We start from the raw sequence: 60,948 nt of genomic DNA on the forward strand, positions 1-60,948 counted from the left end.
CGTGTTTCTAAAGATAGCATTGCAGACATTGTGAGCCTGATTTGTGAGGCTCAGAATCCAGCCTCTCAGCCGTTCGAGTCAGACAGCTCCCGCCTCTCCATGAGGTAGGCCCTGCAGCCAGCATTGGGAAGCACTTCAAGCCAGATCCCAGGGAACAGGGCCCTGATTCAGTCGAGAAAAAACGCACAGAGCTCTGCCAGGGGATGGCAGACGATGGCCACAGGAGCCTTCATTGGTTCAAAGGGTGCTTGCTATAAATGCAGAGGGAGCTAGGACTGAAAAGACGAGGGGATCCCCAGAGCCTCAGAAAGACACCCAGGAAACCCCCTCCCTCAGAAAATAACAAACAGAGAAAGCTTTCAGTTCTTCAAGTGCAAAAAATAAAAGCTTATGACTAGAATTCTGATTCTCTTCGGTTTAATGTTTATTTCTGGGGAGAGGAAAAGGTTAACTTTGTTCTTATATCAAAATCTTACACAAGTTTTCATCTTTTTTGGAAATCAACGTCTACATTTTAAAGTTCTAATTCTTTGAAGTAGAAATTTCTAAGTTTTGGAAGAAAGCACATGATTTTATTCTCAACAATTATAAAATGTAATGCTTCCATTTGTCTCTAATTTTGCATGTGGCAGATAGCATAGTTGACTACGGTTCCATCAAATTCACATTTATGGACTAAACAGATATTTAAAAACTAGATTTAGGTTACGATTTCTGCCTTCTTTCAACTTCAACCCCTGAGGCAGAATTAAACTCATTTTACAAAATGACACATAATAATATACCCCACTTTTGGGGTTCACCAATGACTTCGTGAATCTAATGACTACTATGGAAATTCTCCCCTTAAAAAATGAAATGAATATATTCATTATAATTTACATGCAACGTAAAGTGTCCTCTACAGTCTACTCACAGACCCAGGTTGGGCACCCCTAGAACGTACTTTGAATTTTTAATATTTATTGGATTGTGAGTGTTCTCTCTTAGGAGCTATGGAGTAAGGTGAAAAAATCAACCAAAAACCTTTAATGATAGAAAATCGTGGCTGATAAGAATGTGTAATACAGAAGACTGGCAATCTTTAAACACTGGCCAGTAAATTTGACAAGATTTTAGAACACAAACATTACGCATAGTGCTAGTCCATCTGTCCTCTCCCCCCGCCTTCAATGAATTTTCATATAGACTCAGTATGTTTTATATATAGAAAACATTTCCAACGTATTACTAAGGTAGCATTGTCTTTCTGATCCCGCAGTGTCATCATTTCCAGCTCCCCACGGAGGCAGCCTCAGCCGGACCCTCAGCCGGACCCTCGGCAGGACCCTCGGCAGGTCCCTCGGCAGGACCCTCGGCAGGACCCTCGGCAGGACCCTCGGCAGGACCCTCGGCAGGACCCTCGGCAGGTCCCTCGGCAGGACCCTCGGCAGGACCCTCGGCAGGTCCCTCGGCAGGTCCCTCGGCAGGACCCTCGGCAGGACCCTCGGCAGGTCCCTCGGCAGGTCCCTCGGCAGGACCCTCGGCAGGTCCCTCGGCAGGACCCTCGGCAGGTCCCTCGGCAGGTCCCTCGGCAGGACCCTCGGCAGGTCCCTCGGCAGGTCCCTCGGCAGGTCCCTCGGCAGGACCCTCGGCAGGACCCTCGGCAGGTCCCTCGGCAGGTCCCTCGGCAGGACCCTCGGCAGGTCCCTCGGCAGGACCCTCGGCAGGACCCTCGGCAGGTCCCTCGGCAGGTCCCTCGGCAGGACCCTCGGCAGGACCCTCGGCAGGACCCTCGGCAGGTCCCTCGGCAGGTCCCTCGGCAGGACCCTCGGCAGGTCCCTCGGCAGGACCCTCGGCAGGTCCCTCGGCAGGTCCCTCGGCAGGACCCTCGGCAGGTCCCTCGGCAGGACCCTCGGCAGGACCCTCGGCAGGACCCTCGGCAGGTCCCTCGGCAGGACCCTCGGCAGGACCCTCGGCAGGTCCCTCGGCAGGACCCTCGGCAGGACCCTCGGCAGGTCCCTCGGCAGGTCCCTCGGCAGGACCCTCGGCAGGACCCTCGGCAGGACCCTCGGCAGGACCCTCGGCAGGTCCCTCGGCAGGACCCTCGGCAGGTCCCTCGGCAGGACCCTCGGCAGGACCCTCGGCAGGACCCTCGGCAGGCTCCAGATGGTCAGTTTCTGTCTTTACTGCCGGAGTCACCTACCTTCAGAGCAGTCTGGTCTTCTCAAGGTGAAGCATGGCTCTGAAGGCAGTTTCCTTTCCAAATCAACCCCAGGGAAGGCTGGGAGGGATTGTGAAGGGAAAAAAGAAAATAGGAGAGATCTTTCTGGTTTTCTGGATCCCTGGGAACATCATCCCCACAGTTGTAACTCACTAAACAGAGCATGAGAGCAGGAGATGCTGCCCCAGCGTCAGAGAAGGGATCTGAGTCTCCTGGAAATGTCCGCTGCTTCTCCTTCATTTGGTGTCAGCCAAGCCACGATCTCGTTGGAAATCCTCAGTTAAACCGTCAACGCCAACTTCAAAATCAAGGTTCTCTTAGATCTATATGGAGACGGAAAAGCAAGGCGAAAACTGCATTTTTCGTGTTGACCTGGAGTTTTACTCCTTCTGGCATTAATTGCAGGAGCTCATCTCTTGGTCAGCCAGAGTAAATAAGACTTTAGGATCACATGCCTGGCCATGGAGTTCATCCCAGGATATTGGACCACAAATGGGTTCCTGATACCATCAATGGATTAATTCACCTCATTTAGGTCAGCAGCTGCTCTCACACGGGAGTTCAAGTGGTGTTGGCATGACTATTTACCTTAAGGAAAACGAGAATCTAATATGTAATTTTAAAGACTTCCATAATATCCACAAAAAGCATATGTCTTTGAAGAAAATGTTTTTAAAAGCATTTTACAACATGCTGCATATAACGTGCACATTATGGGTACTGTGTTTATCACAGGCAGAGTGAGGCCTCGGCAAAACCGAAAAGCCAGGTTCATTCCAGGCTTCCTCCCAAGTCCACCGAGTGGGATACACTCACTAGGATCTCTCCGCCATCAAATGAGGTTTTTCACACCAGTGTCTAATAGGAGTGTGTTCTCAACCAAACCCCCACCTCAAAAATGAATGCACACTAAGAGGCAATAGTTACAAAGGGATCAATACGGTCACTTAATCCAAAGAGACAGTTCTGGTTACTAAGTGTCTGCTGGACAGGGAGAGCATCTTTGGACAGGCCAGGCTGCTGAACGCACATGAGACTGGGTTATGCAGGGCGATCCTCACTAACGCCCTCTCTGGTTGGTTTGTGGTTATGGATAACCTAGGCTCTCTCCCACAGAACTTTATGCACCTTATAGGGTAACTACTACATGCTGGTTACTAGGGTAACCAATACATGCTCCCTCAGGGCAGGGACTTGTCACGTCCATCTTCGTTGCCAATGCTGAAGGACTTGCTGGCCCTGCTCTGCTGCTCTGCTGCTGACCCAGTTCCTGCTGATCCCGAGGCAGGTGCTCAAGGCCCCCCAGCGGTGCTGCTCACTCGGCTGCCTGGGGAACATGCCAAGGGGGGGCCTGGCCGGCCCGGCACCCAGGAGATGGGGCCAGTGGCCGGGGCAGCGGAGACACTCTCTTCTGAGGAGAAGATTGAGGAGATGTCCCCATCCATGGTGGCCATCATGGAGCCAGCCCTGATTGGCTGCTTGTGGGCCTCCAAAGACGTGATAAGATGCTCTATTTACGTGAATGTGGCCAACACGACTCTATGCTCACTGTGAATCTTGAAGATTATCTTCTGAGTCTCAGAAGAGAAAATAAAAGACAAGTGCAACTCTTTCCTACTAGACCAAAGCCACATTGCTGGAACAGCCTTACATCCTTTTTCTTATGAATTGGGGATCAAGAGGGTATCTAAATATGTAAATATCACAAAAGCCTTGCCTTCTTGATTTTGGAAGTAGCTGACTTCCGCCCTGGTGGCCTCTGATGGTTGAACGTGTGTGGTTGTTTCCCTTTCTTCTCTGAACATCCAGTCATGCATTCCATAAAAGAAAAGTTCTTAGACTTATATGAAACCTGATCGCAATAGGTCTAAAGCCCAGTTGTTTTCCTTAATGAGTGTATGCCTAACTATTGCCAACTAATTCCTATGGCTCCGGGCATGACTCAGAAGCAGAAATGCCAATAACTACCAACCTCAGAAGGCCACGTACTCTTTCTCTGGGAAATTATCTGGAGTAAGTCCTTGTTCAAAAATGTCTATGGAGTTACTCTTCATTCTCTTTGTTGCAATGGGTTAACCCTTGTATAGGCCTGGAATTCCACCACTCTTCTCAAAATGAGTTATATTCTCAGCTCAATCATTATTTCCAAAAGTGATAATTGGAAAAGAAATGTAGGAAACATCTTTTTGGGGGGTGGAGTGGAGGGAAGGGTGGTAAAGTCTCAGAAAAGCCCACAGGCTCGGGCATCCCAAAGTCCTGGGTCCGAGTGCTGGCTCTGAACTTTAAAGGTCACGTAACTTTGCACATGGACTTAAACTCTCAACTGTACTGTTTCCTTCTCAGTCAAACGAAGATCATATCACCTACCTGGCAAGGATGTTTTGAAAACCAGAGTTAACCCACAAAATGCCTTCCATGTAGCAAATGCTTAATAAATGGTAGCTATTAACCTAGAGTTTCAATTTAACAGTCGTAAACCATATCTGTGTTCTTCTAGCAAATTATCCACAGTTTATGAAATACTTTGTCATACATTCTCCACTTGATCCTCACTTTGATTCTGTGGGGTCACGTATAAAAGAGGTACCATCTCTATTCTATAGATGAAGATATAGCCTTAAATATTAAGCATTTTGCCCATAGTTACACAGTTTATTTGGGAATGCTAGGGCAACTCGGGGTCTCTGACCCCACACCCGATATGTACTTCTGCTCTCATGTTATTCTGTCCCATCACTGACCCAGTCAGCCTGTGCATTCATTTAAGATAAAATATTAACTATTCAAGTAAAATCCTAACGTTTATTCAAAATCACAATGTTTATTCTAAAAGGAACATATTGGGAAAAATTTCCCTATTTTCAGCGTTCAGGAATTCTGCAAATGTGATCCTGAAGAAAATGATGAGAGTGAGTACGAATAGCGTGGAGATAGCTTATTAAAAAGTATCTGACCTGGAGCCACTCTACATTCTGTAGCCACAGTGTCTAGTGTAGCAGCCATTAAATAACCGAACTGCGGCTTATGTGACTAAGGAACTGAATTTTAAATTTTAGTTATTTGTAATTAACTTAACATTGAATTTAAAACCTGACTCTGCTTCAGTTACCAGAAAACTTTTAAGAATATTTGAAACACCTTGGGTATGTAAATTTACTTTTTCAACTGTACATTTTATGAATTCTAATAATGGATCAAATATTTCTGATGAAAATTTAGCATTTGAGTTGAGACGTGCTGTAAATATAATATACACACCATATTTTGAAGACTTAGTACCAGAAAAAGAAGGCAAAATATCTTCTTAACAATTTTCAATTTTGATTGTCCATTGGAATGATAATATTTTGGATATAGCAGGTTAAATAAAATATATTATTACAATTAGGGTTGTCAGTTTCTTTTTACGTTTTTTTAAACAAGGCCACAAAAAAATTTTAAAATAGATATGGAGCTGGCTTTAAATTTTATTTGGCAGCAGTATTCTACAGGAAACCCAATTATCTGCGTAACTGGAGAAAATCACAGATAACATCACTTCTCATTTTACTGATAAATTTTCATTTTTGACCGGTCTGAGTCTCAAAGTCTTCATTTCTAAGATCTTTCAGAGGAGCTACTTTCTCTGAGGCAGCCAGGCAGAAGGCAAGAATGTGCTTTCTGGTGAAGGAGGAGTGGAGACGCAGGCAAAGGCCTGAAAAATCCTGACATTGACGTAACTCTTGAACTAAAAGCTACGTTCAGTCTAATTCAGTGCCTCAAACATCTATGGAATATCCACGGAGTGAAAACGACTTGTTACACAAAGGTTAATGGAACCCAAAATAAAACCTCAAAACCAAAATGCTGGCCTCCGAAAGGCATCTACTCAAGTGCAGTGCTCCTCAAGGTGCGGTCCGCCAACATCACATCAGCATCACCTGATTCTGTCTCTTAAAAATGCAGATTCTGGGATCGCAGCTAGGTCTAACGAATTAGACTCCCTGGACGCAGTTACCTAGGAATCTGTGTGTGGACGGGCAATTCTTATGCCATGAAAATGTGAGACCCACTGTTCCAGAGGGCAAAAGAGATGCGGACACAATGTAAATACTCTGCCAGGGGGGTGGAGACACTCACAGTGTGCGGAGGAAGACTTCCAGAGCAGAAGACCTCGAAACTGAGGCTGGAGTGACAAGCAGGAATTAGTCACCAAAGAAGGGTGGGAGGAGAACAGCAAGCAGAGGATGAGAAGGAACAAGGTCACTGGGTACAGAACCTCAGGGCGTGTGCTGACCTGCGAGCAGCAGGCTGTGAGGAGGGCATCGGTGTGAGATGAGGCTATGAAGAGTCTCAGACGCAATGCGGAGGACTTTGATCACTGACCTGTAGGTCGGTTGTGTTTTAGGGTGAAGAGGAGATTGGCAGAGGTAGCGAGGAGGCATGGGCAGTCTGAAAACGGTTTCCAGATGACCCTGATGTTCTGGTCCAGAGCCACTGCTACAAGTGGGATTTTTTTTTTTTTTTTTTTTTTGAGGAAGATTAGCCCTGAGCTAACATCTGTGCCCATCTTCCTCTACTTTAGACAGCATGGCTTGATAAGTGGTGAGTTATGTCCTCGCCCAGGATCCAAACTGGCAAACTCCCGGGCAGTGCTGAAGCAGAGTGCAAACTTAACCCACAAGCAGGATTTTAAGCAAAGGAGCATTATGGCCAGGTCTGCGTTTACGAATTTTTCTGACAAGTGGGAGGAGAATGGCTTTTAAGGAGGCTAGCCCAGCATCAGGGAGTTGATTCGTGTCTAAACTGAGGTGGTGTGCAGGAAGGATAAAAAGGAGGAAAACTGTTGGATAAATGTTAAAGACATGAACTCAGCAGGAATTTGAGCTTGACTGAATGTTGGGGCAGCGAGGGCTGAGAGGCGCTCCCAGTTCCTGGCCTGACTAACTGGAAGTGTGGCGATGCCACTCACCGAGAGACAGCATCAACAACCCACTGATTCTAATTTCAAAACTTTGCTTGGCATGTTCTTTTGAATGAGTCATTCTATGCAAAACCTGTTGACAGTCTTCGAAAGGAACCAATGAAGCCACACCATGCCACACCACGCCGCAGGAATGGTCTCAGGTTTTGCATTAATAAAATCTGTTCCCATGTTACCTTTTCAAAGAAACCTATTTACTATGAAACGCTTTTGAGATTTAAATCAACATTATCATGATGAAAATTCTGGTGTTCACATACTGAAAGGTAGCTTTAAGTGCACTGCAGTGAGATTTTTTTCATGGTTTTAAACGTTAGTAACACCTACTTCATCTATCCATATATACACAAAATTTTTAATTAAGAAAAATTGTAACAGTCTGAAGATAAAAGGTATCTTATTTCTGAAAGCATTTTGCACATGTTTAACTCTTTAAATGTTCCATGAGGAGGTCATTAACTCCCAGTAATTTAAAAAAAGAATAAAGACTAAAAGGGCTTTCAGAAAAGAAACTATATGTAATTTAGACTAGAATATAAACTAGAACTTTTGTAGGGGAACTTTGGTGTACCGGATATTTTTCAAACTAAATATTGCCTTCCAGTGGCAAAAGCGCTGTCTATCGGCTTCTAAATGACGCCGGGATCAGGTGAGCCCCTCCAAGCTCCGAGCAGAGCCAGCACTTTGGAACTTTTTCAAATTTTAATAAAAAGGATTATGAAGACTTTGATATAGTTTCTTAGGGCTGTCTTCTTTACGTAAAGTAAAATATTTTGCTTTAGCACGAATATTTAAACCAAATTAAGATAATTCCTGGAACTATTTTTCATGAGCCAATTGGCTATTTTTTCCTTTGTTTCCTTAGAACCACTACCAACACTGAAAAGTAATCAGAATAAGTAATTTCTACAGATGTCCTAACTTTGTAGTATGGGTTTTACGCTTCTACAAACATCTTATATTTCTAGCAATAACTTTCAATGGAAAGAGTCAAGTTATGACATACTGTATCCTAAAAGGGTTGACATTTTAAATGATGTCGTTCCCTTTATGTGAAGGGCCCAAGAATAGTGATAATGCCATTAAAGCTCTTCCCTTCTGCTCGTTCTGCTGGAGTTCAGAACTGTATCGTCTTAGACTGGGGGTAGAAAGAAAGGAAGAGAGAGAGAGAAAGAGGGAGGAAGGGGAGAAGGAAGGAAAGAAAGAATTCACAAAGACTAAGACAACTTGTCACATTTGCTGGAACTAAGCACTCATTCACTCATTGATGTTATGACCAGTTTCAAAATGGTTGGCTCCTTGAGGTACAGGAACAGAATTCGATATTATATGAGGATATATTAAAGTAAATAAATGGAGACTAATATGCAATGATAGAGTAGAAGCAGAAGAAATAAGATTCAGAAAAACAACATGCGCAAAAACATGCTTTGGAAGAAAATAGCTCCAGAGTCAAGTTGGCAAAAGGACAGCAATCTATGAAAATATTAGGAGATTAAAACAATGGCATTGATATAATTTGTGAGGTTATCAGCCTTTATCTTAGGACAGAACTGAATTCATGAGAGGGATTCACAATTTGAGAAGAATTACAAGAACATAAATGTGTGGGAGCTGAAAGTTGGAGGTGACCATAGAGTAGTGGAAAGAACTCAGGATTTGGAATAAAAAACTGGGAGTAAACAATCCTAGCTCTTCAGTTTATTATCTGTGTGACTTGGGCAAATCACTTCACCTCTCTCAACCTCACTTACTCCTACTGGAAAATGGGGAAAATAATACCGAGGGGGAGAAAACCATAGGCCGAAGACCAGAACTGCTATGAGGATTAAACGAGGTAATATATGAGAAAGCCTGTTGTTAACTCTAAAACCCAAATGAAAGGCAATTACTGAGTCTATTTAAACACACACACACACACACACCAGCTCCAACTAACTCCTCATCAATTGTCATCAGCAACACAAACCTTTACATATCTACTTGTGCTCAAGATCCTGCGCCAGGAACAGGGACACAAAGGTATAAGAGACTGTTCCACTCCTCGAGTTTATAATCAAGACTCAAGAGATAAGGTACATCATAAAAAATAAAGAGATAGATAGATACATACATAAATAAACAGCAAAGGAGGGTAATACAGGTCATATGCTTAATAAAAGGCAGGGAAGCTAGGCATTAACCCAACTCAAGGTGGGAGTGAGGATTGCGGATCAGGGAAGCCCAAGAGGACTTCAGAAGGAAGGCTGGGCTTCAGCAGGGCCTGAAGGATGGGGACACTTCTGTAAGCAGAGAAGAGGAAGGAAGGCATTGCAGGCAGGAGGCATGGTGTAAGCAAAGGCCCTGAGATTGCCAATGGTTTTTGGGAGGAAATGGAGTGAAGAGAGCGCGGGAGGAGATAAGGTTGGAAGGTAGGTTGTGTTGAAAAGCAGATGACATTCAGCCAGTGTACCCCGTCCAACTATACAGGTTGTCTACAGCTGGGCCCATCTGACTGGTGGGTGCATGTGCCACCAATTATTAAATAGCACCACCCTTGTGGGGAAGGTTGTGTAGGCACAGAGGACAGAGCAAGCTCAAGATGCCAAGTTAAGGAGTATAGATCTTATCTTTTCAACATTAAGGAGCCAGTTATGGTTTTTTTTTTTTTTTAACATACAACTAAACTGCCAAAAGTGGTTACAGTGAGACCGAGCCAGCACTGAGGGAAGATGCACAGGGGAGAAAGGGATCACAGAGTGGAAATCAGTTAGGAGGCTGTTATGGTAGTTCATGGTGAAGTGATGACATTGTAGAAGAAGGTGGTGACACTGGGCATGAAAAGGGGTCTGGGAGCTGCAAGAATCCCCTAGCAGAAAGCCCGGCCCTTTCCTTCTGCAAGGCCACACCGAGCACAGTGGCTGACCCTGAGGAAACGGTCTCCGTGTCTTCATCAATAGAAAGGAACAGTGGCAACATCGTTGGGGACGTAGAGGTGAAATGGGAGATCTAGATATTTTGGAGGAAAACTGAATATTACAGACTGGAAGCACCTTGGAGCTGTCTACTGTACCCTCCCCTGTGGCAAGTTTGGAACACGAGGCCCAGAGAAGCTGTGTTCTGCCCGTATCTCTCATGAGCTCGGCTGGGACGCCCTGTTGTCAGGCCAATGAGACCCTAAGCGTTACTGTTGTTGTTTCTGTTAGATATGCTATTAATAAAAGCTTGCTCTTTTGTTGATGACTTTGAAAGCTGCAGTTTTACACCGATATCGTGTCGGGGAGTGTAGAGTGGGAGCGGGAACTGGAGAACAGTTGTGAGAGGAGATGGGAGAAAAACGAATCCTGTAAACTGGTTTGCAGGACTTTCTCCCGAAGCTTCGAAAAGATAGGACTGTCATTTGAGGAAAAGTTAACAATCCCAAGAAGCATATTTTCTAAAGAAGAACAAGGTAAGGCCTTCGGTCCCTCAGCAGTGTTTTTCCAACTGTGGTCCATCACCCATAAGCAGGGCCCCCCCAACAGTGCAGGGCTCCTGACCAGGAAGTGTTTAGAGTAGAATAAAATAGAAAACATCAGACTTCAAGGTTGGTAGTATGGGGTGAGTACTGTTTTGTGAAACATTACTTTCAGCTCTGTGTGAATGTCTGTGTGTGTGTGAATGTGTGTGTGTGTAAATGTGTGTGTGTGTGTTGAGATGAGATGTAAAATGGGTTTCTTATGGTGAGTCACAGTCAAAAATGTTGGAAAGTCACTGCCCAATAAATACTTTTTCTTGAAGCAAATGAGGGCCTTTCAAAATCAGTTGACAAAATACAGAATTCTATCAAAAGAATAAAAGACAGGGGCCGGCCTGGTGGCGCAGCGGTTAAGTTTGCACGTTCCGATTCTCGGCGGCCTGGGGTTCGCCGGTTCGGATCCCCAGTGTGGACATGGCACTGTTTGGCACGCCATGCTGTGGTAGGGGTCCCATGTATAAAGTAGAGGAAGATGGGCATGAATGTTAGCTCAGGGCCAGTCTTCCTCAGCAAAAAGAGGAGGATTGGCAGTAGTTAGCTCAGGGCTAATCTTCCTCAAAAAAAAAGAAGAAAAGATGAAAACATCTATTTGTATATACCTAGAAAACTTTCATTGCTCCCCAACAGGTCTCTCCACCCGGCCCCTACGCTCAGTCTCAATTTTGTCTTGTAACCTCTCAAATATTCTCCAAAGACCTTCCCTGGTCACCTCTCTATACACGTGCATGTTAGCAAATCCACGACAGGGCACAATTATTGCCTTCATGCACATAACTCTTAAATATAGCATTGATCCAGTGTTGCCCTGGTAAATGTTCTGGGGTTGCAGGGAGCCCTTATTTGTAGCACTTGTCACTTTTTGTGGTGTAGATACTTCAGTCATAGCCAATCTCAAGCTACCCACGCGACTTCACCAAATACAAAATTGGAAAGATACCTAGCACATATTACATAGTATTTCCATCACTGCAGATATAACAGAGATAAACTCAAGACCATACATAACAGTAAAGTGTAGGAAAATAATCAGGAAGTGATGCATTTTGAATATTTATTACCTTTTAAAATGTATTTAATTGTGAGTTTATATCATTTAATTTGTATTAATGTCTGTGTCTAACAACTGGCCCCAGCACACGGCTGTCCTAGCTCAACCTCTTCGGCAGGCTTGGATCCCACACGCTTCACCACCTGCTCAACAACTCTACCCGGATCTCTTCCATAAGAAACCACAAACTTAACATACTGAAATCTAAACTCACTTTCCTCTTTGAATCTCCTGAGCGCACACTTCTCTTCCCCTCTTGACTTCCCTATTTCTATTAATGGTGCCTCCAACATCCATCCAATCGGTTGCCAAGTCTCGAAGGTTCTGCCTATGCGATGTTCTTCTGATCTGCCCCCGCCTTTCCATTCCAGTTAGGGTTACTGTCCTAGTCCAGACCAATTAGCTGACCTCTTTCCCTCCCCTCCTCCCACTCCAATCTCTCTGACCATACTGCTAGATTTCTCTTCCAAATGCACAGCTCCGACAGGATCCTTCTTCCATTCAATACACACGCACTCTGAGCTGGCTTTCCAAGTCCTCCTTGTTCCCTGCGCGTGGAACATGCCTTGTGGTTCTGATCGTGTGCTTTTGTTCTCACTTTTCCTTTCCTCTGGAATGTCCTTCCACTATGATGGGAAAACTCACTCCTTTTATTCAAGACTCAACATTTTTGTTTAAGCGGGGAGGAAAATATGTAGGTTGGTTGTCATAGGAATATATAAGTTTAGAGAATATAATATATATTCTATATAGATATATATATTATATATATATAACCTAATATATAATATATATAATTATATAACATAAGTTTATAAGAATCTGGAGGGTGGAAATGAACAGGAAATACCAAACCCAGGGGGCCAGCTCCGTGGCCGAGTGGTTAAGTTCGCGCGCTCCGCTGCGGCGGCCCAGGGTTCGGATCCTGGGCACGGACATGGCACCGCTCATCAGGCCACGTTGAGGCGGCATCCCACATCCCACAACTAGTAGGACCTGCAACTAAGATATACAACTATGTACTGGGGAGGTTTGGGGAGATAAAGCAGAAAAAAAAAAAAGATTGGCAACAGTTGTTAGCTGAGGTGCCAATCTTTAAAAAAAAAACAAAACCAAACCCAGGAATCATTTAAAGATAAAAATTTATTTGGCTACTATTTCCTATGGAGGGTCTATGGAACATCATGCACTCGGTAGCACCTTCTCCATTGTTATTACTGAAAGGTCTGCCGTGTGCCAACATGGCTTATCTCAAATCTACGGATTTCAATTATACATATTATAGCTGTCATTCATTAACTGAAATGATCAAGAATTGTCTACACTTTAACCATTTGGTGTTTATTGTAATTAGTTCTCTCTTCATGCTCTGAACCAAATTGGGTTGAGGGGGTGGGGAAAGATGGGCTGGCCGGTGAGACACACGCAGTCCCTGAAGCCTGGTCTGTCACCACCATTGATGCTCCTCGTTCATCTCTGGGACACTGATCACAGGTATCAAAGACCCACCACATGCCCTGGATTTCTCAGCAGTCAGAAGCAGAAAAGCTGGAATATGTAACTTCTTCTGTCAGCCCTTCCCCAGTGTTTAGGGGAAAATAAAATGTTTTAAGTGCTTGCTTTCTTGAGGAGAAGAATCATAATGGTGACCAGCAAGTGATTCCTTTTCTTTCAAGTTTCAGATGGGAGGCTGAATTTTAGTAGCGAGGGAAGAAGGAATAGGCTGCCCCAACCCTGTGGTCACTGGCACCAACTCTCCTTTGGACTTATTTGGGGTTATTTAGAGCCTGGATCCTCGGCCCAGGAGAGATGATAGAAAATGAAGTATGGCAAAGCGGCGAGAGACAGCTGGCACAGGTGCACATATACTAACCAGCCTGCCCTCTCTAATACGGAGATCGTCAACCACTGGTCTGGAGACCGCTTCCATGAAAACCACTTGGATATTTGTTAAAAATGCAGACTCTTGGCCCTACCTAGAGCTACGGAAGGAGAGTCCCTAAGGGGTCTGCCTGGGACTGTGCATTTTTCATGGTTACATGCAGTGATTCTGATATACACTGAAGACTGAGGCTCACAGTTGTACTGTTGGCCAACTCTGGCCTGCAGGCTGGATAATGGCCTTCGAGCTTAAAACAGTTTTCACATTTTTGAAGGGTTGTAAGAAAAAGAAAAGAAAAAGAAAAGAAGAATATGCAACACAGCCCACAAAGTCTCACACACTGACATCTAGCCCTTTACAGAAGCATTTGCTGACCCTTGCCCAGTGCACTGTAAATTAAAGGCCATATCTGAGCGGAGGCTTATCCCAGCCCTGGCACAGCTAAAACAACTGAGTGAGGACATATATAATATCGTCATCTAAAAATGCATTGGTAATTATAAGTGGAGGGAGGTAATATATAAATACAGTTACAGTAAACATTCTGCAAAGTCTTTGAAAATATATTTCCCTCCATAGAAGAATTTATGAAAATTCCCTTTGATTCCATCCTTCCATATCCTTATCAGGTGGCAATATATCCCAAATCAGCCTAGTAAGAATCCTTGCAAGGATACTCTTTATTGGACAATACTCGTCCCTAGACATATTTTTGTCACACATATGAAGAAAAAAACGTAAACCTATACCCCAGAATGTCTGGAGAATGAAAATAGTGTAAATTCTCAAAACAACATATAGGAAATGATGCACAAAGGAAATAGCATTGAATTTGGTATCTTCCTGCTTAAAGGGAGTTTAAGAACCACAGAGCAGTCCCACCTGGTGAGAATCCCAGGAAGCAGGCTCTGCCCTCCCCTTGGGAGGCGTTCAGACCTCATGGTGCCAGCGAGGCTGAGCGTCGGACCCACGCCAGTCAGATTCCTACAGTCACCCCAAAGACAGACGCAGTTCATTGAGGGGTGGTTTCTCGATGTTTTTTTGAATGTGTTTATTTTTGATGTGGAGCAAGAAACTTTATTATAGAATCTAGAAATAAACATTGGCTTAAAAGACATATGAACTTGCAAGTGACTTGTCTTTCACAACTGTGAACCAAAACATCTCACAATAATTTTGTTTCTGTGTCCTTTTTTTTTCTCACCAAGAAAGGAATATTAAAACCTTACTAGCAACTGACATTTTTCGATAAAAGTTTAAACTATATTACAATTTTTAAGAAACAAAGTTTAAAACACCAGATAAAGTCTTGAAACCAAGCATGCTTCACCATTTAATAAAATTATGACTCATTTCAGTAAGAAAATGCTTTTTTAGTAAGAAAAATGCTTTCTGAGCTAAGTTTGAACTGCCGGGGCACATGGGACACCCACAAACCCAGTCAGCAGAAGTCTCAAACTCCTATAAGATTAAAGGAAAAATAAATTAGTGTGTACAGAGAATGAAAAAAAAAATCCCCAATGGTACAAGGCTATAAACGGAAGTAAAACTAAAACTCCCCTAAAATCCCCCAATCATCGATCCTTATAAATTCAGCACTTATCTTCTCCCTTGATTTCTGCAGGAGCCCCTAGTTAAGTGAACACGAAAGTCTTCGATGATTTTTATCTCGTAAAAAGAGTTCTCAAAGGACACTAAGCACGGACATCGACCGCCGTTTTCCCAAACGGTTTAACTTTTAAAACCACGCAAGCGAACGCAGGGTTTCCTGAGTCCCGCGGGGGGCGGGCAGCCGGAGCCCCGCGGATGCTGCAGGTGCGGCCCTCCTTGGCGCACTGCGTGGCGCGCGGGGCAGGGGCGCGCGGGGGGCGCGCGGGCACGGGCCGGGCCGGGTGAGAGTGAAGGGCATGTGACAAGGCGAAGGTGGCGCGTGGGCTCCGGGTCTGGGAGGGGAGCGAAAGCTCGGCCGGGTGCCCCAGACGTGAGCGGTAATAGCTCCAGCCCCACTCGTGTTTAAGTGTCCTTTGTCGCTAACAAGTCAAATGAGAGATGGTCTTTATTTTAAAAAGACCTAGCCGGACGTCCGATGAAAATCCACGCTCCCATCCCCGGCAGCCCCTCCCAGTGCCCCCAGTCCCGGAGAGCTGAGTTTTCAACCGGGCCGAAACCCCAATCCCGGGCGTGGGAGTTCCCCGCCCCGCGCCACCCCCGCGACGGCGAGTCCGGTCCCGGGAGCACGCCGGGCAGGGGCTGGGGGGGAGGGGGGGGCGGCAGCAGCGGGCGGGCCGGGAGCGCGGTTTGCGCAGGGCAGGGCGCCGCCGCGGCCCCGCGCCCCCGGCCCGCTCCCCGCCCGTCCGTCCGCCCGTCCGCCCGTCCGCCCGCGCCCCGCGGCCGCAGCGCGCCAGGCCGAGCGCGGAGGCGCGAGAGCCCGAGGGAGCGGCGGCCCGGCGGGCGGCAGCCCGGGCGACCGCGGAGGCGGCGGGCAGGGCGCGTGCGCACTGCAGGGGCGCCAGATTTGGCGGGAGGGGGAGTGTCCAAAGCTCTTTGTTTGATGGCATCTCTGTTTACAGAGTTTACACTTTAATATCAACCTGTTTCCTCCTCCTCCTTCTCCTCCTCCTCCGCGACCTCCTCCTCCTCCTCCTCCTCCTCTTTCTCCCGAGAAACTTGGCCCCGGCGGTGCGGAGCGCCGCGCGCAGCCGGGGAGGGACGCAGGCAGGCGGCGGGCAGCGGGAGGCGGCAGCCCCGTGCGGTTCCCGCGGCCCCCGGCGCAGCCCCGCGCCCGCCGCGCCATGGCCCGGAGACCCCGGCACAGGTAACTGGGGGCCCGGCGGGCGGGCGCGGGCGGGGGCGCGCGGGGCGCCGGGCGCCCGGAGAGCAGGTGGGAATTCGTTCCCGGGTCTTCTGCGGGGCTGTCAGATCCTGCGAGCACCTGGAGCCCCTGCCCCGGCGGCAGCAGCCGCTGAGCCACGGATGACTGGAAGGGTCTCTGCGGGGAAAGTCTCAGGACGTCGGGAAGCACGCCCGGAGGCTCGCTTTGCAAGTTGCACAGGGCGCCGTTTCTCCCTAGGGCAGAAGCAGCAGCAGGTTCCAACCGGGGGCAGAGCGGTGCCCACCAGCCCCGGGGAGCCCACTGGGTCCCTGGCGCGCTGCCGCGGGTGTCGGCCAGGGAGTCGCAGCGTCATTGCTGGATGCATTGCGATGTGTTTGGACTTGGAAGTGCAGAGCATATGGCAGATGTGGGGGAAATGCCGGATGGTTTAGTAGCTGCAGGTAGTTCATTTAAATTTCATTCATTCTTTATGGAGGCGAAGAAGAGTGTCAGCTGACAGGAGACTGGAAAGAAGGTTGCAAGGGAGGAAAAGGGTCTCTACGTTTGCAGACTGCTTTAAGCCTGGTTTTGAAGGTTCTGACCATTATTCTCTGGGAGGTTTTTATTTCTAATGCAAACACTGCACACGCACCCACGCGCGCCCGCGCCGCACATGTCACCGCGCCGGGGGGGAGGCTTGCCGGGATGACGGGTGAAGTCCCCTCGCTTTTCGGCCGGACGGAGGGGAAGAGGGAGCGGAGGAGGAGGGGACTGTTCCTCCCAACTGTCAGTTGCTGGCGCTCGGGCTTCCACCCGTCTCCGGACTGCCCGGGCTGGACCGCCGGGGCTCCCCGAGAGCGCCCGGGTGCGGGGAGCTCGGCGGCCGGCACGGTTGCCACCAACGGAAGGGACGGAGGCGGGCAGCACCCAGGGCCGCTGCCGCGCAACCGGGACGCAGTCCCCGCCGCTCTTCCGCTGGGCCCGAGGTCCGGGCGCGGCGCGCACACGTGGACGCGGCCGAGGGCGCCGCGCCTCCCCGCGCCCAGCTCCCGCCGCCTTAGGGCGCCTGGGCGGAGGAGGGGGGACGGGATGGACCCCCGCGAAGAGGTTCTGGGAAAAAGTCCCTGGAGGCAAAGCCGATCCAGCCTCTTTCCTCCGGTTGTTTGATTTTCTGGTACTTGTTTGTTTTTGAACCGGCGCTCGTGGGTCCCCGCGCAGCGCTGGGAAGTGGCAGAGCGCGTCGGGGTGGGCCCTGCAAGGGCACCCTCGGCCCCCTGGCCGGGCTGGGCGCCGGAGGAAAGGGAGGCGACTTGGGGGACCCCTGGCTCCCCACGCCGCGCCCAGGACCCGGCCGCGTGAGTCGGGGTGCTGCCCCTTAAGAGGTTTCCCCTTCGCCTTTGGGACTTCACGGTAGGCAGCCGAGGATTCCCCGTTCTTTGGAGAGCAGACCCTGGGAGGAGCGGGGAGGGAGCCGGGAAGGCTCCCGGGAGGAGGCGCGGGGAGGCTCCGCGCCCGCGATCCCGGCTGTCCGCGCGGGGCGGGGCCGCGCAGGTTCCCGGCGGCTCCAGGTAGCGGAGAGGGAGGCGGCCCGGAGGCGCGGGAGCCTTGAACCTGCTCAGGGGGAAGAGAAACCCGCCTGCGGGCTCGGAGCCGTTTCTTGCAGGGCCAGCGTCAACCCGGCAGGGATTATTAACCAGGTCAGCGAAATGAGTCTGAACCCCTTTTCTAGAATCACAGTAGCGGCCACAAGGCACTTCCTCCCATCCCCTCCCTTTTCCCAACCCCCAACACCCCTCTTCTTTTTCGTTTCTTTGCACGGTTTGTTTCCTTGACAGAAGGTCATATTCATAGTTGTACTCCTGTAACCACACCAGGTCTAGCAGGTGGGGAGTCGAGTGCATCAGCCTAAAATCAGCCTTTGAAAGTCCTCTGACTGTTGGGTCTGAGATCTTGTCAGAGCAGATAAAGGAAAAGTTATTTCAGGTCCCTAGTAGAAATTAATCATGCTACTTAGGCGACAGGGACAACTTAGAGCAAGGAAATCGCATGCAAAGCTCAAAGGCGAGCCCCGGTGAGTGAGTGAGTGAGCAGCCCCAGTCTCTCCCCCCGGGGCCTCTGCAGGACCTGCAGGAGCCACACACCACGTTTTCCCCTAGACTTTGGTTTTGCACATCTCTGCGTCTGTGCTTAATTTTTGAGAGGCACGGAAGACGTGGAATCGTCGTTTGTTAGCATTGGAAAGTACCTTCGAAATAGGATCCAAGCCCCCACGTATAGGCCAGGAACCTAGGGCCTGAGAGAGAGGAAGTGATTTGTCCAAGTCACGCAGCTAGGTGGAGGCAGGACAGGCGGCACCTTGCCTCCGGAGCCTTGTCCTGCGGGATGTCCGTTCTCTCACCTGCCGTCGGCTGCCCCCTATCGGCGGCGGCGTGTGTTGCGTGTTCCTGGGTGCTGAGCTGTTCTGAGAGAGGGGTGCCCAGTGACTGGTTTGGAAAATGTAGTCCTCAGTTCTGAAAATGGGATCTCCAGGGCCAGCAAGCCTGAAAGTTAAGTGGAGTTGAATCTATGACTCTCCTTTCAGATGAATCCGGTTTTCTTGGTATCCCTGATATTTCACAAGGAGCCGCTTCTTTGGGGGCCTTTCCAATGAATTCCCTCTGAACTTTTCAGAAGACGCTGATCTACAGCCCTGGGCCTCTACGTTTTTTCACCTTTGATGCTTGTGTTGTTCATTAAAGGGAAACTGTTGTGATTATGATCAGTCAGAAGTTGTTCAGAGCCTCTTGTTACAGTGTGAAATAGGATTAGGCTCTTGTTTACAAGGATAGACGCTGAATGAAAGAAATGGTATAGATTATGAGGAGAGTTTAGTGGCCTTTGTTGTGTGGGGGCACTCTAAGTCTGGATCACATCCTGCTTGTCAGCATGCAGCCTGGACCTTCAGATTATTGCCCAAAATAATAGTTTTAAATTTTAAGAACCTCAAATTAAGGATTTTTGGCGAACACTTTGCCTGACTCCACAGGGTGGGTCATATATGCTTGAAAATTACGTTGGGAAGACAAAACCCTATATGACTGTAAATTTTCTTTTTTAAAATAATAATTTACATCATGATATTGCTTTATAGCATTCTTTTTATTCTCAGTTTGATGGATTTCTCAATATTACACTGATAAATTTTAGTGAAATTTCTAAGAAAGTATAATTTTTCCTTATATCTTAGTTTTGTAAGTAAAATTATAACTAAAAGTAATCTGTGGCTGTAAAATTACTCTCATCTACTCAGAATATGATTAATAAACATTAAGTGCAGAGTGACTTCACGAGTCATCATAATTCATAGTTTTGGTCAGCCAGGTAAACGAAAAAGCTCTTTTGAAAACAGTAATGGGTTCTTTTTAAACGCATCTGGGGGAATCCCTCAGTTTTGAAGTAGGTGCATTTTAAGGTATTTCAAATCGCATTCAGTCAGAGGGAGAAAAAGCAAAAGAGTCAGTAAGACTCTGGCTGTCAAGTGGCCTGATTATTCACAGTTACTTAGGAAACTGCGTCTTGTAGATGTGGCCGCAAGTGGGGTCAACCTGGCCTGGAGTTTTGAGCTGCTGGATATTCGCGTTATTTACAAAGCCCTTTGATCACTCGGTGGTCTATCCTTCCTCAGGTTTTTAAATCTTTTCCTCTTAGATTCTCTTAATCTTCTAATCTTTAAAGAATGACTATAATTATATTGTGGGGTGTATTACTTCTTGAATTTTTTTCTCTTAATGAAACACCAGTCCCACTGGAATAGCATAATTGAGTTGTTTATTATATTTGGGAAGTGTGTTTGAGCAATGTGACATGTGCCAAAGACTTTGAGTGTGTACTTACAGAAAGGACGTGGGCTCTCGTTCCTTTTACTGCCCTCCACGTTAAGTTTTAAACTTAAAGCTTCATTGGTTGGAAAGCTGCCCAGTGTGTAACTTGTCCCTAGTCTAACAGTAATAGCAGGTTTAAACACGCAGAGCAATAAGACGGTGCCAGGCCCTTAGCCGTCTCTCTGGATACCAATAACAGCAGAGCCGGTCGACAACACTGGAGCCACAGAATGCAGAAAACAATCTTGTTGTGCAAGTTTTCAAAGTTTTATCTTAGTAACCTTTGAGAAGGTTGTTGAGTTTTTGTGTTTTGTAATCCAATAGTTTAAACCTTCTTGTTTCAGTCCACCTCTGCCCATTTGTTATTTCTGCAGCATATACAGTAGTGACGAGGATGATGAAGACCTTGAGATGTGTGACCATGACTATGACGGGCTGCTCCCCAAGTCAGGAAAGCGCCACTTGGGGAAAACAAGGTGGACGCGGGAAGAGGTAACTCATTATGGAATCAAAACACGGAAAAAAACAGAGAGTGTCTCAATTCGTGAAAAAACAAAATTCCGCCTCAGCTGCGGGTCCTCAGGCTCATTCTTGGGCTCTTTGAACTCTTCCCCTGGCCTGTCTGCACCAGACGCTGACCACTGAGCCCTCCCCATGCACTTGGCCGTCCATTTCCAGACTCTGTAGTTCTGTGAGTGTCCCCTCCTCGCTTCATGTCTCGTCTGTGTTTCGCTCTGCCTGTTCTGTGCTTGTCCTTTTACCCCACAACTCCTTACCACTTCTTCATTCCCTGCGAAGACATCGCCTCTGCTGTGAAGCCATCCCCCGCTCCCCCGACAGCATGGATGCGTCCTGCACTCATTGGATACGTGTTCTTACTGATTGTTGCTGTCACATATATGCCTCCCCCAGTGGACGACAAGTCTGCTGAGGGCAGGGCTACACGGCTGTTCATTTTGGTGTCCCCTGATCCCCGAATTGCTTGACAGAAAGTGAGATGTTAACAGGTATTACCTGAACACAGGAATGAAATGCCATTTCCAAAACCTAAACAAACAAAAGAATGAAACAACACCCTCACAGAACTCTCCTTGTTAGAGTGGGTTCATTAACATTCTCGATGTGGAATATATGCTAGTCCGCAGAGCCGCACGCGTGAGCATCTGTTCTGAAAGCATTCAGGACGGGATGGAGGCGTGTCTGCCTCTGACCTCCCTTTCTCTCTAACTTATTGTGAGTTTCACCTTTTAGAAGAATGGCAAAATACTTAAGGAGCAAAATTATTAATGTATGGCAAAAGTTGCTTTTTCTTTAAAGTTCTCAAAAAATTTTGCAACAGATTGGTGAGGATTTTATGTTAGGATAAATGGCATTGACTCTTCTTCAGTTTTGTTCCACTGTCCTTGACTTAAAGCACAGCCCCCATAAAGGGCAGGCAGGATTTCCAGTGAGGCCTGTAGGAAAGGCAAATCTTAGCTCTGGAGACTATGCCCATGGGTGATCCTAAGAGATACAGAAGCTCCGTGGTTAGCGCTGATTTCCTAATTCCTATGTCTGCTTCCTCCCGGGGACCCCACTGTGTGAAAGTGACCTTTGCAGAGACGTGAGTGTTCTCTTTTGCTTGAGAAAACGGGTTTAGAAAGACCCTTGCGAACTGAAACGTTCCCCCCAGGTTGAGTGTCTGCTGGGTTCTAATAAGGTTGGCCTCATTTAAATTGTGAATATATTGATACAAAAACTAAATTATTTTCTTACATCACAGATATCTTTGAGTTTACTTAAGAAAATCTTCTGGGCCTGGCCCTGTGGTGTAGTGGTTCGAGTTCCATGTGCTCCGCTTTGGTGGCCTGGGTTCCCTGGTTCAGATCCCGGGTGTGGACCTACTTTACTCACTAGCCACACTGTGGCAGTGACCCACATACAAAATAGAGGAAGATTGGCACAGATGTTAGCTCAGGGCTAATCTTCCACAGGATAAAGAGAAAGCAAAAGAGAAAAGTGGTCTTCCATTTTTTACATGCAAGAGATTGAACTAACAAAATGTCAGAATAGAGGTTGAACTATTTCTTACTCGAGATTCTGTCTATTGCCATAGTTAAATGTCTATTGAATCTAACATTGGAGTTCATTATTTTTTTTCCCACAAAGAAAAACTTTTAATAGTTCCTATATATAAAACATTTGAGGAGCCAGGCATTATGCTAAATATTTTGCATAATTACTTCACATAATCCCCAAATAGTCCCGTTGACATCAGCATTTCCGTTGTGTGGATGGCAGGACTAATGCCCAGAAAAACCAAACGGTGTACTCAAGCTTATACAGCTAATCAGTAGTTGAGTCAAGATTCAGTCTCTGGTTTGTCTGACTCTGAATAAATCTATGCTGTAAACCAGCATATTACATTAATATCTGTTGTATTTGCATATCTTTGATAGGTTTTTTGTCCTGGATTGGATTAGTGGGTTGGTTCCCTTTTATCCTAACTTGACTAGAGTTATACAGTAAATGACTGATATCCTAGGATTACCTTTAAATGTCTTAGGATGAAAAACTAAAGAAGCTGGTGGAACAGAATGGAACCGATGACTGGAAAGTTATTGCCAATTATCTCCCGGTAAGTTAGCAATTTTTTCTTTCCGTAAAAGGAAATCTCCTCCCAAAGATTGAAATAAGATATTCTAGGAGAGGATATTAAGATGTTATGTATTTGCTCATATATAAGACGCAGAGGGAGAAATGCCTCATCCATAACTTATACATAACTTATAGTTGGGGTTTCTAAGTAGTTTGTTAAAGGATTTTTGCATTTTTTAAATGTTTGCTTCTTAGATTATGTTTTCATTTATTAGGATAATATAAATTAACGTTCTGATGATTTGTTATAGGGCAGATGACTAAACTTGTGACATTCCCCCCTAAGTCAGCTTCTTTAAATTTCCTGTTTCTTTCGATAGCTGCACTTTTGGTACCCTACTTCAAAATTTTGGAATCCTTTTAGCCTCATCCCCTACACCCAAGCAGTGACTAAACATCAGGCATCCCTTTGTTTTCCTTCTCCTCGCTGGTCCACAGGCTCGCCCCATCCCTCTCTGCTCACTCCTAACGGGCCTCCCGCCTGTAGCTTCCCACTTTTCCGTCCGTGCCAAACACCCCTGGCAAATGGAGCTTCCTAAACTGCAGCTGTACCATATCATTTCAAAACCAGCAACAGTGGCTCAGAGTCTCACAAACTGACTACACCGCCTCGACTGGCCCCCCAGGCCCCTCCGGGGGGCCCCAGCAGACAGCTCCAGTTCTGTTTCCTGCTTCCTCTCACTAAGCAGGTTTGCTTGAATTCATTTCTGCTTTCCCTCCTCTGGGCTTTTGTCCCTGGTGATGCTGACTCCTAGAATGTTCCGTCCATCCTTCAGAGTCCGTATCAAGGGCTTTTCCATGCTTCTCCTATGGAAATATAATTTCTCCTCCCACGGAGACGTGCCTTTTCCCACCCCAATATCATTTTGCTTTGGTTTCTTCTTGTATAGGAATCAAATTCCGCCTTGTATTAGTTAATTCTGTATTTGTCTTTTTCTGCTTCTAAGATGACAAGCCTTGGAAGGTAGGGCCTATCTTTATTCATCTTTGTTCTGCAGTATTGGTACTTGTGGCCCCAGACTGAAGCACGTCTGTTAGTTTGAATGGGAAGCGAACTTGAGTCATTTAGAGTGGGTTTCCCTTAATGCCGGACCTTGATATGGAATCTCCAAGTAGTCTTAGCCTTAGCCCCTGGGGGTCCTTCCACATGCGGTAGACTGTGCTTCAGGTGAAGCTACATTGACAGCCATCTGTGCAACATGGTGGTCCTTTAGTGCATGTGGCACAGCCGTTGCCCTCAGGAGGCACAGATGCTGATTTTAGATGCAACTTTGACCTAGTGTAATGAGGGATAGGTGGGCCCTCCAGTGTTCTTGAATGTTTCCACTCTTTATCGTCTATATGTGATCAATATTGCAACAGCCTTCACGTGCCTTCCCATCACATCTACATGATAGCACATCCTTTATCTTACTTGTATAGAATCGAACAGATGTGCAGTGCCAGCATCGATGGCAGAAAGTGCTAAACCCTGAGCTCATCAAGGGTCCTTGGACCAAAGAAGAAGATCAGAGAGTAAGTTCTTTCTTCACTGGCGTGTGAATCACAGTTGAGAATATTCCCCAGACGTCTCTGTTGAATGTTTCCCACCTTGAGGAAGCAGGTGACGTGTGTGAACGGGAAGCAGAGGACTCTATCCCCATGTTTCCAATGAATGAAAGCAGATTTTTAGAAGTTTCCTAAGATCTTGTAACACTGAAGAATGATTATCCTGCCTCATTATGTAACATTAAAACACAGGTTATTTTTGTGTGTTTATCTGAAGGTGATAGAGCTTGTTCAGAAATACGGTCCGAAACGTTGGTCTGTTATTGCCAAGCACTTAAAGGGGAGAATTGGAAAGCAATGTAGGGAGAGGTGGCATAACCACTTGAATCCAGAAGTTAAGAAAACCTCCTGGACAGAAGAGGAAGACAGAATTATTTACCAGGCACACAAGAGACTGGGGAACAGATGGGCAGAAATCGCAAAGCTACTGCCTGGACGGTAATAACATGTCAAAAAATATATTGATTGGGAAGAATGAGGGAGTGGGTGTGGAACATTCTGTTTTAAATGTATGGTGAGTGAATTACAGTCCATTGATCGTAAGTGTTTCATTAGATAAACCAGATCTGTAGCTTTTAGAGCTGGAGGGGATCTTAGAGTTTATCTGGTTGAGGACTTCCAGAATCTACCAACAGTGAGCCTTGGCCAAGGCGTCATTTCCTCAATCGCCCCATTTGCAAAGTGAGTAATAACCTACTTCACAGGGCCAATTAAGTATCAAGTAAAACACAAAATTCTAAGCTCATAGAAGGAATCTGAGGACAGACAGTCTCTGGTCTGAGTTTGCACAGCTGGTTAAGTGACCAGAAAGAACTCAGCTACCATATTCCTAATTCCACATTCGTTTAATTATACCACTTGGCTTGATTTTTTTTCTTTTGAATAAAGAAATAGTGCATTCTAGAATTATACTGCTTCCAGGTTTTTAAATAATGTCAGGGTTATCCTTTCTTTTTTAATGAACAAGGCACAAAAGTGACCCCATTATGAGGGCTATCTATGGAAGCTCGCTTTTGTCCCACTTTCCCCACTTAAACAGTTTATAACATTTTAATTTTGAAAATACTTTTTATTGTAAATCTTACATAAAAAATAATGTAAGATAGAAAATATTTAAAATATTTCTATTCTTGAGCTTCATAACCCAAAAGTGGAGAAAGGGTCGTTTCAAAGAAGCCCACGGCTCCGATGGTTCGTGTGGCGTTCTCTTGTGACGTTGTGAAGCGTTTCCTCCCTCGTGATTCAGTGTCAGCTTACAGAATTCAAGGGGCTAGTAAAAGGAGGCCTTTTCTCCCTTACGGTCTGAGAGGCTATGCTGTTGATTCTTCTCAAAATTCAAGGGGCGATCGAACTTCCTCTTTCTTGAGCCTGCGTTCCCCCACCCCCATCAAAATAGTCAAAGGGAGGCTTGAAACGGTTTTTTTGAATTGAGAAACTGTTTTCCTGAGAATCGAAAGACTTTAGTAAAAATGCTCTGCAGTTTGAAAGTATACTGGGAGTTAGCATCTTTTCCTTCTGGATGCCATTTTCCATTCTCTCCTCTGTCTGTTAGAGAACAATTTGGGGTAGTTTTCAAAAGGTGGGAGTTTTTCAAAATTTCTGGCTAGTGCTATTTGAGAAAAAGAATGGACAGTGAGGTGGCAGCAACATCCTTGTCATTGACCAGACTCTGCTGAGAGCCTGTTGTGGTGCACGGGCCAAGCCTTACTTCAAGGAGCAGCTTTCTTGGATGGCAGGAACTTCAGGTTGTGTTAGAGTCTTGTACCACGAGCAGTCAGAATAGAGAGGAGGGGTTGTTGTATTGAGAATACTCTTTTATCAGCGAAAGAAAATGTTAAACAATTTCAGAATTTATAGAAAACTATATATATATATATATGTATGTGTGTGTGTGTGTGTGTGTGTGTGTTCCGTATTATGTAATTAAGAGAAATCTATGATTTTTAATTAGGTGCTGGGGAAGCATGATTTTAGGAGGTAGAAAAGACTGAAACCATTAAAAAGATAAAAGACTATTAGTGGACCAAAAGAAAAGTTCTCTGTTAAAAACAGTTTTCTGTCAATTAACTCTAATCTGAATTGAAATTTTTGTTTGTAAAATGTTTTATAAAATGTGATATATTTCTGTGCAGAACTGATAATGCTATCAAGAACCACTGGAATTCCACGATGCGCCGGAAGGTTGAGCAGGAAGGCTATCTGCAGGAGTCTCCTAAAGCCAGCCAGCCGGCAGTGGCCGCGAGTTTTCAGAAGAACAGTCATTTGATGGGTTTTGCTCACACTCCGCCTTCAGCTCAGCTCCCTCCAGCGGGCCAGCCCTCAGTTAACAATGACTATTCCTATTACCACATTTCTGAAGCACAAAATGTAAGCCATCCTGAGGACTTAGTTGAATGAGAGAGATGGTTATTTTAGCTCCAGAGGACAATAATGGTACCTGGCAGTTGCATCCTGCTCAGAGAGCTTTCATAAATGTGATCACGACTGATCACATGGGGGCAGGTATTGTCGTCCCTGGCACGTATCCGGAAACGAGAATGTTAGGTGATCTGTCCAGGATTACATAGCTTAGAGAGAGCGCCGACCAGAATCCCAATCGTTTGACTCTAACTTGCGGCTTCAGCTCTAGTTTAAAGTTAACTTTTGAATGTAAATTCACTTAACAAGGTACTGCTGAAAAAGAATGGGGGCTTGGAGAGGCTTCAGCTCTAGTTTAAAGTTAACTTTTGAATGTAAATTCACTTAACAAGGTACTGCTGAAAAAGAATGGGGGCTTGGAGATGCCGTTGTGGGCTAATATTTTTCTCTTACAAAGTGAAAAGTGAGAGACCTATCACAGTTAAAGAGGACCCCATTTGACACTGACTTTCGACAGACAATGGTCAGTTCAGTTCCCTTAGTGATCTAGCAGAAATGTCTGAATCTCTTCATTCAGTCAGTGTCTCCTTCTCACTCTAAGTCAGGAGCAGTTTTGTGACCCCACTGTCTGTCTGCTCTCTCCTTTGATCCTTCTTTGGGTTGGTGTAATTCCTTCTTCATCTCTCGATACTTATATTTAGGGAAAGAAGTATGCATAGTGGGTGGTAAAAGAACAAAGAAAAAAAATTAAGAAACTTTAACAATAATAAATGATGAAACTTACACAGGAACACAGAGCTCATATGCAAATTCTATGCAAAACCTATTCATAAATAGTTTTTTCTCTTCTCTATCTGTTCTGTGCATTTGACTACAGACTTTCCAGAAAGGTCTCAGGTGAATGAACATCACAGGTTCCATGCTCTTTACTAAACTTCGTAATTATTCCCAGGAAGATATGTTTATTTATAAACAGCTACTGCCATCAGTTTTTCCCATCAAAACTTCTTTCATACATTCCTGGATGTATTTTAGATTGTATTTTTCATTGTGTTTTTCTCTAAGGAATACTTCCTGCCAGGATCGATGAGCACTGAAATTCCCTTCTCTGTGTTGCTTTAGTTATGCAGCCATTATGAAAGGCTTGGCTGAAGTTTCACATTAGAGGGTTTTTTTTTTTATTGCTTAGTGAATTTTATCAGTGAAGTCTTTTTTTTTTTCTTAGTCCCAGAGCAAAACCTCAGGAAGCCAAGTCCCCTGAAGCATGTGTGACCATGAATGACTCGGCCTTTGTTTTGCTTTGTGTCCTAGGTCCCGTATCCTGTAGCGTTACATGTAAATATAGTCAATGTCCCTCAGCCAGCTGCTGCGGCCATTCAGGTAAGATCATTTCATGGAGAAACTCATAAGCTGGTCAAGGCACAGCTTGCTTGCTTTCACTAAACACTTCCCTTCACCTAACAACTGAAGTAACACGGAAAGGGGACAGTGGAGAGGGGTGGGTTCTGGCGGGCACTCCACCAGTTTTTACTTCTGGAGTGAATTTGCTCCAGATTCTCTGACTCTCTAATGTCATAAGTTGAAACAACTCATCAGTAAGTGTCCACTCTAGCCTCAGGTTTCACGTCAACCCTACGTCTGGAATAACATCCGCAGAGATTTCTAGGTGGCCAGATTGGGTTGGTGCTGGTTTCCCAGCAGGCTCTTGGAGCTGTGTGGTCCCTCGTGACTGCAGGCCATAACCACCGTGTTTACAGCTTCCAATCAGGTGTTTTGCTTGTTTTTCTCTCTTAACTTTTAATTTTAGAGACACTATAATGATGAAGACCCTGAGAAAGAAAAGCGAATAAAGGAATTAGAGTTGCTCCTCATGTCGACTGAGAATGAGCTCAAAGGACAGCAGGCGCTACCAGTAAGAAGGGGCCATGCGCTGGAATGGGGGATGGCGGCTTCTCCCCAGGGCCCTTCTGTATCTCTTCCCTTCTCCCCTAGACTTGACACAAATGAAGACGCTGTCTATCTATTAACAACGTCTAAGCACTTGAAGTTGTTTGTCATAAAATGCAGTTGGTGTCAGAATGTCGACTCAATTGGAAGTAATCTTTTTGTGTGCAACAGAAACTCAGCATCCACTTGTGACTGTCATATCTATGTTTCTTCTCCAGAAGGACTGTAATCAATTCCAAGACTAACACACATTAAATGAATGAAAAATTGCATTTTTTGTACAAAGCTGTGTATCGTATGGTGCCTACTCATTTGATTTTTTCTTGTTCTATCATTTTTCTTCACCTAGATTTTCACACTTGATCATTTCAAACATGATTTGATGCATGTTCAGTATATACCTGTGGAAAAGGTGTATATCATGTCTCCCTGAATAACAGCAGCGGCTCTCTTTTCTTGGCATGCATGAAAGCTCTATGGACCATTACTGAATTGTGACATCTTTGTTAGTAATTGGGCAGCAAACTGGGAAAGCAGCTTGTGCTTTGTAACATTTGTAGTTGACCAAGAAAGAGAATAAAAGAGAGATGATACTTGGGTATTCTTAGGAGTAAATTTCCTTTTGGTTAAATAATAAAATGATTATGTGCATATGTTAGTTCGACCACTTTTTAACTTGAGTTAATGTTTTGCAATTTCTCCTGTTGCATGGTCATGCTGAAAGGAGACTTCTGTTAATTTGCTCTTCTGCTTTCCTAACCACGTTGAGTTGGCAGCCCTTCAGTGCATCAGTGCAATCCGTGGTATTAGAAAGGGACAGAAGCAACGAGAATATAAGCAGATGAAAGCAACTCTGACTCTTCAGTCCTCCAGCCTTTTTATAGGTTAGGACAAGAATAGGACAAGTCTTCATTTGCAGCCAACATTTCTGGTCCTATTGGAAATTATGTTGTTAAAGTAGATTTTTAAGATACTCCACGTGAGAGTTGTCCTTTGAAACCTGGTCCCTCTCTTTGCAGTTTTAACAAAATGATGACAATTCAGGTAATCGTGTAGATGACAGACTACGACACTATTCCAAAGCGGGGTCTTGCATTGATGAAAGGAAACATCTTGACAACTGTCTCATGGGTGCAAGTTCTGGATGACGCAACCACTTTTATCTTTCCTCCAACAGCATCTGATACCTTGTGCAACTTCATTGCTAAGTTCCTTCTCCCTTTCTTCTCCCCGCTCTTTCTTTACTCCCCCACCCCCCTCCTCAGACACAGAACCACACATGCAGCTACCCCGGGTGGCACAGCACCACCATTGCCGACCACACCAGACCCCATGGAGACAGTGCACCTGTTTCCTGTTTGGAAGAACGCCACTCCACTCCATCTCTGCCCGTGGATCCCGGCTCCCTCCCTGAGGAGAGCGCCTCTCCAGCGAGGTGCATGATCGTCCACCAAGGCACCATTCTGGACAATGTTAAGAACCTCTTAGAATTTGCAGAAACACTTCAGTTTATAGATTCTGTAAGTAGAATTGCTAAGGCAAGTGAATGTTTTTTGAGGGGGAATTAGGAAACCCATTTCTCAAATCATTGCTGTTTTCTATAGCAAATATCGTGTTATTAGCATATATTAATATCAAGGTGAAAGTATGATGTTAGTCTTTGTGTATATGTTTTCTCAAAGATCTGATGTCACAGGCTACCCAGATAAACAGTAGCTTTCACACATTTCCTTCAAAATGCATGTTTTTTAAAATAGTGAACTTAATGACCTGTCAGTAGAGCTTGGGTTTGGGGAATGGTGTGAGTTATTTTTAACTCTTTTTTACTTTGTTTACTCCTTTGTGTTTCTCTAGAATTTTGTGCTTTGCTTTTGGGTAGCACATTAAGATATGTTTACTCAGAACTTAAAGCAATCTTTCAAAGTATCTGAAGTGGTAACCGGCTCATTGGTGGGGCGGGGCTCTCTCCACCGGAACGTTGATTATTGATTCCCGGTCCCAATGGGTTCACTGAGACAAACCACCTTGAGTGAAACAGACCTGAGATCAGCACCTCAAAAGCAGACCCACAGCTCCTTCCCTTTGTTTCCCGATTGGTTAAAGAGCCTTTATTGCATCCCCATCAGACAGGGGATGAACACTGCTGAAAGGTACCAGCCAGAAAAGGTTTCCTTTGTGCTTTGGGTGTTATGCAAATAAGAGAGTACCAGGAGTCCCTGTGGTGCGCACACGTGGAACCAGCCTTGAGCGGCTTGTAGACCGGCCGAGCAGTGAGCAGTGTACCAGAACAACTGTTGGTCCCAAAGCTGTTTCTCAAGAAGTCTTAACAGGCGGGCCGAGCGTTTTCTCTGCATTCAGCATCTCTTTCTCAGTGCTGTGTTTCAGATGATGGCACACATTATGCACACACTGTCTCAATCTTCTGCGCCTCCCACATTGTTTCAGGATTCTTCATCACGGTGTGATCTCAGCAGTTTTGAGTTCTTTGAAGAAGCAGATTTTTCTCCTAGCCAACATCACACAGGCAAAGCCCTACAGCTTCAGCAAAGAGAGGGCAGTGTGACTAGACCTGCAGGGGAGCCTAGCGCCAGGGCGAACAAAGGCATCTTGAGCGAGGGTTCGCTTGACCCACTCACGCCCTCCGCTCCTGCAAGGCACAGCACAATTCCGCTGGTCATCCTTCAAACAAAGCGGGGCCAGGCCGGCCCCATGGCCCCTGGAGACTCTAGCTCCTTCACACCTGCTGACGTCAGCAGTTCAACTCCCAAGCGTGCCCCTGTCAAAAGCCTTCCCTTCTCCCCCTCGCAGGTAGAGCACAATTTCTGCACAGCTGTTACTAATTTTCAACAGACACCTGAGCCTTAATAATCTAGAAACTAATCCTTTGGAACAAATGACTAATTCCTGTCGCCCTCACTGATTTCGTTCCGTCGTTGCATCTGACTGTTGCTAAGTCATACTGCCTCCCAAAGTGTGGGCTGTCTCGTAGGCTAACTGGTGATTTTGTCCTTGTTCTCTCTTACTCTTTGGTGATTTGGAAGATGGCGAGTTGCATGGAATCTGCTTTGATTTCCTCCAACGCTAGAGCTTAACATTTCTGTCCCTTCCTCTTCTCCCATCCAACTCGCCCTTCACCAACTTTCACATCGTCTGCCTCTTTTCATTTATTGTTATGTGATTCACTGACCCAGGGCGGGAGGGAACCAAATGTGTTTAGATGACATCTGGGTGGCAACTAAAAATTTTAAAGCTTCCAATCCATCTATAAGTGGGACAGTTTTGGAAGAGGATGAGGAACAAATGCTTAAGGAAGATAACTCATGTTTTAATTTCGATTGCTCAGCTTTGGCCCTTTTGAGTTGTGCCTTAATATTTTATTAGCACAGTTTTTGCCAGTGAATATTCTTGTTTCATGTAGTTTTTTACATGGAAATTACAATGTTTGTCAGAGACATGTGTTCCTTAATTATTAAAATAATTGAAATTAATAGGTAATTTGGCACTTTAAAAGGTTTTTCCAATTATGTGTGTTAAGTTTGTTTTAAGAACAGCTTTAAGCCTGAATAAATGATGCACCCATTCAAAAAATTATCTTGTTTTTTGCTTTTATTTTCCAAACTGTGTTCTGGAGAAGATTAGTTCTGACAGACTTTAATGATGTTCCAGAAAAACATCTAAATATATAGGTATGTGAGTTTGGGAGACACTGAATCCAATGCAGTTATAAATTGGTTTCTTTATTGCAGCACATCTCAGAGCTTTCAATATCCTGGTGTGCCTTGTGATTTCCAGGAGGAGAGAGGATATGTGTTTCTCAAATTGACTTCACCTTGGAACCTTTTGAGGAAAACCTAATGTTTTCCCAGAACGTTAGTCTTCTGAGAGAGACAGCGTATCATTCAAGAACTTCCCACATCATGTAAACCTTCTATAACGATGGTTCATAGATCACTAAAGAGAGAAAATGAAAGAAAAACAATACTTTCCCAAAAATCCCTTTGACATTTTTAAAGTTAATAAAGAGTGCATCTCGTTGTCTTTAATGGCAAGTGCCATGGATCGAGAATATTTTCTTAGGATTTTACAAGTTTTTAAGCCTTGACTTGAGATTTTATTTCTTGGGTGCTCAATGGAAGCAAAACGATACTCTGCCTGACACCACGTCCTCATTAACCTCTTTATTGTTTGATAGAGTGGGTCAGTAAAACATGCGTGCTTGTTATCAAGGTGTGATTTTTAAATTGGGCTGACTAAAGAATCTCCATTTAATCTAAGTGACGTTTTCTTTCTTTCTTCCCATATTTAGTTCTTAAACACTTCCAGTAACCATGAAAATTTAGATGTGGAAATGCCTTCTTTATCTTCCACCCCTCTCAATGGTCACAAATTGACTGTTACAACACCGTTTCATAGAGACCAGACTGTGAAAACTCAAAAGGAAAATACTATGTAAGTCCTTGGTTCGAGAATAAAATTATTTATTCTGTTTCCTTATATTTAACTAGTGGAATATGGTCCCCAGACTGTCTTCTCCATGTGTATGTATGTGATTTTCCTGATCCCCTTGCACGTACATACTCATCAATTCCCACGTTGACTACATCTGTCCTGGGCATGTCACAGCTACCTCGGGGTGCGAGGTGGGAAGATAAGTAAATTACCTTTCGCAGTTCACTTCAAAATTTCCTGTATATACAGAGGTAGTTTTCACATAACTTTTCCATTCAGTTTTTCTGTTTGTTAATAAGGCCTTTTCTTCTTCACTGAAAACAAGAATTTTTCAACCTCGTTTCCTCTCTGATTATAAACTTCAGAATAAGAATGAGTCTGGTTCTTTACTTAGTTCACGTTTTTTTAATCTTATTTTTTTTTTTGGAAATTTGTCTATAGATAGGATCTACTCCAACACCCTCAGGAGTATTACATGATATTACATGATTAGAAGCCAAGGAGAGGTTAAGCAATCATTCATCTTCAGTAAAGACTTAACCAGTTCCAACAAATGGCGGAGAACATCAATGAGTTATAAGAAACCTTTAAAAGAAATGCAATCTTAGTATTCCCCAGTACGCTAGGTACATTTTATTTTATTTTTTGAGAGGCCAGGGTTTTTTTCTGGGCTTTTCTCTGAGCTAACATCTGTTGCCAGTCTTCCTCTTTTTTTCCTTCTCCCCATAGCCCCAGGACATAGTTGTATGTTCTAGTTGTAAGTTCTTCCTGTTCTTCTATGCGAGCTGCCACCATAGCGTAGCTACTCACGGACGAGTGGTGTGGTTCCGCGCCCGGGACCTGAATCTGGGCCACCGAAGTGGAGCACGCTGAACTTGAACTGCTAGGCCATCAGGGCTGGCTCAACAATAAATACATTTTAAAAGGTTAAGTTATGTTTTCTATTGCAGACCCTGTTTCAATGACTAGATAAAATTGATTTGTGCCGTCAGATCTTCACAGCGCTCATGGTCACCGTAAAGACATGGGGCACTGCATGTGTCTTGAGAATGATCAAAGTAGATGAAAAATATTTTGATAGTCTTAGGGGTATAATATTGTGAAATATTTAAAAATAAATGATGTACATATTATCTTTTTCTTAACAATACGTATATAATTAATCAGCAAATCCAATTCCACGTCCATAAAAGAGTTTATTGTATTCAGTAGAAAAATACTAACTTTAATAGGTAGAACAATGTAAGGGACCTATGTTCTTTCGTATGGAACCAACGCTTGCTTTCTTTTTCAAGTTTTAGAACTCCAGCCATCAAAAGGTCAGTCCTGGAAAGCTCCCCGCGGACTCCCACACCCTTCAAACATGCGCTCGCAGCTCAAGAAATTAAATACGGTCCCCTGAAGATGCTAGTAAGTTTTAGCAAAGTGCCTGGGCTTGGTTGGTTTATTAGCACAGACAGCAGTTGTCCTCTGATGCCACGATTTCCGCTCTTCTCTTCAGCCTCAGACACCGTCTCATCTGGTAGAAGACCTGCAGGACGTGATCAAGCAGGAAGCTGACGAATCTGCCATTGTTGCTGACTTTCAAGAAAACGGCCCACCTTTACTGAAGAAGATCAAGCAAGAGGTAAACACGAGCTCCTCTGGGAGGACCAAGCTGTGGGTCCCGCTCCCTTTGTTCCTTGTGAGCAGCTGGATGTGTCCAGCGTCAGCACTGTGTGGCAACACCAGTTTTCAGACAAGATTTTCATACAAGATGCAGTGGAGAGGGGCTGCCGGCCTGTGACCTTTCTCTTGGAAAGCCAACCCACTTCTCCCTACTTCACGTGTGAACAGAAAACCTGCTGGAGAGGGTAAAGGAAAGAGAGGAAAGCAGCTTTTTACTGTACTTTATTTTTTATCGCTCAGACATAGAGGGATAAATGCTTGATAGATAGATATTTAATTTTCAGATGTCATGGAGAACTGAAGTTTAAATTAAAATAATAGTATCTTTAATTCGTAGTATAAAAGAAAGAGAATCTAACTTGCAAGGATCCAAGTTTTACTTGGCGGCAAGAAGCATTTCCGACAGGTTGGATACGTGGCCTCCTGAATTTATTTTCATGTAAAGATAAGTGTTTAAGAGACTGACCAGAAATGTACTCTTTTTTTTTTCAGTTCTATTGAGATATAATTGAGAAATAAAATTGTAAGATATATAAAGGGTACAACATGTGGATTTGATAGACGTATACACTGTGAAAGGATTCTCCCCCGCTGAGTTAATTAACACATCCATACCCATATCATATGGGTACCTTTTTTTTTGGTGAGGACATTTAAGTTTTCCTCTCAGCAAATTTCAGTTATACAATCCAGTGTCATCAACTATAGTTACCATGTTGTTCATCTCACAGAAATTTACTCTTGAGCGTAAGTGTTTCATGGGAAGCTCTCATTCTAGAAACAACAAAGCGCTTCCTGCTTGCTTTTAGGTGGAATCTCCAACTGATAAAGCAGGAAACTTCTTCTGCTCCAACCACTGGGAAGGAGAGACTCTGAACACCCAGCTGTTCACACAGGCTTCGCCCGTGGCAGACGTGCCAGTAAGTACACGCCTGTGTGTGTGCTGGTGCCTCGCAGACGTCCGTAGGGGCGCGTGGGGCTCCCGTGGTTGCAGCACTCTTCAGTGCATCGTGCTTCTAAATATTCTCTCTCATGTGATTATTTCCTTATGATTATTAATGTTGAGTAGAAGGTGTGGATTTTGTCTGTGTATTGGAAATAGATTCTGTTCTATGGCAGATTTTTTCATGATTTATTTTCTTATGATTTGAGAGTCTTTGCCACTTAAAAAATCTGTATGAGTGTACATAGTTCCACGAAAACAGAAGGTTAACTTTTACATTTTCTTTTCATGTATTTATTTTTCTTCTCAATGTAGTATTTCCTCCTTGTTAAGTTGTCTCCTGTTGGTTTTATGTCACATCTAGCATAGTGCCAACCATGGTGTCTACAGTAGGTGTCCTTTATTATACCCGATACTGCATTCCTTTGGTGACCACCATCTTTTTTTAACAGATTGTTTTTTAGAGCAGTTTTGAGTTCACAGCAAAGTTGAGCTGAAAGTACAGAAATTTCCCATCTACCCTCTCCCCCTACACATGCATAGCCTCTCCCGTTATCAGCATCCCCCATCACATGGTACATTTGTTACAATTGGTAAACCAACCTTGACACATCATCATCACCCAAAGTCCGCAGTTTATATTGGGGTTCACTCTTGGTGGTGTATATTCCACAGGTTGGGACAAATTTACGACATGTATCCAGCGTTATAATATCATACAGAATAGTCTCGCTGCCCTAACAATTCTCTGTGCTCCGCCTGTTCATCCCACTCTCTCCACTAACGCCTGGCAACCACTGATCTTTTTACTGTCTCTCTAGCTTTGCCTTTTCCAGAATCAGACAGGATGCAGCCTTTTCAGACTTCATAATGTGCATTGTGTTTCCTCCATGCCTTTTCATGGCCTGATAGCTCCTTGCTTTTTTTTTTAGCACATAGTTGCAACCATTTTTGAAATTTGTAATTTGTGGCTGGTTGTCCTTTATGGAGAATCAGAGCTAATAACAAGTGCTAATATTTAGTGAGTACATACTAATTGGGAAGTGCTGTTCTAAGAGCTTTAGATGCATTCACTCCTTTAATCCTCACAGCAACCCGACAAAGTTGGGCATAGTATCATTTCCGTGATACCAACTGGGAAACTGAGGCACAGGGAGACTTAGTCACTTGCTCATGATTACATAGCTAAAAAAGTGACGGTTCTGGGTTAGAACTCAGAAAGTCTAGTTCCAATTTCCATACTCGTAACCATTTTACTGTCCTGCCATTAATTTGTAGCTCTAAAATACTTCTGTACCAGTATAGGAAGTAAACAGTTCTCTCCCCAGAGCTTAGTAAACCTTTCATTTTGAAAAGCATTTGTATGTTAACTCATTTAGCAGATGTTTTTTGAGTGCCCCTCTCATGTCTGGAACTGTGTGGACCCTGAAGCTTTTGTTTTAGTGGTGTTTGCCCCCATGTGGTTCTGGCTAGGACACAGCTGAGTTCTCCTTTTAGCTCGTTGAGAAGAGAATTTCTGGCATTTTTTTTCCTGCTAATGGGTATCACCTCACAGTAATCTACTCTCTAAAATGTCAGAATGGTGTCAGATTATCCAACCTCATTTAAATTTCAAATTATTCTCTTTCCCTTTAGAATATTCTTACGAGTTCCGTTTTAATGACGCCAGTCTCAGAAGATGAAGACAATGTTCTCAAAGCATTTACAGTCCCTAAAAACAGGTCCCTGGCGAGTCCCTTGCAGGTAATTACTATTCCAACATTGGTATTTTAAAAGTCATTCACTTGGGGCTGGCCGAGTGGTGTAGTGGTTAAGTTCGCATCCTCCACTTCAGTGGCCTCAGGTTCATGGGTTCGGATCCCGGGTGCAGACCTACACACTGCTCATCAAGCCGTGCTGTGGAGGTGTCCCATGTACAAAACAGAGGAAGATTGGCACAGATGGTAGCTCGGGGCCAATCTTCCTCACCAAAAAAAACAAAAAACAAAACCACCTCATTCACTGAAAATCTGTCATCTTGTTTTTTCAAAAAAAATCTTAGACATAGAGGAGTAATGCTTTTAAACAACTCTTGATGTCTAAAAAACTCCTAAAATTCCTTGTTGCATTCATATGAGACACCTGGAAATTTTTTATCAGAGCAGGTTCCAAATCGTGATGAAGTGAAACATTCCCACTGTGACTGAGACTAAGATCATGGATTATGCATGTGTCACTATCTTTCTGCTTTTAAACACTTTATTAAAAGTTTATTGGTATAGTTTACCTTTTGTTCCGAAATTTTTCTTTTTTATTCTCCATCCCTGAGCCATCAAAACTCAGACGCTGTTTACATTTTAAATGAAGTTTGAAATTCGTCAGCTAGAAAACAATTAGAGTGTATTTGACCATCAGAATAAGAAAGTCAACGGTCAGTGTTGCTGGGCTGCAGTGGACTATCTGCTGTCAGGTTTCAGTATCAAAGGAGATTTCCCTTGTCACTCTAAGTAGGTGTGTGTTGCTGAAATACAACAAATTCCAAATGAATCCTGAGCCAAATGTAAATAGACATGCAAATTTACTCCCCTAAATTATTTAAAGCAGCTCCCCACATTGAAGGGCTCAGTTCCCAGCGCTCTGCAGGGCCCTCCCGCCTGCTCCCCTGAGCCACGCTGAGGGCGACCGCCTCTGCCCTGGAGCAGCAGAGGCCCTGGGAAGGCGCATTAGTGACGGGGTGGAGGCCCGGTAACTGGACGGTGCACTTTGAGCCCTTGCTCTTCCCTCCAAGGGCTTTCCCATCACTGCGGGAGGCCATCTCTCGCCAAATTGTGAGAATCTTAAAGCTTGTCTTTTTTAAGTCTTTGTGATATTTGGCATGAATTTTTAAGTAATGCAGATACAGCTGGAGGGGCTGGAGGCGTATTTGTTTCTTAATTCAGTCAGGTTGCTTCCCTTGTGGCCTCTGTCTGATCCCCGGCTCTGGTGAAAGATGACTGTCGGCTGCAGAGTGGGAGGGGGACGGTCAGTTCTTGTGGGGACCCTGCAGCCGGGCCTGAGCCAGTCACGCCTGGGTAGGCCGCCCGCGGAGAGGATGCAGAGTATCCCAGAGGGCCGGAGAGGCGGGAGGGCGGGAGCTCAGCAGAGGCGGACAGGGGCGCAGAAAGTGGGCTGGAAGGGCGCTGAGGTCAGCTATTCCCGTGTTGGCCCCGGCTGCTGCCCCAGAAGGGAAGCGCTTCCTGCGTCCTTTCCCTCCCGCCTCCTAAATCACTGGGCCCTTGGTTTCCGGAGCATAGAATGTGACTAGTGCTGTTAGTACATTAACCTAGATTAAGTTTTATGTATATTTTGTAACTTAGCCTGGAACTTAACCTGAATTTATATAGTATAGAAAAACGGCATTCTAAATCTCAAAGAGCAAACATGTAAATATATTTGGGAACAGTTATCATTACATACGTTGAAAACCCCTGCTTATTTTCCTAAAATCAGATCCTAAAAGCTTTTGACCTAACAAAATAGTGCTTACCAAAATCATTGGAGCTGAACATGGAACTGATATAAAATATATATTGTATAAAGTTGGCAAGTTGTCAGTATTTATAGAAAAATAGGTTGTCCAATTTGTAGCTTAAAGTGTTTAATGATATTGCATCTTTTTAAAAATGATCAGTATGGAACTTTATCAACATATTTATATTTTATTTAATGGAAATATTAGCTATCTTTGAACTCAAAACTAAGTATTAGCTCTATTTTATTAATTTGTATTTTCTATCATATCAACGAGTCATATATGACACTACAGATTCTAATATCTGTATGCTGAGATTAAGCCATCTCTGTACATCACAGGGAAGGCAATGTCCTTTAATGTCCTAAGTATGTCCATTTGTTATGTGGGTTGTCACTGAGAAGCAATGAATTTTAATAACTCGGAACTCTCCATATATCCCCTAGTACGTAAACTATAATGCTTAAATAGAGGCTATTATAAGCCATGATGCACAAATAATGTTATATTTGTTTTTAAAATTATTTATGCTTGATTTTTTTCTGAAAGGAATTTGTGACAGCTGCATAATCTTATAATTATTGGATTTCCTTTTTTTTTTTTTTCCAAGGTGCTTTAATTTTAGATTGTAAAAGCAAACAGGGACTCAGAGTAAATCTGTTCTCAGACATTTTTGATATTTGTGTCTTTTACGTGGCTCAGAATATGTGAGATTTTCATGTTGGACCATTGTACCATTTTTTCCCCACTCTGTGGTAGAGGATGGAGTCTAAAAGCTTATAAAACGATCGCAAATGAGGAAATAAACATTCAGCCTAGAAAGCATGCAGTTTGGGGCAGGAAAGGCAGATTCACTATAGAACGCTACTGGATTCTGCTGTTTGGAAGTTACCAAGAGAGAGCCCGAGGCAGACACACACACACACACACACACACAGACGTACACACACACACACACACGTACACACACACAAATACATACACACATTCCTCAGCAAGGAGAAAGAGCTGCCTGTTTTCCTCTATGTGCTTTCAATTTGCTTTCCATTTTGCAAGAAATACACTATGCTAATAAACGTTTCTTAACGTAGACATTTTATTACTAGATCCGAAACTGTACTTAAGTTATAAGCCTTCTGAACTTCTGTATTTTTCTCTTAAATTATAATTTCCTTTTATTCCTATTTAAAACCCAAGTGTAAAAGATGTGTTCATATACTTTTCGCTCACTCACTTTCCTCTTTCTGTAACCACAGAATGACAGCCTTCAGTTTTAATTTCCTGACTTGGCTTGTCATAGTTTTTTGAAGCAGTGAGTTTAATTTAAGTAAATTTCTCAAGCCATTATTGTTTAAACACATTTGCACAGCATCAAAGGACCTTAAAATATTGCAAGCAATCGAAACTTATTTTTTCAGTTCCATGTATTTGGGATTGCTCCTATCTTTATATGAATTGTTTATGAATTTTTCAAAAAATGAGGCAAATGCTTTTTGCGTGCTGAGAAGTGTAATAAACTAGTATGCAGGCCACAGGAGCCTGGGTTCTAGTCTCAACTCCACCATTTCCTGATTGCCTGTCTTTAATTCATTAACCTTTCAGACCAAGAAGCTCTCGTCTATAAATTGGGGAGAAGAGTATATCCTCTCCTCATTGTACAAGGTCGCTATGGGGATCAAATGGATCTAAGATTGCTTTCAAAATGGCAGCACACTTGCCAATGTACATTGGTGGTGTCTATTATTAGGCAAAGGCTATGCGGTGTTTCTCTTTCCTTAGAAACACCAGCAAGGAGGCCTCCACACCGGCCAGGTCTTCTTGCACTGTGAGTGTACTTCCTCCGGCAGGCTGTTTCTCATTCCCTTTTCCACTCTTGCAGAACTGTGTCAGTGGGTCACCAAAAGCTGATTCAGCTGACTCCTGAAATAAAGGCAGTCAGATCTGTTTGGTGTTATGGAGATGAAACAACTGATTTACTGGTTTTCTCTATTTTTGCTGCTGCTTGTGTTGACACGTCACCAGACATGGAAACAGACTGTCTCCATGTGACATGGATCTTTCCAGGCACTTCATACCATTGTGTGCTGTTGCTGACCTGCTGCCCTGGATACCTCTGTCCGTACTTGGTCCTCCCTCCGGGTCACTTTTTCCTACCTGCCCTGGAAAGAATTCACATGGCCGTCAGTAGCACTTGAGCAACTTCCTTTCAATATATGTTATAAATTAAGCAAGTTTGCCATGTACAGCTTTGGGTTGGACTGAGAAAGTCTAAATGAGTGAGGAAGGCCTGTCAAGCTCAGATGCAGAGTGCCCTGTCCCAGACGTTCCAAGATACGGATTTTTTTTGTTTGGTTTGGTTTAGTAAACTCTATGATAGCGAATCTTCCTCAGGCCAGCAGGGAGAGAATTGCTTTAGAGCCATTTGGCCCCTGTCTTAATCTTAATAGTCTGGAACTAATATGTGACTCAGGAAGGAGCTATTCTTCCAAAAAATTGTGAACCCTAGGCTATGTGATATAAACTGTTTGTAAAGTCTATACACCTGTAAGATGAAGAGACATCTGGGACAAATGCCAAATTTGGGAAAAGTCCATCCACACGGGGGATGGCTAACGTAGGCGTGGTGGCAAGTGCAGGCACTGGTGGATGGGCACCTTCCAGTCGCCGTCTGGGCCTGTAGTTCCCTAACTTTTAGGGCTCTCTTTTCTGTGAAAAGTTAGAAACCCTGAAGCTGGGGCCTTTAATTGTTTTGTACAGACATAGCAGAGCATTTGTGAGAGTCTGACAAGCATCCATCTTGCCTTAGCGACATTCTGTCTCAGGTTCATCCCTGGCTCTCAGGATACAACGAAAAATTTCTATAGCATCTCTTATAACTGATACATTTTTAAAAGATGCCCCTTTAGGAAGAAATTCTGACTTTTAGAATTTTAGTCCAGAGTAGATATTTTCTTCAAATGGGTTAAAGAGAATAATCAGATAATTCTTATTCTCTTTTGGACACCATTCACATCTGCTTATTATTTAAAAACAAAACAAAAGGAAAACATAATACCATCTCACAAGTTGCTTTGGTTTTGCAAAGTCATTTTTTAATGATTTATGCAAATTTCTTAGTAGGCACATGCTTACCAAGGCTTTTGGTACCAGCAGCTCTTGTGTGAAGTTGCTGCGTGGATATAATGATAATGGTAGTTGTTCTGCGTGATGAAAAAACCATTCATATTCTCAATGGAAATGTGAAGACCATCTAATTCTGACAGACAACCCCCTGTGGACATGGTCTTGTCTCGTTTTATTTCTTCTATTTTCTACAAAGAGTCGGATTATTTATTTAAGTGCCCTAGCAGGATGTCCCAGTTAAAGCTGACGGTCTGTTTACAGTTCATTTCTGCCCGGGGGCAATCAAAGGCACATTGCAGGGTGACTCACAGGCAAGAGGAGGAGGATGTGCGGCAGGATGATGAATGTTGAAATGAATTAGGGTAGAGCGACACGTCTGCAATAGCACCACGGTCAGGAATTGAACAAGAATCCGTGTGCGGCAATCTGTAATTCTTATCAATTGTTTAGTGTAAATGAAACTAAAATTTCAGGAGAGGGAATAAGGAGGATGCACAACAATCTATGTGACAGTATTAAAAAGTGTTCTTCCAGCACAAAGACTTAATCCTCCTTTGTCAAAACTATTCTGTCTGCTTGAAAAGTTGGCTGAGGGCCCCAGGGTTTCAAGGTAAAGAGGGAGCAGGAGATAGCACAGGCGAAGGCAGCTGCCATCTCGGCTGCTGGGCCTGAGTCTTCCTCTTCTTGTCTCAGTCCTCAACCTTCTGCTCCTCCTTTGCTTTCCCGCCCACGCCCTAGGTCGGGCCAGGTTTTCATTCATGGGTGTAAGCAGGGCTTGCTGTGGCTCCCACGGCCGCCCACCCACCTGCTGTTCCCCAACACTGCTTCTTGCACACAGTGCTTCTTGCACACACTGCTTCTTGCACACACTGCTTCTTGAACACAGTGCTTCCTGCACACACTGCTTCCTGCACACAGTGCTTCCTGTACGCAGTGGCTGCTGTGTCTTGGTGGTGTCCACGCTGGGGGAGTCAGGTGTCTAAGTTGCCTCCCTGGGCTCTGAGCTTCAGGGTTTATGTGCCCCTGAGATGCTCTGCTTCCTGCAATTCAGATATTTCAGTCAACTTGATTTGTTTCTTGGTAGGTTCCATTTTGAGTTAGGAGAAGCTGATTGTTTGAAAAGTTTTCTCAAAATAATCATTAAAGCTGTATGGTACCTTCTTCATATTGACCTTGTTTTAAAGATCTGATCCTGGGGGAAGAAGCCAAACATGAATAGAGTGATAAGCCATCTGGGAGACCCAACAAGAACACGGTCAAATTTCAAGCTGAAAATACATTCAGCTGATAATTGCATTAGATTCTCCTGAGCCGACTTTCAGAATTCTGAATTAACTCAAGTACTGTATGGCCGAGAATCAGAACCTGACTTTACCAGGAGGCGCAGTAAAAGCAAGCCTAAGATTCTTTTAACATAGTATTTTAAGATCCTTAAGTAACACATTTAGGAAATTAATTCTATATTAACTAAAGCACAGCTATGTTGAAAACTTCTTAACCAGAGAGAAACGGAAACCTCCTTCGCTCTCCTCCCTTTTGTCTCCATTCTCTCTCGTTCCTCTTTCTTTTCCATGAGTTTGTACATCTTCTTTCAAAGTATATATTTTTGTTTTTGGCACGTATCTTTATGTAATTTTGAATTTACACATAAGATATTAGTATACTAAGATATTTTGTTCGTCTGCCTTGTTAGTCACTTGCTTTTAAGACCCACATGCTTTGTTCCAGGCCCGCCATCGATTTTAAGCGCTGCAGAGCACCTCATGGCAGGTGCCCGCCATAGTCGCCCATCCACTCTCAGATGGTAGTTATTCTGTCACCTTGCTACAGTGTCTTCAAATGCCATCTCAATGATTGCAACAATAACCTTTATTTCTTTTAATTGGGTTTCTTGTATCCATTTGGTGTTTCAGTGCTGTGAAAAATTTTAGTAACAACCTGTAAGCAATCAGCTAAACTGAAAAATGGAATTTGTGCGGACAGATACACACCAGAGAACTATGTTTCTTTGATCCACTTGCTTGCACCTAGATAGTCATCATGTTTTCAGAACTGTTTCAGAGAATGCTATAACTGGCCTGGTGATTTTGTTAGGAAAACATTAAATGTGACTCAGTGACAGAAGTCAGCCATGAACTCCCATCACCTTTGTCCTGTCATCTTGGTGATGCACAGTTCCAAGAAACTGTCATAATAATCCATCTGCCTATGTAGTATTTCAAGTTACATGTTGAGCCTGTGAGGCTTCAGAACAAACATGTGTAAACTTGGACGGTGCCTTTTACGTTGGCAGTGGGATGGCACAGCAGACTGAGTAGAAACCGGGAGCCCAGTTTGTGTCCTGTGAAAGTTTCCAAGTTAGAAACATGGCACCATAAGCCGTATGTCCCTGAAACTTTGTCCCGGCCACTAGGCAAGGAAACTCCATCACCGTACAAATTCCACGTTCATTCAGAATTATCATACTTCTTTGCTAAAGAGTCTGATGATGTCCACACCCCATCTACACGCTTCTTTCTGCATCCCAAGGCCCTACTGACCTGACCGCACACTTTTCCACAGATGAGAACTCTAGTGGAAGTCGGGCCTGGATTCACATTCTTGCTTCCTCTTCTCTCAACTGAGTGACCTGGAAGATGTTGCCTAAATTCTCTCTTCCTTAAGTGCCTGGTCCGTAGAAGGGGCACAGTGAGTCATACCTACGCCCCAGGCATTTTGTGTGGGAATTAAATGAGATGATACATGTCAGACCCTTGGGAGCGTGGGCGGTGTATTGTAAGTGCTTGTTCAATGTTATCCTTTAATCCACTGCATCTCCTCCCCTCTCTCGTACAGTCCTCCCACAGGCAAGGCACAAATTGCAGCTTCCTGACTCTCTCATGCTATTTGTCCACCGGTTTGCACTCCTCCTTTGTCACCTGTCTCTGAATCCTGCCTGTTCCTGCCCTTTCTCTGGAGCCCTGCCCTGGCAAGTCCTCGGTGTCCCATCCCCGTTCCCCCAGGCACGGTACCAAGAAACTTTCCTCAGCCTCTTGTTCCTCCACCTGTTCCACATGGGTTCATCTTGTCTCCTAAAGGACACTGAAGCTCTAGAGAGCAGAGGCCTTTCTTTTCTCTTTCTCTTTTGTCCCATGGGAAAAAAAAATCCCTCTTTGGTGTCCATACAGGGAATAGTTGTGCTTTTACTAAACCACTCGTTTAGTTTTGAGCTTCGGGCACCAAATCTTCTATCTGCCTGTGTTTATTTCCCTCTTTGCATTGACTGCTAGACAGCTCAGAGCAAAGCCTGAGGTTAGCATATGGCTGGTACTTCTTGGCAAGTGTTTTGTGGACGGATCTCATCGCATCTTCATATTATTTCTTTTTCCCACATTTCCCTATGATCCTGCCTTGTCCACTTTTTAAACCTCGTTATCTGGTATTTATTTCGTAAGCATCTTAAATCCTTTTGGGAACTAACTAGGGCACTAATAGTGCATATTTCAGTGGGAGGCAGCCCCGAGGGAGGCAGGAGCCAGGCTATGCAGCAGACAGACCCGGGTGCACAGCCTCTCCACTACTTCAAAAAGTCAGCTACCCTAGTACACAAATGTTTCTAAATCAACCGATATGTAATTGATACAAAATATATGCACTGTGGTTAGTGGGTGTCGATCAATTCCAGCACCTGCAGGTGCCTCTTTGCTCAGGGGGCTCAACCACTCACCAGGTGGCTTAATGAGTCACTGCCCTGGGCTCCCCTTGGGTACCTGTCTCCAGCTTTGCAAAGTCGCCACATAGTCAAAGGCCCTGAGGATGAAGAAGTGTTGCTGTCTTACCATACTGTTTGGAGTGGGTTTCTCTCTGAGCGATAAACAGTTTCTGATTCTTAATATCACTTGAGATGCTGGATTCCAGGGGGTCAGAGGGTTCAGATTTTAGATGACGAAGGCTCCCTGGTGTCTGCCTCCTGCCGTCTGGAGGTCTGAACCCGCTGAGCTGTGGCAGCTCTGCCAGGATTGGGAATCCGTTTGTGGGCTCACACAGGTGTCTTGGCTGACCACACATCGTCTTCTTTCCCCATCAGCCCTGCAGTGGTGCCTGGGAAGCCGCGTCCTGTGGGAAGACGGAAGAGCAGGTGACGGCCTCGGGTCCAGCCCGGAAATACGTGAACGCCTTCTCGACCCGGACTCTGGTCATGTGAGACGTTTGCGACAAGCATTATGATTTTCAGAACACTTCAAGTTGACTTGGGATTTATCATCCTCTACATGAGACTTTTCATGAATGGGAGAAGAGCCTATTTTTGTTGTGGTACAACAGTCAAGAGCAGCACCAAGTGCATTTAGATGGATGAAGTCTTATCAGACTTCACCCAACTAAAAGGATTTTTTTAAAAAAATAAATAACAGTCTTACCTAAATTATTAGGTAATGAATTGTAGTCAGTTGTTAATATCTTAATGCAGATTTGTTTAAACGTAAAATGATTTATCTGTATTTCAGAAGATCCAACAGACCAGTATTTTTTCCTGTGCTGAGGTTTTTGAAATTTTACACATAAAAAGGTACTCCAATATTTCACTTTTCTCAATCACTAAACACAATGCATTACTAGAGAGGTTGGCTTAATACTCTGGGATAATGAATCAAGATCTGTCGATGCTCATTTATGGTTAGTAATGTTGGAAGTACATTTATTGTACTAAACCATTTTATGAGTTTTTTTGTTAGCTTGCTTTAAAAATTATTACTGTATGAAATAGTTTTATAAAAAATTATATTTTTATTCAGTAATTTAATTTTGTAAATGCCAAATGAAAACTGTGTTTTGCTGCTATGGTCTTAGCCTGTAGCCGTGCTGCTAGTAACAGGGGCAGTAGAGCTTTCGATGGAAGCAGAGGGACTTGGTGTTAGGTGATTGACTATGCACTAGTACTTAAGACTTTTTTTATTTTTTATATATATATATACTTTTTTCCTTTTGTAACACATTGGAAAACTTGTTTGGGAGATTTTGCATTCATTGTTGTTGGTTTTTTTTTTTTTGTTATTGTTGGTTTATAAGAGCATGCGTTGCACTTCTTTTTTTGGGAGATCTATGTTGTCAACGTCCTGTGTTTTGTTTTGAGTTCAGCCTGTTCTATGATTTAGGGGTTATGTTGGATTAGCATCCCCCGTGGTTTCTACGTGTCTGTCCTCGGAACTGCAGCGCAGAACCTGTGTCTGCAGCTGGGGGCTCGAGACTGGGGTCAATAGCCGGTCGCTGCCTTAAGAACATTCGGTGCACGACAGCCGGCACCAAACTTTTGATATGACAGTGTACTTACTGCCTTGTAGTGAAATAAAGCTGTGCCCTTATTTTACTTACTTTTGACTTCTCTCTTACTTGTGACCATGGATGATGGTTACACTTTTTAAAAAAATGGAGCAAACTCAGAGCGCTTTCTTCTGTTAATAATTTGCACACCATCTGAACTTCACGTGAAGAAGCCGAGAATCCTTATTGTGGAGAAAGAAGAACAAGCAAACCAAGTGCAGTAGTTCACAAAATAATCATGTGCAGGATGACAGCTGGGAGGAATCTTCCACAATGTATCAGTCCGGGTTCCAGCAGCATCCCAACTGGGATCCTGCGAGGAGAGTTCATTTAGAAGGGTGCTGAGCCCACAGACTTGGGCAGGGGTGGAGGATCACCGAGGCAGTGCATGCTGGTGGGTGCAGGCCTGAAGGACGCTGCCACGTGGAGGGGGAGAGTCGTGGAAAGCAGGTGCCTGGAGAGGAGCTGTGACCTTTGGAGACCCCACAGGGAGAGAGCCAAGGGTAATCCCTAACTTTCCCTCCCCTCCCTCTCATCTCTGCCAGGGTCCTCGTTGGCAAAACCAACCAGGAGCTAGAGGGCAAGGCTGCATCAGGATGGAAGGCAGCCGATTAGCCTCCTAGGGCAGAGCCAGAGGAGGCTAGGTGCCCGGACAGGGCGTCCCAGCTGACTCATCTGGTCGGACTCCCTGTTTTACAGATGAACTTCCACTGGCTTCCACCTCTCGGCTCAGCGTCCTGTTGGCTCTGCTGCAATATCCCGTCCACACGGCCTCCTTATAATTCCTGTACTCCTTCTTTTCCAGCTCAGACTTGGAATTCTCATGTGCATGATACACTTGCTGTTCCTCGAGCCAAGGATTTGTTACCCCTTATTGCTAGTCATTAAGACTGTTCAGTATTCTTTGTATTTCTGATCGATAACAATGTGTCATCCCAGTGTTGGGACACTTTGTATGTTCATGCACTGCCAGAGCATTTTCCAGGGGCCGACGCTGCCGCTTACTAGTCGGTTGCAGTTGGACAAGTTTTTTCTTCGTCTGTGAAATGAGTTCATTCCTACAATGAACTCTGTTAATAACGCACCATACAAATGTTTGCCGTCACGTGTGGGTTCCACGATTAAGTGACGCCTGCTGGGTGGGTGGCACATGTCCATCTGGCCGGGAGTGTGCATTGGCGATGAGCATGAAGCTTGGGGGTCATGTTATAACTATTAAAATAAATGAATGGCAAGAGTGAACTCAGCATTATACAGAACTGAAATAAACATTTACTTTTCCAACAAGTACCTAACCCAATAAACTAGAAACTGCAAACTTAAATTAATGAAAAGCCGTGTAAATTTAGGTTTTATGTACAAATATTCACACTCCTATAACTCCCATTCACAAGCATCTCAAAAACGTTTATTTGTCCTGGTCATTTTTGTTAATCCTCCTCTCTACAGCACAGATTCGAGTAGTAAAATGCATGGGAAGAGTGTTGCCAACTACTCAGAGGAAGGTCCTCCTTTCGAGTTCCCGTGTGTGAAGCTTGCGTCCACATGGGCACATCCAGAGAGAAGGAGAGACACTGAGAAGACTCAGAATGGTCTCCCAGCCGCTAATGGCACTGATGATCCAAGATGAGAAAGATGTGCAGGGAGGTGCGTCTTTGTTTCTGCAGAAATTACACAATATTAGACCTGGAAGGGGCCTTAGACGTTATTAGGGGCTTCCAATAAGGGTCTTGCCATATTGCTTTATTAAAAGAAAATCAGTTTTGGAGCCTGACCAGTCTTGGTTTAAATTCAGACTCCGCCCTTTATCAGCTCTGTGACCTTGTATGAGTTTGACTTAGTCTTTCTAAGCTCCACTTCACTTATATTGGAAATAAAATGCATCTCCTGGGTGTTGAGTGTTGCGAAGATTCTGTGAGATGGTGAATGAGTTGTTGCATCTTTGTAAAATGTTGTAGTGCCTGTTGATGAGGTAAGCCACGGTAATGACTCGTGATTGAAAGGAAAACACATCCATTGCCCAGCAATGGGGAAGTGAATACACGGATCCCCACATCCCTGATTGTGTGTTCAATCTACTCTATGCATTAAAGCTAACTTCCAATCCAAATGACATCTTCTCAAAATATTCCTAATCATTCTAACATGTAGTTAAATCTATGATTCTCCTTCTTGTGCAAATGTGGGAAATATGGGCATCTTCTTCCTTAAACTTGTTGGTTTCTGATCCAAAGAAGAAATCTGTTGGTAGATGAAGTGCCATGTGCAGGGCTGTTCCACTGCACTGAAAACACTCACAAGTTTGGTACTTATTCTTCTCCTCTAACCATTGCTGTGATAAATCAAGCCTTCCTTCTTCACCACTTGAAGAGGATAGAGTGGAGGAAAGGAAGTCAGCTAAAATGCAAACCTCTTTTTAAAAATGAAGTTGACTTGTGTACAATTAGACGTAACTTTGGGAGCCGCAGCAAGAGGAAGCTGAACTACAAGTCTTAGGGAATTTGTTGGTGTTTTGGTAATAGGTAAGAATTCTTTGTAATTAACATTCAATGCAAACGTTCTTGATGCTACTGTGGAATTGGAGAGGTTGCTGTGTGCCTTATGGGCCATATTTATTTTATTCAACTGCTGCGTGTTCGGCACCTGTGTGCAGTGCTGCCTTTGAAGTTGGGATAGAACTCAGAACAACATGGATCAAAACTCTCTGCCTTCTGTGTGGTCATGTTCTCGTGGGAGATACAGATGAGTAAGTGGATAATCACGGTAGGGTCATGACAGGGGTAACAGAGACCGCGGGAGAGCCCCAGAGCTAGACTTGGAGGGCAGACAGGTGTCCCGCAGACTTGGGATCTTCGGGACTGACAGAGAAAGCCCAGCTAAAGTGAACGCCGGAATTGGGGGGACAGCAGAGTGACGGAAGCATCTGAAATTTGCTGGAGAAATACACCCAAATATAATGACTTGTCTCACTCTAAATCTGTGATGATAAATTGCAAGTGGACGCTCCGGCAATACTGCTGCCTGAGGATATTCTCTGGCATATTCTTTCTCCCATGCTCCGGACAAAAATTTCACACCTCTTCATCTCAGTCTCTCCACCTTATCTCCACCCAACTCCCAGCTGATGACTTTGACTCATCTGTCAATGAGAAAACGGGGGTATTCCCACACCAAAGCCATCACCGAGCTGCACGTGCACCAGAGTCCCTGCCCCGCTCCTGCCGGCATGGATGAACATTGCCAACTGCAGTCACGGGCCAGCCCTTCCATTTGGCCTCTGCAAGCCGTCCCCTCTTATCCTGCAGGGCCTCATCCTGCAGATGGTATCTTCCTCCTGTATCATAGTGTCTTCCTCGCTCCTGAGTCATCCTTATCACATTAACATGGTCTACATCTCCCAGCAGTAATTAATAATACCCCTTTATCCCATATCCCCATCATACAGCCCCAATTATCTGCGTCTCTTCTCTGCAGAACTGCTTACGGGATCTTCTATGGTTGTGATCACCACTTCCTCAAGTTGCCTCCTCCCGCAACCCACACCACATGAACTTTCATTGCCCCTACTCCACCATGTCATTGTCACCAATGGCCTCCATGTTGTCAAATCCTGTGGTCACGTCTTAGTCCTCGTTTTACTTCACCTATTGGCAGCCTTCACAGCCTCTGCACTCCTGCTTTCTTGAGCCACTTTTCCTCTCTTGGCTTCAGGACTCCACTCTCCTGGTCCCCCTCCTTCCTGGCTGCATCCTCTGTCTGGTACTCTTCTTCCCCTTGGCCTCGAAATGACTCTTCTCTCTTCATTATTCTTCCTAAGGGATGTCGTTACTGCTGTGGCTTTAAAAACTGTCTCCATCTTTGGCTCTGACCCCCTTCTGGAATTCCACACTCTTGTATCCTATTCTGTGTTAACATCTTCCCCACATGAGCATCTTAAAATAGTGTGAACAAAATAAAACTCGTAATCACTCAGTGCTTCTATTTTTCTCATTTGTAGTAATTAGCAGTAATTTCCTAATTAATGTCTTCATTTCTCAAGCCAACCTTGATTTCTCCCTTTATCTCATCACCCCCTTATGCACAAGTCCTCAGAAAGACCTGAGCACTCTACTTCCAGAACGTGCCTTAAAGGTGTCCACTTTTCTCCATCGTATAATGCTATTGTTAGTAACGACACAGTATGTGTGAAGTGCTCACTATGTGCTCGGGAAGAAGGGAGAGGAAGAGCGGGGAAGTCTCCTGGCAGTGGTGAGTGATGTCTGAGAGGCTGGGGCGAGGAGAAACTGAAAGGGAAAGCAGGAGGGTGGGGAAGAGCTGTGGCTGGAGAGGGAAGTTGTGGAAACGTTCTTCAAGAGTTCGAACTTCGTCCTTAGAGATATGGGCAGTCATTGAATGGTTTTAGACAAGGAAATAAAGCGATTAATTGATACAAACAATTCTGTTCAAATCCCTTTCTCACGGATAGTATAAAAGTAAACCTCAGGTTAGCAAAGCCAAATGACTGCACAATTGGAATTTTATACCCTGTTCATTGGGTTTTATATAGTACATTTCTTACTGCTTCTAAATTTCAAAAGAATGTTGTAATCCCAGAAAATCTTAATGAAAAATACCTTTTGATCTGAAGTTCATAAAGGCGGTTTTTACACTTTATAGTATATAAAGTAATCAGTACAGGAAGAATCATTTGTATAAAACGCTTTTCTCCTTTAAGAAGAGAATATTTTTAACCAATAACCAACAATTTACCTAAAACCTTCCCTGTTGTTTTCACTGATCAAATTTTCCAATGACTTTGTAAATACTTTATAATCTCGATTTGCTTGAAATTTTGCCCACTAAGGGACCCCACCAATATCTGTGCTTGAAGATGTCTTCAGCTTACTTCTGTGTTTATTCTATTTTACTCTTTGAGTCCAGTGGTTTTCAGACTTTTGGGGCATCAGAAACACACTGGGAACTTATTTAGAATAGAAATGCTTAACCTCACCCTCAAGGATTCTGATTCATGAGTCAGGCGTGGACCTACAAATGTTTCAACAAACTTCCGGGTGTTTCTAAAGCAGGTGGTCTAAGGGACGGCACTAAAAACGCCACCTTAGGAAAAACTTCTAATATAGCTTTCAGTTCCTGTAGAGCCCATAGTGCCTTCATGAACATGCCTGTTGGTCTATAGAATATTAGGAAGATATTGAGCCCATGACTCTAAGTAGAATTTCTTAAATCCAGAGCATCACTCTGTTACTGATGTTGGTAATTAAGGCTAACCTTGGCCTTCAGATCCATCTTTTGTTTGGTTTTTACAATATGTGGGGAAGCATAACTTTACACATGGTATATCTGAATCCCTTTTATAATATGGTTTTATTGCACATAATCTATCAGAAGGGAATTTATCTCTCAAGAAATTTAGCACATAAGCAAAACAAAACAAAAACACCAATTTCATCCAGAAGTTCTAGTTCTAAACCAGTCTCTAATCCACTTGCCGAAAACCCTTGTTCAAGTCATTTTCCACCTCTGTGCTTGGGGATTTCTGTTTAAATGGAGGAAGTTTTTGATCCTGTTATACAGTTACAAAGCACGGAGGTCCTCAGATCAAAGACAAATAAAGTTCAAAGAAAGCTGCAGTCGCCCCAAGACATTGGAATACTTAGAGTTGTGAGGTTTTCCTGCTGGAAAACATCCTCTGAAATGAACTCATAAGTTAACACATCACCCTTGCCTGTGTTCAGGGGCAGATGTTAAGGACAGAGCTAGGATTTCTTTTATTTAGTCACTTTTCTAAGGAATGTAAATCCATCCACCTAGTCTTAATGTTCCTAAATATCTGACAATGGACAGACTCTCCCACCTTCCCTTTCCTGGTTAGCCTCTGAGTCAGTGCCCGCAGTGGCCAGTGTGCAGCCTGAGGCACTGGAACAATGGCCAATTCACTGGATAGTAGCTGCTCACTTTACTCAAATTATCCCAAATCCATTTCCCTCCCCAATTTCAAACGTGCCAAAATGAAAAGACATTAGAAACTTGTATTCTGCTTAAACCTCATGCATTGAAGACATGAATTAATGCCACTCCACCAGGAAATTATACTAAATGGCAATGAAGGGAAATAAGGAGCATAAATATACAAGTCAAAGAGACTAGAAAACAACAGCTAAGAGATTATTTGTCCAGAATCTAACTCGTTCACCTATTTAACAAATATTTATGGAGCACTTTCTATGCAAGACAGAATTCAAAACTTTATATAATCTGATATATACAATTTTAAAATGACCGGCAGAGCATTATTGTCTTGGATACCCACAACAGTACTAAGAAAATGGCCTGTTTCAGACTTGCTATTTCAATAACCATATTTCTTTAAATCTAATATGTCCTTTTTCATGTTTTAACATTTCTGACATCAGGCTGTGTCTTTTACATAGTCTGATTTTCTTTCTTTGAAAATTCTTCTTAAATCCGCAGAGCCTTATAACTGGTGATACCATAGAGTAAAGGAAGAGCTTGGAAGTTAGCAGAATTTCAGGAAGGCCTCCCTAGCTTCTTATTAGTAATTAACCCAATAGTGTCCAGCCTCCCACAAACTTTGTTCACTTTCCCCAGGCCCATCAGAGCCACAGGCTTCACTGTGGCTCATGGGTCGGTGCATGTCCAGATGGCCCCCTTTTATCTCCAGTGTCTAACCCAATGCGAACATGTAGTAGGTGCTTTGGAAAATCCATGAAAGAACGTGAATTAGTACCCACGCGGGGTCTCACCTCCGCCCTCTCTGTGTGACTGTGATCACCCACTTCATCTCTCTGGGTCTTTGTTTGCTCAGCCGTAAAATGAGTTTGGATAAGCTCAGCTGTAGACTGCCTAGCTCTAACCGTCTCTGAGGAGGGGAGGTCATTACGACGCTGCATGTGGGAAACAACAGGGCTTTTGGAGGGTTTGTTTGACGTGTGTATTGCTCACGAAGGTAACGCATTTGATAACTGCTATAGGCTGAATTACATCCTCTCCCAAATTCCTATGTTGCAGTCCTGACCTCCAGTACCTGAGAATGTGACTGTATCTGGAAATAGGGCCTTTAAAGGGAGAATTAAGGTAAAATGAAGTCATATGGGTAGGTCCTACTCCAATATGACTGGTGTCCTTATAATAAGAGATTAAGATATAGACACACATGCAGAGACCACGTGAGGACGCAGGCAGGAGATGGCCATCTACAGGTCAAGGAAAGAGGTCTTTGAAGAAACCAAATCACCAACACCTGGATCTCAGACTTCCAGCCTCCAGAACTGTGAGAAAATAAAGTTCTCTTATTTAAGACACCCCCTCTGTGGTACTTTGTTATGCCATCCCTAGCAAACGAATACGAGAACATCTGCTAAACACCAACTGTCTAAGCAGGGAAGAGGAGTGTCCACACCTTGGGCTCCTCCTGTCTCTGTCCCCTAGCCTCACTATAGCTGCTTAAATGGGAGTCCTTCTATTCCAAGGAACTCAACAAACTCTGCGGATCACTTACAACTTACTTGACATATGGACGCTCTCTGTGTATCTTATAGCTGATTTGTAGAACTTAGGTCAACCAGCCAACTGTTTCATCATGCAAAGTCTTAGACAACTTCTAGCCGCTCTCTAGCTCTCTTATGGAAAATCTGCACCACAGAACAGAGGTTGGCACCTTACGGCTCCCCATCAAATCTAGCTCAGCAAATACAGTTTGATTGGAACACAGCCACGTCCTTTCATTCACCTATTGTCCATGGCCAGTTCCCCACCGCAATGGCAGAGTTGAATAGTTGCGAGAGAGACCATGTGGCCTGCAAAGTCTAAAATATTTATTATTTATTTTTATAAATAATAAAATAAAATAAATATAAATAAAATAAAATATAAATAAAATAAATACAAAATAAACTATTGTTTATTTTTGTAGAAAAAGTTTGTGAGCTCAGCCCTTGAGGAAAAATAATCAAAAATCACAATAGTGGTTCTATTTTTAGTGGTGAAGATAATAGATTCTGCTTCAGTTATACAGACTAAATGAGCTTATGCTTCCTCCATTTCCTGGGCCCTTTTCTTGGTCACGTGCCATGACTGCTTTTGTCTCAGAGAGCAACTAGTAGGTTAAACCAAATATAATTGCCAACACTTGACAGATTTTAACTTGCAACTGTGGCAACTTCATGTGACTCAACCTAATACTCTGGCCTCCCTCAGTGAGCTCGGTTTCAATTCCTCATTCCCTTTGTGGACTTCCAACTGCCTCAGTGGTTCTCAGTCTTGGCCACATGGTAGAATCACCTGGAGAGCTTTTGAAAACTGAACGCCCGGGCCACACGCAGGACCAGACTCTGGAGGAGGAGCCCAGTATTCGGCAGGTTTGGGAAACACCCTGGTAGTCTAATGTGGGGTCAGGCTGGAGCACACAGAGCTACTCAGAGCTTTTGGCAGCACCCAGTTCTGTGTCATGGATTCCTTCCACCTGGTTGAAAGATGTGGCCAACTGTGATGAAAGATTGGGGAATCGCTGCGGCAACCCTGAGGCTTATGAACTCATAGATGGCTGGGCCCGACCCCCAGAGTGTCTGGAATGGCACCCGAGAATCTGCATTTCTAACAAGGTCCCAGGTGATGCTGATGCTGCTGGTTCAGGATCCACACTTTGAGAACCACTGCACTGTTACTGTCTTCCATGGGCTACGTGCCTACCTCATAGTAGGTCTTTCACGAATGTTTGTTGGAAAGATAAATTGGATAACTGTGGCAGAAGGAAAGCTGGTGGTTTCTCTGTGCTGGATGCTGGGGACGTTGCCATGACAAGACAAACCACCTCTGTCCTCATGGAGCCTATGCTCAGGGAGAAATACAAAACTTCCAGGTGAATATGAATCCTGAGAAAGAGACACATGGGTACTAGAGCATAGAACCCCTGCCTAGTGGTTCCCAGCCCCCTGAAGAGCCCCTTTTCAACTCCACATTGCCAAATTCTGTCATCATCAGGCGAAATGGAATACAAGAGCAGAGCTCTCATGGGGAAGATACAGATAGATAGATAGATAGACAGATAGTAGATAGATGGTGGATATATAGATGATAGATAGATAGATATAGATAGATGATAGATCTATCTATGATAGATGATATATAGAGATATATAGATAGATAGATGATAGATAATGGAGAGATAGATAGATAGATTGATGATGGATAAATAGATATAGATAGATGATGGATAGATAGATGATAGATAGATAGAGGATAGGTTACCCCACCCAATTTATAAAAACCGTCAACATACATTGGAATTTGCAGTGCTCCCAAAGCTGTAAGTTTCAAATCCATTTGTAAGACTTGTTCCCTCTGGTTCAGTACTTGTATTAAGTGAGCGGAATGCGGCACAAAGGAGCACGTTCCAGAGGCAGAGAGTCTGTCATCGGGCTCTGTGGGCATCCTGCTTTAGAAGCCCATGGAGTATTTCCAGGGTCCCTCTTCCAGGCCCCCAACACCCTGACCACTCCTCCTTCCAACGTCCAGCTGGATCATCTGGATCAACTTGCCCTTCTTTCCAGTACTGCCCATGCTTTTTGGTTTTTTGTGCTCAGTGGACTTTGCCCTTAATCTGGACACTAGACCCCTGTGCAGACTCCCCAGGTGGTCTCCTGTCCTTCTGTGTCCTGTAATTCCACAATTCCCTTCCATGCCTTTTAGCTTTGTTTGTGTCTCTCCTGAGAGGGAAGTCTCAGGAGTACAAGAAAAAAGGCCCCAAAGGTAACTCAGACTTAGAGCTGCAGCGAAGGAACCCTCTCCGGGCCAGCAGGCAGGAGGGGCCTTCTCACCAGCCCTGGGGATTGGCAGGCGGCCGACGCCTCCATTCAGACTCAGAAGTCATTTTGAAACTGACTTCAGTTGGCGCTTCTGGTGGCATCCTTCCTTGGAAGGTGGCTTTCAGATCGTCAATGGTTTTGTTTACAGATCCTGTGCCAACCTTAGGGGACAAACCTTTGTTCACAAAGCAATATTCTTAGCAGTGTTTTGTCCTGGGCCACTGAATTATCTGATTAAAGGTGAATACAAAAGGACCGACTGGTAGATGGATAGGAATGGGTAGATGGGTAGAGGATACAAGAGAGCAAGTAGTATAAAATGCTGATGATGGAGTCCAGGCAGTGAGTGTATGGGTGATTGCTTTACAATTCTTTCAGCTTTTCTGGGTGTTTGAAATTCTTGCAAATAAAATGGGGAGAAAGATGAACACAATGTCAGCAGTGAGGTTAGCAGCAGATTATAAAGACTTGACAGCTGAGCATGCAAGTAGCATTGTAGAGGTTTGTTTTCATTTTGTTTTGGTGAGGAAGATTGTTGCTGAGCTAGCATCTGCGACAATCTTGCTCTACTTTATGTGTGGGACACCACCACAGCATGGCTTGATGAGTGGTGTGTGTGTCTGTGCCTAGGATCCAAACCTGTGAACCCTGGGCCGCCAAAGCAGAGAGTGCAAACTTAACCACTATGCCACCGGGCTGGCCCCTTTTTTAAAAAAAATTAAATGACTTATTGCTGTAGTTAATTATTTCCCTATTTGATATTTTCCAAATTAAAGATATAGATGTTATGCAAGAAGAGAAGTGATTAACATTTTGAAGACCTTAAATGAAACATACTACCACATTCCAAACCACTGACCACTATTCACACATGGAGAGAGCGTGGCTTTGGCGTTGGACGGGAGCAGGAAAATATGGAGACTTTTTCCATTAGGCCAAGTCACTTAATCTCTCTTGGCCTTGGTTTTCTCATGTGTAAAACGGATGGTGGGGGAGGGTGAGGAATAATACCCACATCTTTAATTTATAAAGTTTAGATGTTCTATAAAAGATTAAATTCTCTGTAAAGGATAAAGTGCCTTATAAATGTCACTTACAGAAATAAATCAACTATAAGAATTAAAAAGAATAAAATTATTTTTATGTTATCCAGATGTTTCAGACACTCCTCCCCCAAATTTGGCCAATGCTATGCGAATAGCATCCATCACTGGACCATTTTGAAAGGTTGGAGGTCTGGGAAACTCAATTCAACTCACCTTTTTTCTTCTGAAGCACCTGAAACTCATCATATATTTAATGATTTTTCTTCACTCTTAAGGAAAAAAAAAAGGAAATAAAATAGTCACTTTTAACCATACTTCTTAAGTAAGTTACACAAAATCTGTGTGTACCTATCACAGAAAGATAATTCGCACATTATTGAAACAAATGAAATAAATCGTGCTTGCAAAGTTCCTATGAGAAATCTTTGTCGCAGGTCACTATTTAATGTTGCTACTAAAGACGAGAGTGGCACTTGCCCTTTCAACTCACTTCAGAAGAGAAATAGAGCTATGAGAGTACAACAAAGCAGCCCCAAACTTAGCATCTTAAAATGACAGCATTAATTATTTCTGGTGAACCCACACTTCTGCTGCTCTCAGCTAGGTTTCCTCAAGCACCTGAAATCCAGCTCTGTTTCTGGATTTGGCTGCATGGGGTGCTGGGCTGGTTCCCACGTGGCTCAGCAGCATTCCAGAAGATCAGGCAGGCGGGGACGGTCTCTGAAGACCAGCGCTCGGAACAAGTACGATGTCCCCTCATTTGCGTTGTTTTGGTCAAAGCAAGTCACAAGGGCAGCCGAGGGTCAAGGGCAGGGGAAATAGGCTCCAACCCCGATGGGAAGAGTGTCCATGTCACCTTGCAAAGGGAGCTGGATAGTTGTGGCCATGTTTGCAAACAGTCTACCAAAGTGATCACCACATCCATCACTTTCAGTCTGGAAGATGCTACTCCACAGGTCAGCACATCTTCCTCTTTAAAGTGGATGTGCAACTGGGGACCATCCTCTGTTTTGGGATTGCCCATCAACAGCAGAGAGGCTGAAACAGAGCTATTTTGTGAGCTAGGAGAACCAAAGTGATAAATCTGAGTATTTTACCATGTTACTTTGGACAGGGAATAAAATAGCATTTGATCATTCTTTGGCTAGTCTCTGAGTCTCTTGATGTCATAAATTGACATCATGATGTCACGGTTTATCTTTAAATTATCAAAATTAGATCTAACTCAGAAAACAGAGTTACTCCTGCATTAGACATGAAAGTATGTTTTATGATTTGCCAGTACGTTAACACGCCTGTTACAGAGGGCACACCAGCAGGATCTTGACAAATGGCTTTTCTCTAAGTGAAATTGTGACAGGCCTGGGATGCCCGGCCTCCACAGGCCTCACCTCATGAGCCATATTCCCACGGAATCTTCCGGATTTCCTAACTGGACATAACCTTTCTCTCCTCTGACCTCAGAAAACACTGTATTTGTATCTCTCTTTCAACACATAGATTTCTCCATTGTCTTTTACATACATAACTCATCTTCCTCACGAGACTTTTATCTCCCGTTGCATTCTGTTACGCATCTCCTAGAACCCTCGATTGCAGCAGAGCTGCTGTTTAGCTGCACTGGACATTGATGGCTGGTGTCCACTCTGATTCTCAGTAGCGATGCTGCACCATTGGTAAACACACACACACACACGCACACACACACAAAGTCATTGAATTAATAACGTCTTACTGAATATGGAATCCATCCTTATAGGGGATTATATACTCCAAAATGCCCTCCTATTACCACATAATTAGATCCTATATAAATTTCAGCAAACATATTTAAAGAACTTTTTAGCCCCACAAGAAAGTAGAGGAATCTTTAAGCTCCCAGGCCGACTCAGAGACGATGAAGAACAAGACGATGAAGCAGCAGAGCGGACAACATCCACACAGCAAGCAGCGAGCAACTCCAGAGGCTGAGGCGGCCCCAGGAGAAAGGCTCCGCCCAGCTGCAACATGGAGGCCTGCACACCAGCCCCACACCCTCCCAGGGGACTGAGCCCCGCAGGCCATAGCCAGAGGAGGCAGAACTCTAAAGATGCCCTCCCCCGGGAGGCCTGGGCCCCTGTGATTGAATCAAAGCCAACTAGGGGCTGCTGTGAGAGGATTTCGCTGGTGAGATTAAACTCCCAACTCAGTTGACCTTAATGGCGATTTGATAGGTGGGCTTGACCCAGACACGTCAGCCCTGTGAAAGCAGAGAATTTTCTCCAGAGAGTAGCTGGAAAGGGAGTCAGATTCATAGTGTGAAGGGGATTCACGCCCACTGCTGGCTTTGAAGATGTAGGGGGGCCTCATTTAG

The 60,948-nt window shown here is 44.2% G+C and overlaps 1 protein-coding gene across 5 annotated transcripts; it reads left to right on the plus strand.

Moving 5' to 3' along the window:
• The first annotated feature begins 16,244 nt into the window (after positions 1-16,244).
• MYB (MYB proto-oncogene, transcription factor) lies at positions 16,245-47,775 on the plus strand. 5 transcript variants are annotated; one of them, XM_023651141.2, is made up of 16 exons: positions 16,245-16,407; positions 20,639-20,756; positions 22,810-22,881; positions 24,324-24,416; positions 24,667-24,887; positions 26,582-26,816; positions 28,119-28,187; positions 28,615-28,719; positions 30,020-30,274; positions 31,200-31,562; positions 33,061-33,203; positions 34,499-34,613; positions 34,705-34,830; positions 35,681-35,791; positions 37,450-37,557; positions 46,494-47,775. In XM_023651141.2, exons 1-16 carry the CDS (start codon positions 16,385-16,387, stop codon positions 46,608-46,610), a joined length of 2,274 nt encoding a protein of 757 aa, XP_023506909.1. In that variant the 5' UTR covers positions 16,245-16,384; the 3' UTR covers positions 46,611-47,775. The 5 variants fall into 5 exon arrangements, with proteins under 5 accessions (XP_023506909.1, XP_023506913.1, XP_070080032.1 ...); XM_023651142.2 differs by lacking the exon at positions 16,245-16,407 and adding an exon at positions 17,408-17,814; XM_023651143.2 differs by lacking the exon at positions 16,245-16,407 and adding an exon at positions 17,944-18,101.
• Positions 47,776-60,948: the final 13,173 nt, after the last annotated feature.

The sequence above is a fragment of the Equus caballus genome, chromosome 10, assembly GCF_041296265.1.
Source record: "Equus caballus isolate H_3958 breed thoroughbred chromosome 10, TB-T2T, whole genome shotgun sequence".
Lineage (NCBI taxonomy): Eukaryota > Metazoa > Chordata > Mammalia > Perissodactyla > Equidae > Equus > Equus caballus.

What these genes read in the sequence shown, in the direction of transcription:
- MYB (XM_023651141.2), top strand. Translation starts at nt 16,385, where the DNA reads ATGGCCCGGAGACCCCGGCACAG. An exon ending in CAAGGTGGACGCGGGAAGAG is followed by an intron (nt 20,757 to 22,809) that starts GTAACTCATTAT and finishes TAAATGTCTTAG; the next exon opens with GATGAAAAACTAAAGAAGCT. An exon ending in AAGGACAGCAGGCGCTACCA is followed by an intron (nt 28,720 to 30,019) that starts GTAAGAAGGGGC and finishes CCCCCTCCTCAG; the next exon opens with ACACAGAACCACACATGCAG.